This window comes from Pongo abelii, chromosome 9 (assembly GCF_028885655.2).
Source record: "Pongo abelii isolate AG06213 chromosome 9, NHGRI_mPonAbe1-v2.0_pri, whole genome shotgun sequence".
In the NCBI taxonomy this organism is placed as follows: domain Eukaryota; kingdom Metazoa; phylum Chordata; class Mammalia; order Primates; family Hominidae; genus Pongo; species Pongo abelii.
Window position 1 is genome coordinate 12,332,678 of NC_071994.2, and position 72,089 is coordinate 12,404,766.

The 72,089-nt window shown below is 44.6% G+C and overlaps 1 protein-coding gene and 2 pseudogenes across 2 annotated transcripts; all 3 read right to left on the reverse strand.

The window, feature by feature from the left end:
- Positions 1-5,199: 5,199 nt before the first annotated feature.
- Positions 5,200-58,505, reverse strand: ASRGL1 (asparaginase and isoaspartyl peptidase 1). Of its 2 annotated transcripts, none has more exons than XM_009246251.3 (7): positions 58,320-58,505; positions 57,728-57,928; positions 40,139-40,281; positions 39,134-39,291; positions 9,357-9,475; positions 6,977-7,087; positions 5,200-6,530 (listed from the first exon to the last, which is right to left on the reverse strand). In XM_009246251.3, exons 2-7 carry the CDS (start codon positions 57,915-57,917, stop codon positions 6,325-6,327), a joined length of 927 nt encoding a protein of 308 aa, XP_009244526.2. In that variant the 5' UTR covers positions 57,918-57,928; positions 58,320-58,505; the 3' UTR covers positions 5,200-6,324. The 2 variants fall into 2 exon arrangements, with proteins under 2 accessions (XP_009244526.2, XP_063584473.1); XM_063728403.1 differs by lacking the exon at positions 5,200-6,530 and adding an exon at positions 6,675-6,814 and having other exon boundaries at positions 6,924-7,087; positions 58,320-58,440.
- Positions 21,789-29,858, reverse strand: LOC103891801 (protein RCC2-like; annotated as a pseudogene).
- Positions 58,506-64,038: 5,533 nt separating the features above from the next.
- Positions 64,039-64,965, reverse strand: LOC100460544 (nucleophosmin-like; annotated as a pseudogene).
- Positions 64,966-72,089: the final 7,124 nt, after the last annotated feature.

Sequence of the window (72,089 nt, forward strand, 5' to 3'; positions counted from 1 at the left end):
AAGTGACCTGGGAAGAGGCCGCTGAGGAAGGGTGGGGCAGGTCCTTTCCTGGTGGTGGCGCAGGGTGGACTCGCTCCCCACCTGCTCTTCTCACTCCAAGTCACCCTTTGCCAAACTTCTGGGTGGGGCCTTGTGCTTTGGCACAACCCATATTTCCCTTTCCAAACCCTCCCCAGCCCACAGGCCAGCGCTGCATGGCTCCTGCAGTGGCAGGGTGTCGACATTTCTGTTTGAAATGGTCTGCCTGGCCCCCAGCGCCTGTGGCAGTGTTCAGCCAGATGCTTCCCTCACTCAACGAGGGGCAGCCTGACCAAGCAGAAGATGCAATGCCGAGGGGCCCGGGGCCCTAACTACCCAGCAAGCAGTGCCAGTAAGAAAGGTGCAGGATTTGAACAATTCTGTTAAAAAGACAATTTTTGAGAAAACTGGGGAAATTTGAATATTGACCAAATATTAGGTAAGGTGAACATTTCTTGGCAAGGAAAGGTGGAGAGTGTTAACTGAAACATACATGGCATGGTCTCACTTTTGAAAAACTAATTATGCATATACCCAGAAAAAGATCTGCAAGAATATACAGTAAGATTTTAATAGTGATATTCACTGGCTGATAGGAAATTTTTCCCCTATATATTTTTTTGAGACGGAGTTTCATCCTTGTTGCCCAGGCTCACCACAATCTCCACCTTCCGGGTTCAAGTGATTCTCCCGCTCAGCCTCCCCAGTAGCTGGGATTACAGGCATGCGTCATCATGCCCGGCTAATTTTGTATTTTTAGCAGAGACGGGGTTTCTCCATGTTGGTCAGACTGGTCTCGAACCCTGACCTCAGGTGATCTGCCCGTTTCAGCCTCCCAAAGTGCTGGGATTACAAGCATGAGCCACCATGCCCAGCATTCCTCATTTTTTGTTGTTGTTTTCTCACATGTGCTTTACATTTTTCATTATTCTTGGCCGGGCACAGTGGCTCACGCCTGTAATCCCAGCACTTTGGGAGGCTGAGGTGGGAGGATCACGAGGTCAAGGAATCAAGACTATCCTGACCAACATGGTGAAACCCCATCTCTACTAAAAATACAAAAATTAGCTGGGCGTGGTGGCGCGTGCCTGTGGTCTCAGCCACTCGGGAGGCTGAGGCAGGAGAATCGCTTGAACCCAGGAGACGGAGGTTGCAGTGAGCCAAGATCGCACCACTGCACTCCAGCCTGGGCAACAGAGCGAGACTCTGTCTCAAAAAACAAAACAAAAAAGTTTAATAACAAACTGCTGCCCTGCGAGTTGACAATCCAGGGCCAAGGGGGGCAGGCATGAGGCCGGTGGCCGCTGAGAGGAGCCTCAGTATTACAGAGACAGGACAGGAAGACTCAACCTCTTTTCTCCTTGGCTCCCTGCTGTGGATAAGAACTCTAACCCTTATCTGAGCTCTGCACATGATTCAGAAAGTGCTGATAATTGCATAGCAAAAAAGTTAACTCTTGAGATGATCAGTGATTAAAAAAAAAAAAAAATCACCCCAGGCTGGTTTCCCCTGTCAGCAGAGTCCATGGCTGGCCCCTACCTCTGTCACTGAAAATCCAACTTCATTTAAATAGTGGTTTGTAAAAATCCCAGAATTTTGAAAGCTAGAGCTGTCCATGTGGCTGGTCTTTCTTGCTTTTTGCCTGGGGCCCTCTTTGGGCTGCCTCTAGATCTAGGAGCAGCAGCTTAGGGGTGAGAGCCGGAGGATTTGGAAATAGGGGAGGCTGAGTTAAACTTCACTTTAACCTGAGAGGGACGAGAGCCGGGGGAACTCCAATTTTTCTAGGCCTTATTTTCTTATCTTCCAAATGGGTAGAATAATTCCTATGCCTCCCCCTGCATATTTTTAACTTCTCAGAAGAGATGTGCTATGGACGGCTGTGGCTCAGCTCTTTGTGGGGGTGTGGATGTGGGGTGGGGTGAGGTGGAAAGGCTGGTTTTCTGTTTAATGGCATTTACAGTCTGGATGCAGCCACTAATGGGCACCCCCACCACCTCCCCCAACCTCCACTGTGTTCCAGGCCCATACTCCCAGCCCCATTCCTAGGCCTGGTTCTGCCTCTGTCCTTCTGCCCATTCCCATTGCTCTCTGGGTCACGCCTACACCTATGCAAAAGGGAGAGGACACCTGCATTTTTTTTAGCCAGACAAGGTTGATGGGGCCACTTCCTTGTTCCCATGAAACAGCTACAAAGGCCGGGTGCGGTGGTGCTGTAATCCTAGCACTTTGGGGGGCTGAGGCGGGTGGATCACTTGTGGTCAGGAGTTCGAGACCAGCCTGACCAACATGATGAAACCCCGTCTCTACTAAAAGTACAAAAAAATTAGGCAGGCATGGTGGCGGGCGCCTGTAATCCCAGCTACTCAGGAGGCTGAGGCAGGAGAATTGCTTGAATCTGGGAGGTGGAGGTTGCACTGAGCTGAGATCGTGCCACTGCACTCCAGCCTGGGTGACAGAGCAAGACTCTGTCTCAAAAAAAAAAAAAAAAAAAAGGAAGAAAAAGAAACAGCTACAAAACCCAAATGCAGTGATGGTTTTGTGCAAAGATGAAGGCTGATGGGAGGACTTCAGAGGAGCAGGCGGGGGGCGGGAAGAATGAGTGTCCCTTCCCAGCCTTCCCCACACACCATCACCTCTGACAACAGGACATTGAAGGGGACTAACGTGCGCCCCACTCCTTCCTTTGCTCTCAGAGTTTACAATCCCTCAAGCTAGAGAGGAAGAAGTCTAGGAACATTATTTGAGAAAAATGTGTATTATGCAACAGCTACGAGGTCAAGGCCCTTCCTTACCCAGGACTCTTCTCTGCAGCCCAGCAGTGGGGCTGAGTCCTGACTGCAGCATCTCCTGCTTGGGGACACTTGGCCTTGGCTCAGGGCCCGTCTTGTGCTCCTTATTATCCCACCATTTTGGTGGGTGAGCCACATGACGATGTATCTGTCTTCCTGGCTGGAAGGAGCAAGTGGGGGCGGGGCCGGGCTGCCAGAGCTTGTTCACCGTGGGATCTGGCATCCGGCATCTGGCAGCGCCCAGGGCAGAGCGAGCTTCCATTGTTGATCTGGATGGGTTCTTTGGGCCATTTGCTAGCGTTTGTGTTTTGGACAATTCTGCTCTAAAATAAATTGTAGTATTTGGACGAAAATGAAGGTCAGGAAGAAGAATGTTCTTTTGGTTCCAAATTTTCTAAGTAGACTGCTCTGATCCAGATAGAGTACCTTCCCTTTGGGCGGCTGAAGCCATGGATAGTTTATAGTTTGCTGCCCTCTTGTGGCACAGAAGTGATAGAAAGATTGTCTTCCCCTTTCAGATGCTATCAGGCTCATTTCTGTGTTTGACAGTGAGCAGTCCATGGACAAGCCGTGGGGCAAAAGCAAGAACTGTATGTGGTCTCCATTTACAGAACTCCCAGGCTGGTGGAGGTGGCTTTTGGTACAACTCAGGCCTGAGGGCAAAAATACACACTTTGGCTTTGCACAAAGGGGCTGATAACGCCGTATGTACCCCAGTACCTGGGCTGCCCAGCCAAAGAGGTCAAGTGGCCACAAGCTGAGCCTACAGTAGTCTTTAATAACTAGAGTCAATTTCCTTGTGAACTGGAGAATTGATAAGACAAGCTCAAAACCAGATCTTTCAACTGGCCTCCCTATCCCCCAGCTCCCTCCTTCCTTTTTTCTATCTCCTTAGCGGTTGTTGTCTTCTCCAAAGTGTCTCCCCTTTCCAAACCCCAACATGATTCTGTTTTGCCTCCTGTTATGGGCTGAATTCTGTCCTCTCCCAAATTCACATGCTGAAGCCCTAATCCCCAATACCTCAGCATGTGAGTGTATTTGGAGACAGGGCCTTTAAAGAGGTGATTAAGGTTAAATGAGGTCATTAGGGTGGACCTTAATCTAATATGACTAATATTATAATTTACATATTATATACATATATTATATATTACATATAATATGCATATATTATATTACATATAATATGCATATATTATATTACATATAATATGCATATATTATACATTACATATAATATGCATATATTATACATTACATATAATATGCATATATTATATATTACATATAATATGCATATTATATATTACATATAATATGCATATTATATATTACATATAATATGCATATATTTTATATTACATATAATATGCATATATTATTTATATTACATATAATATGCATATATTATTTATATTACATATAATATGCATATATTATTTATATTACATATAATATGCATATATTATTTATATTACATATAATATACATATATTATATAATATATACTATATATACTATAAATATATAAATATCTATTATATACTATATATAATATAAATATCTATTATATATTATATATTATCTTATAATATACATATAATATATAATAGACATCTATTATATATTATCTATACGTCTATTATATAATATACGTCTATTATATATAATATATAATAGATGTCTATTACATATAATATATAATATACGTCTATTATATATAATATATAATAGACGTCTATTATATAATATACATCTATTATATAATATACGTCTATTATATATAATATATAATAGACGTCTATTATAATAGATGTACATTATATATTATATATAATATATTATATATATAATATGTAAATTATAATATATAATATAAGACCACGTGAGGACACAGCGAGAAGATGGCCAGCTATTACACAAGCCATGGAGAGAGGCCTCCGGAGAAACTAACGCAGCCGACACCTTCATCTTGGACTTTCAGCCTCCAGAGCTGAGAAAATATTAATAAATTTCTGTTGGTTAAGTCACTTAGTCACTTAGTCTGTGGAATCGTGTTGTGGCAATCCTCAACTAACACACCTCCTAATAATATACTTGTTTCTAAAGGGGGAGTTGTTGCATGTTGAGGTTTCTACTGTGCATCTCTGTCTTGGGTGAATGCTGGCAAACCGCAGGAAGACTGAGCCATAAACCCTATCATGGTTTGGCTTCTTCATTGACCCACTCAGAAAAAGTTCAGTTCTTCTGAGAAACTCAGGAGTACTCCACAAGGTGGCACATATCACCCTCCACACCATCCTCATCTCGAGGTCTCTGTAGTACACCTGAGACCAAGGGGGGAGCTCGTGTACATTCTGGTCTTTGTCAACAGTGACTCCCAACTACACCCTTATTCTTTCAAAATATATTTTATTAGCGGCACACGGAATGTCAAGTTAAGCAAATTCTTTCCAGAGAGAAGGTGAGCCTGACAGACTAAAACATTGAGCACGGATGATACAGCAGAAATAACGTTTCCAGTGTAATGAGAGATAAAGGGGAATACTGTCTACCGAGGAAATGACTTTCTTCACCATACTGACCACACTGCACAGCACCCGATCCGGCTGGTGCGGATGGGGAGGTGGGAAGAATCTCAAAGCACTGGACAGGGTGAGGACTCAGGAAGTCATGGGGTCAGCCCTACAGCAGTCAGCTCCTCTCTGTTGTTGGAGAGGCCCTGAGCCCCATTACTCACTATACGAGGGCCAGAGTGTCTTTGGCAGGTGGAGGCTGGCTCATGGGAGAACACCAAGTGAGGGGGCTCCTCTGTGAACCCAAGAAACTTCAAGGAACCCCACAGCGTCTCCATTGTGACCTCCCATCTCCAGGTTAGGAAGCTATGGATTCCCAGAAGGTCCTTTCGAAGTATCTAGAAATGTCCAGGTAAGTCAGAGAAGAACTGAACTTTCTTAGAAAAATCACTTTAGTCTCTCATACATGAAGAACATTTTCCTTAAAGGATTCTGGTTCTTTTCCCTGATGTTCTTGTGCAACGTTCTGAGGGTCACCTGGACTTCGCCCACTGGTGCTTCTACTGCTGCTGTGTCACTTTCAAACGCCTCCACCTCCACCGGCCCCTCCCTTCCCACCTTTCAGCCCACAGTGTCTGCAGGCTGTGGGTCTCCTACATCTGTCGTGTCAGGATCATGCTGCTGCTTTCTCTCTTTTTTTCCTTTTTTTTTTTTTTTGATACAGGGTCTCGCTCTGTTGCCCAGGCTGGAGTGCAGTGGAGTAATCATGGCTCACCTCAGCTTTGACCTCCAGGGCTCAAGTAATCCTCCTAATACGGGCATTTCTCTCATCGCTTCAGAACCCGCCCCACAACCAAACATTCAGATGCTTATTAAGGCAACAAAACAAGTGACAGACGGGACAATTTTTCCAATTCTAGATCTAATTGATTAGGCTATGTCTCACGAGGAGACTGTACTTGACCTCTAAGCTAGCATCTGGAATACAGTCTTCCAGCGGCTTAGGGAAGGTCGGTGATAGTAGTATCGTCAGGATCAATTCCGAAGTGCAGCTTGCCGTCCTTGGCGGCTGCCCACGGCATGCAGGTGGACGTCCACTTTGCCACCCAGTCTCCTGTTTTGCTAACCACGATGAGGCCACCTAAACCTTTAACCCTTGACTTCATATAGCCCAACGATAGGTCCGCAGCCTCTTCTACCGTCTTTCCTGAAAACAAGGAAGGGTTGAGAAACAACACACGTTACTGAAAGGAATCTCATGGGAAAATCACTTGCCATTTGAAATGCCAAAGTGAGCTAGCAAGGATTTTTGGTAAATGAACGCCTGAACGCTTAAAAGGAGGGTCCTCACCTCCTTGCCCTGAGACAGCGCCCTAGCATCAGCCCGAGCAGAGGGGTCTTCCCTCCCACATCCAGGCTCAATGTCTCTCTACTGCCCCCTTCTCCTGAGATGTGGAAGACAACAGTACTCAATGCTCTCCCATTCCAGACCTAAGGGAAGGCGGAGAGTCAAAACAAGGTGTTAACGGCCTGAAAGCAACATCTGTAGCCAACAGGAAAGGATTTCCTACACTTCTCCATGAGCTTACTTATCAAATACCTTCTATGCACTTATCTTCACAAATTCTTTTACTTGTCCTGTGGTCTGTGTACCTTGTTCTATGTGAAACAGGGTGAGTCTGGCCAGGTTCACCTTCAGGATGCTTTCCCCATGCCCTGTGGTTGAGATGGCTCCGATGTCATTGTCAGCATAACCTCCAGCTCCTGCTCAAAAAGGGTGATTGTTCTGAGCAGTAACAGTCAAGAAATTCAAATCCATATTAGAAGTCGGACACTACATGAAAGTTAAATCTCGAAGGGTACCCAAGTACAGACAAAGGTCAGGTTAGTAGCCATGATCTGCGGATGCAAAGGTGGACCAGAAAGCGTCATGTAGATGCCCGAGAATTTAGGAGGATAAAGGGAGCCTCAGAGGGGCAGGCCTGACCTTTCACAGAGCTGCTACAGCAGGACAGCATCTCCTTAGCCCCAAAGCATAGCCATTCCTTTTTGCTCAATGAAGCCACCCTCTCCCTGTCTCCTCCTCATGCCCCACACACTATGGAGGAAGAAACAGCATGACTGCATTATATGGATCTCTAGCAAGGCCATCATGTTCCAGTGATTTGGGGAAAACGATACCCACAACCTAACATCCATGCACACTGTCCAATGGAGGGGAGTTGCATTTGTTGAGGGTGGGCATAATTGGACCTGAGGGAACTATTCTGGGCTATCCACTTAAGTGGGGGTCTGGAGTGAAAGCTACTTTGATAAGATTTCTTCCTTATTTTGGTCTTGGATTAAGCAACCTTACAGCCTTCTTTAAGTCATTCTTGTATCTGTTCACACACAGCTACCAGCCTGAGAGTCCTTTAGCCTTGGAAGAATTTGCGTTTACCCTCCCACAGTTGATACAGAAGCACAGAAGATTGACATTTGCCTTACTTATTGATGCTGGACATGGGGCAAGGACTCAGAAGTTGAGATGCTGCACTGGATTGTCACAAGGCCGCAGAGGTTCTCAAAGGCAGATAATCCTTGGCTCTGGTTCTGGAGGGAGCTGACACTGGGCAGCCAATGAACTGCTGCAGTGGGAGGAGGTGCCTTTACTTTTTCTTATAAGCTTCTGCTGGGGAATTAACTGACCAGGTCCCATGGTGTCAATGTGCCCTAATATTTGGAAGCAGCCAAGTCTTTGCTTACTTTTCAGTTACTCTAGGACCACAGAAGGCCAGGTGTCTCCAAGGGTGGTCCTGGCACAGGCATCGGGTGTGTGAAGGTGTCCTCCCCGCCACATGCACTTCTCAGGACAAGTGCATTGCCTGAGGTGACCACTGCTGTGCCTAGCACCGTCCCCCCGACTGTCCAGGCGGGGGCCTGGCCAGTGGCAGTGCTCCTTGGGGAGGCTCCTCAGAAGGCCAGGCAGAGCACACCTGGTGCTCACAGCTGGACAAAGACTTCTGAGAATTTAGCTTATGCCTTTTTTTGTCAAGATTTACCACTGTAACTCAAGCTTAAAATGAATTTCTAGGATCTAACCTGGAGTGGCCCCATGGCCTGGTCAGAACACAGCTGAAGCAAGCTGCACTACTGACCAGGCATAGTTTGGTGGGATTTTTGCCAAGGAGAAAGAAAGGTAGACTACTTCACATCTCTTGGGTGATATACCAAGGAGAAGAGGAGTTACCAAGCCTCTACTCTTTAAGGAAGCTTCCAGTGTCTCTGAGTTCATGACAGAAAAAGGGTGTCAAGAATTGTCAAGAGTGTAGATTACTACTAAAGACTAGAGCAACACATTAAAAAGGGAAGGTAGGGCTAGTTTTCCTCTAAAAGAATAAGCTGCTCTTTAGGGCAGATGGAACAATTTAGCTGCTTCTCAAAACTTCAGTCACCTGCAGGGGTTCATGAGGATTCCTGCATGACAAGTGTGAAAGTCTGCACAGAGTGTGAAACATACAGACCCCCGGCCCTGCCTCTCACCCACTCCCGGGAATGAGATGGCGCGCTTCCTCGTTAATGTAAACAACATCTCAATCTGTAATGTGTCTGTAGAAGTATGTCACTTTCATGCTGCTCAAATCTAATAACTGCAGTCTCAGATTTCTCAGATTGCTAATCAGAGCCCACGTCTTGGGAGTAAGTCTTACTCAAGTAAGTCTGCAGATCCTGAAACTGTGGCTAAAGAGAAGACAGAATCATGACAGGGTAGACTGGGGGCAACGTTAGCATCCCTGTCTCCACTTCTCTCCCCAAGTTGTTCCAAAAAGGCACGCAATCTAGTAAAAACAGTGGTGCCAGATACAAACACCCTCTCAAAGCAGCACCCCAAACAACCCCTTCCAACCCCATTGTCACTCCCAGACATCCTGGAGCTGCACCAAAAGCAGAAAGGGAACACAGCAAGAAAGGGAGAGGGGCAGGGAATAGAGAGTGAGGAGAGCCTGAGGGCGTGAGAAGAGGGGAAGGGGCAGGAGCCATCCCTTGGTCCTACCTACACACGGTGAGTCCCCAACGCGGCCGACCATTTTATTAACGATACCCCCTGTGGAGGTTGCGTAGGCTACATTCCCTTTGCAGTCCAAGGCAACAGCACCCACGGTTCCCAAGTTTCTGCCAAAAATAAACAGAAAAAAAGCGACAGGCTGAAAATGAGAATGAACACCATAACCAACAATGTAGCTTAAAACCACTTAAAGTTTCATGTTATATGTTGATGGGGCACCCATTTAATTCCAACATTCTAGAGAGAACCTGCTTGCTTCTCATTCTATGTGTAAGTTACAGGTGGATTGCTGGACACTCCTCCACACCTCAGCTTTAAGAGTACATCCAATCCCAACACCACCGCTTTCTAGCTGTGACCCTAAGTTTTATTTTGTGTCTCATTGTCCCCATCATAAAATGGGGACAAAAGTAAGAGTGCTTCTCAAACTTTAGTGTGTATAAGAATCCCTGGGATGCTTGGGCCCACAGAGATGCTGAAGCTGCCACCAAGAAGAGAAAGGAAAAGGAAAAGTGAGTTGGTAGATACAGGGTGGGACCCAACATCCTGCTTTTTTTTTTTTTTTTTTTTGAGATGAAGTCTCACTCTGTTGCCCAGGCTGTAGTGCAGTGGCACAATCTTGGCTCACTGCAACCTCCGCCTCCCGGGTTCAAGTGATTCTCCTGCCTCAGCCTCCCGAGTAGCTGGGACTACAGGCATGCACCACCACACCCGGGTCATTTTTATATTTTTAGTAGAGACAGGGTTTCACCATCTTGGCCAGGCTGGTCTCGAACCTCTGAGCTCAGGTGATCCGCCCACCTTGGACTCCCAAAGTGCTGGGATTACAGGCGTGAGCCACTGCGCCCAGCTGATCCTGCGTTTCTGACAACCTCCTGGGTGTCACTGATGCTGCCTGCCTATGGACCCTGTGCATGGGGTTGTTGTAAAGATCAAACCTGTTAATTTTCCCCTAACATTTTATTATGAATTCTCGAATACAGTCATGTGCCACCTATGATGTTTTGATCAACAGACTGCATATAGGATGGTGGTCCCATGAGATTATAATACTCTATTTTTACTGTACCTTTTCTATGTTTAGATACACAAGTACTTACCACTGTGTGACAACTGCCTAGAGTATTCAGGACAGTCACATGCTGCACAGGTTTGCAGCCTAGGAGCAACAGGCCGGACCACATAGCCTAGATGTGTACTAGTCTCTCCTATCTGGGTTTGTGTGAGGGCACCCCTATGATGTTTGCACGGCCATGAAATTGCTCAACTATGCATTTCTCAGGATGCATTTCTCGTCCTGTCATGAGATGCGTGACTGTAACAAAGTTGAAGAAATTGTACACGAACACCCCATACCTACCAGCAAGGTTCTATAATGAATTGTATTTGAGGCACTGTTTTAAGTGCTGGGACACAGTGGTAAGCTAAACAAAGTCCCTTCTCCCGTGGAGCCTGCATTTGGGGTAGACGCTGGTAGTAACAGGGCAATAATATGTCATAATATGTCAGGTGACAAAAACAAAACAAAAAAACAAAAAACCCGAACAAAAAACAAAGAAGCACCAGGGAAGAGCGATGGTGGGGAGGTGCTGTTTTACACAGGGTGTCTCTGCAGGACAGAGGGGCAATCCTGCCATCCCAGCTGCTGGGGAGGAGTGTTCCTGACGCACAAACATGCCTGCCATGTGCATGGAATTTGAAGGAGGCCAGTGTGGTTGGAGAGAATAAAATGAGGGAGAGCGTGGTAGGAGAATGATCAGAGGGACAGCTGAGGCCAGATCACGATATCTCTTGACAACTGGGGTGACCATACACACTAGTGACCAAGGCCAGTTCAAATGTATGCCTGTTGTCATGGCTTAATTATTAATAGTGCCACTTTTACTCTCAAAATTAAGTTCCAGTTTAAACACTGAAGAATAGAATCATCCTACCTTTAGGCCATTGCAAAGGCTTTTATTCTGAGTTAAATGGGAGGACACTGGGTAGTTTGAGTTAAGAAGTGACACAATCTGAGTTCAATCTTAAAAATAATCATTCTTGGCCAGGCGCGGTGGCTCACACCTGTAATTCCAGCACTTTGGGAGGCCGAGGCAGTCTGATCACCTGAGGTCAGCAGTTTGAAACTAGCCTGGCCAACATGGTGAAACTCTGTCTCTACTAAAAATACAAAAAAAAAAAAAAAAAAAAAAAAAAAATTAGCTGAGTGTGGTGGCGTGTGCCTGTAATCCCAGCTATTTGGGAGGCTGAGGCAGAAGAATCGCTTGAACCCAGGAGGCGGAGGCTGCAGTGAGCTGAGATTGTGCCATTGCACTCCAGCCTGGGTGACAGAGTGAGACTCCATCTCAGAAAGAAAAAAAAAAAATCATGCTTTCCACTCCACCCGCCCTTCAGTAGAATGGCTAAAATGAAGAGGCACATCAAACCTGGCAAGCGTGTGCAGGAACTGGAACTCTCATTCAGTACTGCTGTTAGCGTCAATTGTACCAACATCTTTGGAAAAGCATTTCACAGTATCTACTGGAACTGATCATATGCACATTCCATGACTCAGCAATTATACACCTGTGTATCTGTCCATCAGAAATGTGGACAGGTGTTCACCAAAAGAGCATATACAAGTGTTCACAGCAGCAGTAGGTGTAATACAGTAGTCCCCCCTTATTTGCAGGGGATACGTTCCAAGACCCTCAGTGGATGCCTGAAACCTCAGCTAGCACTGACCTCTATAAACACTATGTTTTCGCCTATATTGTATGTACATATCTATGATAAAGTTTAATTGATAAATTAGGCACAGTAAGAGATTAACAATAAAATAATACAATTATAACAATATACTGTAGAAAAAGTTATGTGAATGTGGTCTCTTTCTCAAAACATCAGACTGCGGTTGAGTGTGGGTAACTGAAAGCACGGAAAGTGAAACTGCAGATAAGGGGGAGCTACTGTAACCCTAAAGTGGTTACAGTCTCAAACTCCTGACATCAAGTAATCCACCTGCCAGGAAAAAAAATTAAAATATTTTTTTGTTTATTTATTTATTTATTTTTGAGACAGAGTCTCACTCTGTTGCCCAGGCTGGAGTACAGTGGCACGATCTCGGCTCACTGCAACCTCCGCCTCCCGGGTTCAAGCTATTCTCCTGCCTCAGCCTCCCGAGTAGCTGGCACTACAGGTGTGTGCCACCATGCCCAGCTAATTTTTGTATTTTTAGTAGAGACAGGGTTTCATCATGTTGGTCAGGCTGGTCTCAAACTCCTGGCCTCAGGTAATCCACCCACCTCAGCCTCCCAAGCTGCTGGTACAGGCATGAGGCACCGCGCCTGGCCCTAAAATCTTTTATATGGCGAAAATACCATAGCAAAAGCAAAATAAAAGCAGCAGATTTGGGATTTTAAAAAATTTTATTGACAGCAGAACATAACCTTAAGGCTGATAAGAAAGAGCCAGGTACAGTGGCTTGTGCCTGTAGTTCCTGCTACTCAAGAGGATGAGGTAGGAGGACCACTTGAGCCCAGGAGCTCAAGGCTAGCCTGAGTGACATAAGAGAAATCCCATCTATCTATAAAGAATGTTAAAAAAGTAAAAGAAAAAACAATGAGACTGATAAGAAAGGGAAAAAAGAACTCAAAGGAAAAAATGAGTGTAGGACAAAAATAGGCAAATTCGTAAAAAGGAAAAACCCATAAACAAATGTAAAATGCTCAAACTCATTAATTGTCGGGGAAGAGCAAATTAAAGTAACAGTGTTACCCTTTACCTGTTAGATAAGGAAGGTTCTCCCAGTCCCTGCTGGTGGCAGGCCCACCTCTAACATTTGCAAGGGGCCATGGCAACAATACAAATACAACTGGAGGCCCACATACCATATATTTAATATTTAGAAGTTATAAGTATGTTCTATCCTGTTACTGTGGTAAACATATCTTGAAAAATCGGTATTTTTCTTGTATATATGTTTCATGTAAACAAGGTGAACTTTTTTTTTCTTTGAGACAGTCTTGCTCTGTGGCCCAGGCTGGAGCGCAGTGGTGATCTCGGCTCACTGCAACTTCCATCTCCCAGGTTCAAGTGATTCTCCTGCCTCAGCCTCCCGAGTAGCTGGGATTATGGGCATGCTCCACCACGCCCGGCTAACTTTTTGTGTTTCAGTAGAGATGGGGTTTCACCATGTTGGCCCCAGGGTGGTCTTGAACTCCTGAGCTCAGGCAATCTGCCTGTCTTGGCCTCCCAAAGTTCTAGGATTACAGGCATAAGCCACGGCACCCAGCCATGAATGTTTTGATATATATAGTGAAATTATGATTACAGTCAACCAGAATAACACACTTATCATCTCACAGTTACTTTTCTTTATTTTTTGTGGTAAGAGTACCTAAAATCTACTTTTTTTTTCTTTTTTAGACGGAGTCTTGCTCTGTTGCCCAGGCTGAAGTGCAGTGGTGCGATCTCAGCTCACAGCAACCTCCGCCTCCCGGGTTTAAGGAATTCTCTGCTTCAGCCTCCCGAATAGCTGAGATTACAGGCATGTGCCACCACGCCCAGCTAATTTTTCTGTATTTTTAGTAGAGATGAAGTTTCACCATCTTGGCCAGGCTGGTCTTGAACTACTGACCTCATGATCCGCCCACCTTGGCCTCCCAAAGTGCTGGGATTACAGGTGTGAGCCACCACGCCCGGCCTTTTTTTTCTTTTTGAGATGGAATCTTGCACTGTTGCCCAGGCTGGAGTGCAGGGGTGTGATCTTGGCTCACTGCAAGCTGACAAACTACCAATGATGACTTAACTTAGTTAGTATTGTGTATACCAGGGTCATTTGTTAATTGGCTGGTGGTGATGGCAGATGAATGGCAAACACACGCACACTCACGCACGCACACACACACACGCACACACGTGCGCACACACACACAGACACATTTAATAAATTATGTATTTATTCCATTAAAATATTTTTTCTTGGCTTCATTCCAGGGAGTACTGATGATTTTTTTTTTTGGAGACCGACTCTTGCCCTGTCGCCCAGGCTGGAGTGCAGTGGTGCAATTTCGGCTCACTGCAACCAGGTTCCAGAAATTCTCCTGTCTCAGCCTCCTGAGAAGCTGGGACTACAGGTGCACGCCACCACGCCTGGCTAATTTTTAGTAGAGACGGGGTTTCACCACGTTGCCCAGGCTGGTTGCAAACTCCTGAGCTCAGGCAATCCACCCACCTCGGCCTCCCAAAGTGCTGGGATTACAAGCGTGAGCCACCAAGCCCAGCCTGATGATGTTCTTATACTTAACGTGAATTCTATTGACAAAACGGCAAAAAAGACAAGCTTTCTTGGGTCAACATTGTTTTTAGCAAGTTTTTAATTTATTTAATTTGGAGAAGCTTCCTTCTACTGAAGCAGCAGCAACTGGAATTACCAACAAAATTCTCAAAGCAGTACTTAGATTTAGAAATGAATACTGATTTTTACATTATCACACTCAAATACTATGTGGATTTGTGGGGAAACAAAAGAGAGATCAGGCTGTTACTGTGTCTATGTAGAAAGAAGTAGACATAAGAGACTCCATTTTGTTCTGTATTAAGAAAAATTCTTCTGCCTTGAGATGCTGTTAATCTGTAACCCTAGCCCCAACTCTGTGCTCGCAGAGACATGTGCTATGTTGACTCAAGGTTTAATGGATTTAGGGCTATACAGGCTGTGCTTTGTTAAAAAAGTGCTCGAAGGCAGTATGCTTGGTAAAAGTCATCACCAGTCTCTAATTTCAAGTACCCAGGGACACAATACACTGCGGAAGGCTGCAGGGACCTCTGCCTAGGAAAGCCAGATATTGTCCAGGGTTTCTCCCCATGTGATAGCCTGAGATATGGCCTTGTGGGAAGGGAAAGACCTGACCGTCCCCCAGCCCGACACCATCCCCCAGCCCGACACCCCACCCGTAAAGGGTCTGTGCTGAGGAGCATTAGTAAAAGAGGAAGTCCTCTTTGCAGTTGTGATAAGAGGAAGGCATCTGTCTCCTGCTCGTCCCTGGGCAATAGAATGTCTGGGTTTAAAACCCGATTGTATGTTCTATTTACTGAGATAGGAGAAAATAGCCTTAGGGCTGGAGGTGAGAGGTGCTAGGGGCAATACTGCTCTTTAATGTTTGTATACATGCACATCAAGGCATAGCACCTTTCCTTAAACTTATTTATGACACAGAGACATTTGTTCACATGTTTTTCTGCTGACCCTCTCCCCACTATTACCCTGTTGTCCTGCCACATCCCCCTCTCCAGATGGTAGAGATAATGATCAATAAATACTGCGGGAACTCAGAGACTGGTCCTCCATATGCTGAGCACCGGTCCCCTGGGCCCACTTTTCTTTCTCTATACTTGTCTCTGTCTCTCCTGCCTCAGCCTCCTGAGTAGCTGGGACTACAGGCACCCGCCACCGGGCCCGGCTAATTTTTTGTGTTTTTAGTAGAGACGGGGTTTCACCATGTTAGCCAGGATGGTCTCGATCTCCTGACCTTGTGATCCGCCCGCCTCGGCCTCCCAAAGTGCGGGGATTACAGGTGTGACCCACCACGCCCGGCCTCTTATTTCTTTTCTCAGTCTCTCATCCCACCTGATGAGAAACGCCCACAGGTGTAGAGGGGCTGGCCACCCCTTCATCTGGTGCCCAACGTGGGTGCTTTTCTCTAGGGTGAAGGTACGCTAGAGTGTGGTCATTGAGGACAAGTTGACGAGAGACTCCCGAGTACGTCTACGGTCAGCCTTGCGGTAAGCTTGTGCCCTCAGAAGAACCTAGGGTAACAATGGGGCAAACTGAAAGTAAATATGCCTCTTATCTCAGCTTTATTAAAATTCTTTTAAAAAGAGGGGGAGTTAGAGTCTCTACAAAAAAATCTAATCATGCTATTTCAAACAATAGAACAATTCTGCTCATGGTTTCTAGAACAGGGAAGTTTAGATCTAAAAGATTGGGAAAAAATTGGCAAAGAATTAAAACAAGCAAGTAGGGAGGGTAAAATCATCCCACTTACAGTATGGAATGATTGGGCCATTATTAAAGCAGCTTTAGAACTGTTTCAAACAGAAGACAGTGTTTCAGTTTCTGATGCCCCTGGAAGCTGTGTAATAGATTGTGAAGAACAGGCAGGGATAGAATCCCAGAAAGGAACGGAAAGTTCAAAAGTTCACATTGTAAATATGTAGCGGAGTCTGTAATGGCTCGGTCAATGCAAAATGTTGACTACAATCAATTACAGGAGGTAATATATCCTGAAACATTAGAATTAGAAGAAAAAGGTCCAGAATTAGTGGGGGCCATCAGAGTCTAAACCACGATGGCCAACTCCTCTTCCAGCGGTTCAGATGCCTGTAACATTACAACCTCAAATGCGGGTTAGACAAGTACAAACCCCAAGAGAATATCAAATAGAGAAAGACAGAGTCTCTGTCACGGCAATGCCAATCCAAATACAGTATCCACAATATCAGACGGTAGAAAATAAGACCCAACTGCCAGTAGCCTATCAATACTGGCCGCCAGCCGAACTTCAGTATCGGCCGCCCCCAGAAAATCAGTATGGACAGCAAGGAACGTTTCCAGCACCACAGGGCAGGGCGTTATATTCTCAGCCGCCCGCTATAAGACAATCCTACAGCACCACCTAGTGGACAAGGTAGTGCATTACATAAAATTATTGATAAGGCAAGAAAACAAGGAGATATTGAGGCGTGGCAATTCCCAGTAATATTAGAACCGATGCCACCTGGAGAAGCGGCCCAAGAAGGAGCGCCTCCCCTAGCTGGGGCCAGATGAGTCCTTTTCTATAAAAATGTTAAAAGATATGAAAGAGGGAGTAAAACAGTATGGACCCAACTCCCCTTATGTGAGAACATTATTAGGTTCCATTGCTCATGGACATAGACTCATTCCTCATGATTGGGAGATTTTGGCCAAATCATCACTCTCACCCTCTCAGTTTTTACAATTTAAGACTTGGTGGATTGATGGGGCACAAGAACAGGTCTGAAGAAACAGGGCTGCCAATCCTCCAGTTAATATAGACGCAGATCAACTATTAGGAACAGGTCAAAATCGGAGCACTACTAATCAACAAGCAATAATGCAAAATGAGGCCATTGAGCAAGTTAGAGCTATCTGCCTTAGGGCCTGGGAAAAAATCCGAGATCCAGGAACCACCTGCCCCTCATTCAATACAGTAAGACAAGGCTCTAAAAAGCCCTGCCCTGATTTTGTGGCAAGGCTCCAAGATGCTGCTCGAAAGTCAATTACCGATGAAAATGCCCGTAAGGTCATAGTGGAGTTGATGGCAAACGAAAACGCCAATCCTGAGTGTCAATCAGCCACTAAGCCATTAAAAGGAAAGGTTCCCGCAGGATCAGATGTAATGTCAGAGTATGTAAAAGCCTATGACGGAATTGGATGAGCTATGCATAAAGCTATGCTTATGGCTCAAGCAGTAACAGGAGTTGCTTTAGGAGGACAAGTTAGAACATTTGGGGGAAAATGTTATAACTGTGGTCAAATTGGTCATCTAAAAAAGAATTGCCCAGCCTCAAATAAACAAAATATAACTATTCAAGCTACTACAACAACAGATAAAGAGCCACCTGACTTATATCCAAGATGTAAAAAAGGAAAACATTGGGCTAATCAATATCATTCTGAATTTGATAAAAATGGGCAACCATCTGAAACGGGAAATGGGAAACGGGAAACGAGAAGAGGGGCCAGCCTCAGGCCCTGCAACAAACTGGGGCATTCCCAATTTAGCCCTTTGTTCCTCAGGTTTTTCAGGGACAACAACCCCCACTGTCACAAGTGCCTCAGGGAACGAGCCAGTTACCACAATACAACAATTGTCCCCTGCCACAAGCGGCAGTGCAGCAGTAGATTTATGTACTATACAAGCAGTCTCTCTGCTTCCAGGGGAGCCCCCACAAAAAAATCTCCACAGGGGTATATGGCCCACTGCCTGAGGGGACTGTAGGACTAATCTTGGGGAGATCAAGTCTAAATCTAAAGGGAGTTCAAATTCATACTGGTGTGGTTGATTCAGACTACAAAGGTGAAATTCAATTGGTTATTAGCTCCTCAATTCCTTGCAGTGCCAGTCCAGGAGACAGGATTGCTCAATTATTACTCCTGCCTTATATTAAGGTTGGAAACAGTGAGATAAAAAGAACAGGAGGGTTTGGAAGCACTAATCCAGCAGGAAAGGCTGCATATTGGGCAAGTCAGGTCTCAGAGAGCAGACCTGTGTGTAAGGCCATTATTCAAGGAAAACAGTTTGAAAGGTTAGTAGACATTGGAGCAGATGTCTCTATCATTGCTTTAAATCAGTGGCCAGAAAATTGGCCTAAACAAAAGGCTGTTACAGGACTTGTCGGCATAGGCACTCCTCAGAAGTGTATCAAGGTACCATGATTTTACATTGTTTAGGGCCGGATAATCAAGAAAGTACTGTTCAACCAATGATTACTTCAATTCCTGTTCATCTGTGGGGTCGAGATTTATTACAACAATGGGGTGCAGGAATCACTATGCCCGCTCCATTATACAGCCCCACGAGTCAAAAAATCATGACTAAGATGGGATATATACCAGGAAAGGGACTAGGAAAAAATGAAAATGGCATTAAAGTCCCACTTGAGACTGAGAGAAATCAAGAAAGAAAAGGAATAGGGTATCCTTTTTAGGGGCGGCCACTGTAGAGCCTCCTAAACCCATTCCATTAACTTAGAAAACAGAAAAACCGGTATGGGTAAATTAGTGGCCGCTACCAAAACAAAAACTGGAGGCTTTACATTTATTAGCAAAGGAACAATTAGAAAAGGGACATATTGAGCCTTCATTCTTGCCTTGGAATTCTCCTGTGTTTGTAATTCAAAAAAAATCCGGCAGATGGCATATGTTAACTGACTTAAGAGCCGTAAATGCCGTAATTCAACCCATGGGGCCTCTCCAACCCAGGTTGCCCTCTCCGGCCATGATCCCAAAAGACTGGCCTTTAATATAATTGATCTGAAGGACTGCTTTTTTACCATTCCTCTGGCAGAGCAGTATTGTGAAAAATTTGCCTTTAGTATACCAGCCATAAATAATAAAGAACCAGCCACCAGATTTCAGTGGAAAGTGTTACCTCAGGGAATGCTTAATAGTCCAACTATTTGTCGAGCTCTTCAACCAGTTACAGACAAGTTTTCAGACTGTTATATCATTCACTATGTTGCTGATATTTTATGTGCTGCAGAAACGAGAGACAAATTAATTGACTGTTATACATTTCTGCAAGCAGAGGTTGCCAACGCAGGACTGGCAGTAGCATCTGATAAGATTCAATCCTCTACTCCTTTTCATTATTTAAGGATGCAGATAGAAAATAGAAAAGTTAAGCCACAAAAAATAGAAATAAGAAAAGACACATTAAAAACATTAAATGACTTTCAAAAATTGCTAGGAGATATTAATTGGATTTGGCCAACTCTAGGCATTCCTACTTATGCCACGTCAAATTTGTTCTCTATCTTAAGAGGAGACCCAGATTTAAATAGTAAAATAATATTCACTCCAGAGGCAACAAAAAAAATTAAATTAGTGGAGGAAAAAATTCAATCAGCACAAATAAACAGAATAGATCCCTTAGCCCCACTCCAACTTTTGATTTTTGCTACTGCACATTCTCCAACAGGCATCAAATGTTCAAAATACTGATCTTGTGGAGTGGTCATTCCTTCCTCATGGTACAATTAAGACTTTTACATTGTACTTGGATCGAATAGCTACATTAATTGGTCAGGCAAAATTACGAGTAATAAAATTGTGTGGAAATGACCCAGACAAAATAGTTGTTCCTTTAAACAAGGAACGAGTTAGACAAGCCTTTATCAATTCTGGTGCATGGCAGATTGGTCTTACTGATTTTGTGGGAATTACTGATAATCATTACCCCAAAACAAAAATCTTCCAGTTTTTAAAATTGACTACTTGGATTTTACCTAAAATTACCAGACATGAACCTTTAGAAAATGCTCTGACGGTGTTTACTGATGGTTCCAGCAATGGAAAGGCAGCTTACACACGGCCAAAAGAGCAAGTAATCAAAACTCATTATCAATTGGCTCAAAGAGCAAAGTTGGTTGCAGTCATTACGGTGTTACAAGATTTTAATCAACCTATTAATATTGTATCAGATTCTGCATATGTAGTACAGGCTACAAGGGATATTGAGGCAGCTCTAATTAAATATAGCATGGATGATCAGTTAAACCAGCTGTTCATTTTATTACAACAAACTGTAAGAAAAAGAAATTTCCCATTTTATATTACTCATATTTGGGCACACACTAATCTACCAGGGCCTTTAACTAAAGCAAATGAACAAGCTGACTTACTGGTATCATCTGCATTCATAAAAGCACAAGCACTTCATGCTTTGACTCATGTAAATGCGGCAGGATTAAAAAACAAATTTGATGTCACATGGAAACAGGCAAAAAATATTGTACAACATTGCACCCAGTGTCAAGTCCTATACCTGCCCACTCAAGAGGCAGGAGTTAATCCCAGAGGTCTATGTCCTAATGCGTTATGGCAAATGGATGTCACACATGTACCTTCATTTGGAAGATTATCATATGTTCATGTAACGGTTGATACTTATTCACATTTCATATAGGCAACCTGCCAGACACAAGAAAGTACTTCCCATGTTAAAAAAACATTTATTATCGTTTTGCTGTAATGGGAGTTCCAGAAAAAATTAAAACTGACAATGGACCAGGATACTATAGTAAAGCTTTCCAAAAATTCTTAAATCAGTGGAAAATTACACATACAACAGGAATTCCCTATAATTCCCAAGAACAGGCCATAGTTGAAAGAACTAATAGAACACTCAAAACTCAATTAGTTAAACAAAGAGAAGGGGGAGACAGTAAGGAGTGTACCACTCCTCAGATGCAACCTAATCTAGCACTCTATACTTTAAATTTTTTAAACATTTATAGAAATCAGACTACTACTTCTGCAGAACATCTTACTGGTAAAAAGAACAGCCCACATGAAGGAAAACTGATTTGGTGGAAAGACAACAAAAATAAGACATGGGAAATAGGGAAGGTGGTAATGTGGGGGAGAGGTTTTGCTTGTGTTTCACCAGGAGAAAATCAGCTTCCTGTTTGGATACCCACTAGACATTTAAAGTTCTGCAATGAACCCATCGGAGATGCAAAGAAAAGCGCCTCCGTGGAGACAGAAACACCGCAATCGAGCACCATCGACTCACATGATGAACGGAATGGTGATGTCAGAAGAACAGATGAAGTTGCCATCCACCAAGAAAGCAGAGCCACTGACTTGGGCACAATTAAAGAAGCTGACACAGTTAGCTAAAAAAAAAAAAAAAAGCCTTGAGAACACAAAGTTGACACAAACTCCTGAGAGTAGGCTGCTTGCAGCTTTTTTTTTTTTTTGAGACGGAGTCTTGCTGCGTCACCAGGCTGGAGTGCAGTGGCGCGATCTCAGCTCTCTGCACCCTCCGCTTCCCAGGTTCAAGCAATTCTGTCTCAGCCTCCCGAGTAGCTGGGATTACAGGCACGCGCCACCACGCCCAGCTAATTTTTCTATTTTTAGTAGAGACGGGGTTTCACCATGTTGGTCAGGCTGGTCTCGATCTCGTGACCTCGTGATCCACCTGCCTCGGCCTCCCAAAGTGCTGGGATTACAGGCATGAGCCACCGTGCCTGGCCACTTGCAGCTTTGATGATTGTATCAATGGTGGTCAGTCTCCCCACGCCTGCAGGAGCAGCTGCAGCTAATTATACCTACTGGGCCTATGTGCCTTTCCCGCCTTTAATTTGGGCAGTCACATGGATGGATAATCCTACTGAAATATATGTTAATAATAGTGTATGGGTAACTGGCCCCACAGATGACTGCTGCCCTGACAAACCTGAGGAAGAAGGAATGATGATAAATATTTCCACTGGTTATCGTTATCCTCCTATTTGCCTAGGGAGAGCACCAGGATGTTTATTTTTTACTTTTTAATTTTTTTCAGTAGACGATATTGTTTATTTAAAATGTTTACTCCAAGAAATATATATATATATATAAAGACAATTACAGCACTAAACCAGAAACCTTTGACAAAATCACAACCTCCTCTTTAATTCCCCTTCATGCTAAGCCTCTTTCAAATTCTTTTTCCTGAGCTGGAAGACCAGTCAGATGCCTGCAGGGTCGTGCCAAGCATGTTCCCAGCTGGGCAACTGTGTACCTTTCTCTAGAAGTGCACGACACCCTTCCCCCACAACTCCTTGTTTAAAGGATTTAACCCATTAGGAAGCCCATTTTTCAATCTAAGCCAGAAGGAGGTGCGGGACAAGGCAATCTTCACTTTGAATGTCCCTTTCCTGCTCCAGTCCCTGGGCTAGGGTTCTAGAAGAGGCTGGCTGCTGGGTTTACGTGAGGCCACCGAAGATCTAAGTCCAGCTCTGCCCAGGGCGGCTCCTGCAAAGGCTGGGACCTCGGGTGCTGCATCCTCAACCTTCTCGGTGACCACGACTCAAAGGAGGGACCTCAAGGGTGCCAGGAGCACAGGTGCCTGGGCTGCATTCCAGGAAAGAGAGCTGTCCAGGGAAATGGATCAGGCTGTCGCATGGAAGCTTGTCACACATGGTGGTTTTGGGGTGATTTGGACAAATTAGGTTAGTTTAGCAAAGCTCTGAAGTGGCAGAAGCTTCTCCCCTGGACTACTGACTGAACACAGATCAAGAGATGCGTGTGGTGTCAGACTAAGTCTTAGAGAGATGCAGGCCAGTCTCCTCCCACAGGGCCTTGGGACTGGCAGGACAGACACTGCTACATGCCCTCCAAGGGCAGGAATCACAGTAAGGAGCAACTGGGGTGGAAAATAGGGAAAAAAGCAACAACTAGATCATTTTTGGCATTTTAACATGGAGATAGTGACAAACGGTAACAATAGCTAAAGAAAAAAAAAATTTCAAGAGACCAATATGTAACTTTCCCATCCACCCAAATCTGACACTTAAGTTCTAGTCCCATCTTCCCCATAAGCACCACTGAACTAAATATCTATTTTAAAGCACCCAAACCAGTCCAGACCCTCTGGAAACCAAGAGCCCCAGCCACAGCTGTTGCCTCTCTTGGGTCCAGGTGAGAGGAGGGTTCCGGGAAAGGCACCTCATAACTCACTCAGCGCAGCACACATGGCGGCGAGCTCGGGCACTTGACGGGGACACGTGTGGCAGTCAGGGCATCCGTGCTGACACGTGAGGAAGGGGACTCTTCGGTAATCCCAACTATTTGGTACCAGAGCCAAGCAAACGTGACTAAAGGGAGCTGGGTCAGCAGAACGGTACCCCGAGTCTCAGCAACAGGATGGCCCGCACGAGGCAGGATCCAGGCGGGGGAGAAAAGGAGGCCAAAGCACAAGGCCATTGAGGCTGGTACAGAAAGGGCTGATCCTTCTTGCAAGGACTGGAGAATGCATTTGACTGCTGGCTGATCAATCTCTAATTGGCGAGTGCACGTGACAAGGCTCAGCCCTGGCTCTGCAGGGAGCCATGAAGCTGACTCAACTGATACAAATGTTCCCACCTCTGCCCCACCCCCAAGTCCCCATGGTTCCACAATCACCTGATTTTCATTTGGACTTCTTTAACAGCTAAAGTAGATATAAATGGCTAAACACAGAACCCCAATCCCCCACTAGGGGAGACACGGCTGATTCTATAATGTTGCAGCCAGAAGGCTGTGGGCGTACAGGCAGCCAAGAGGAGAAACAGAACTGACACTGGCCTAGGCTAATCTGCAAGAAAAAGCTGGAAAGGAGTGACCCGGATGCTTCCGAAGCACGCGAGCATGATTTCGGATGGAGGTGGGCCGGTGACTTCGCCAAGCTGCTCCTGGTTCCTGTAAGGGACATTTTTTCTGAGTAAATGGCGATTCCTCTTCCATGTAGTATCCACTTAGATCACGATGCTAATTATAACTGGAAAGGAGTGTTTTGGGGAGTGTACTCAGGAGAAGAAGAAAGAAAAAAAACACCTAGATTGCTCAAAGTTTCTGCCTCTTTGTAGGAATGGTAAGTCAACCATGAGCAAGGGGACATTGCTCATTCGACATTAAGGGGAAAAAAGGGACTTTGGAAAGCATACAGAAAAAAAGGTAGTTAATGTTGGATCATTTGTAAAACGGAACCTCAGGGAGTCTAACAAAAATGCACCTTCGATCAAGTTTTGCTTTTTTAAATTCCTCGTCTGACTTCCCATCCCAGTGCACATGGAAATGACAGCTGCCGTGAGAGCTGTGGAGTCAGAGGAGTCTCCAGCAGCATCAGAGGGTTCGGGGGTTGTATTCTGGCAGTTTCTTGATCTTTTCTTTCTCAGTCTCACTTTCATCTCTTGTTATCACCAAGGAGTGTGAGTAGCCCACGGCAACCTGCTCTGAGAAAATGCCATGCAGCATCTTCACCTCCTGGGCTGCAGTGGAAGACTTGGGCTTGTGGTCCCTGTAGCCCAGTTCCCCAAAGGTCGGTGACGGGCCCCACCTGACGGTGCTCTCCTTGGCAGCCACAATGATGCTGCTCTTCCCACAAGCCAGGCTCCGGATTCTCCAGCCGCAGAGGTCCTGCACTGCTTTTGGGTACATGGAAGATTCACGGGAGGTGTTGGTAGCCCCCCAGAAAAACAGACCACCCACTTCACTGATGGCAAAGGAGCAGGTGCAACCAGCATAGATCTGGGAACCCCATGCCCAGGGAAGCCAAACAGCTTCACCAGGCGGGGGACCATCTCATCCTTCTGCTCTGTGTAGCCCAGCCAGCCATAGCCACCGAAGCCCCAGGAGAAGACTCACTTCTGGGAGTCCAGAACTAGCGTGTGGTTAGCACCACAGGACACGTCTCACATAACCAAGTTTGGTAGAGGCAGAATCTGTCCGTCTTTCGTCTTCTTAATGAAGATGGCCACTTGCTGGGGAACTAGTTCGCAGTCACACTCTATCCGCTGTGCCCAGGCAATTAACTTCCCATTGAGTTGTGTCCCAGCTGACCATATTCAGGGCCCCCAAAGGAATAGAGGTTTCCTTTGCAGTCCATTATCATACTGAATTCAGCCCCACAGGCCATTTTGGTAATTGGCTGGCTGTTGTACATTAATCTGCACAGGGCTAGGGACAGCGTCCGTCTGGTTGCCAAGGCCCAGCTGCCCCATCTTGTTTTCCCCAAATGCAAACACGGAGCCTGTTTCCGTCAAGGCCAAGGTGTGGTTCTGCCCACATGCTGCAGACACAATCACTTCGTGGCTGAGACCCTCGATGAGTCTGGGGGCTTCTACTCTTGATGTCACCATGTCCCAGCTGCGCCTTCTCATTTCGACCCCAGCTCCACAGCTTCCCTTCTGTGGTGATGAGGAGGCTGTGTGCAGCACAGGAGCCGGAGACCACTGTCTGCACCTGGACCCCTGCCAGGCACCCATACCTATGGGGCCCCCACAAATTCTGACCGATATTACTGTAAGCATCTTCCTGTTTAGGCACTTTTTTTTTTTTTTTTTTGAGACGGAGTCTTGCTCTGTTGCCCAGGCTGGAGTGCAGTGGCGTGATCTCGGCTCACTGCAAGCTCTGCCTCCCGGGTTCACGCCATTCTCCTGCCTCAGCCTCCTGATTAGCTGGGACTGCAGGCGCCCGCCACCATGCCCAGCTAATTTTTTTTGTATTTTTAGTAGAGACGGGGTTTCACCATGTTGGCCAGGATGGTCTGGATCTCCTGACCTTGTGATCCGCCCGCCTCGGCCTCCCAAAGTGCTGGGATTACAGGCGTGAGCCACCGCACCGGGCCTTGTTTAGGCACTTATTTTCGACCAATCAAGTCCTAGTTGGTTGCCCCCAAAATCAAAAGCTCCCCTTTGCACTTTGTGAGGAAGTCCCTGTGGCCTTCCGCGATGTATTGTGTCCCTGGGTACTTGAGATTAGAGAATGGTGATGACTTTTAACAAGCATACTGCCTTCAAGCGCTTTTTTAACAAAGCACACCCTGCACAGCCCTAAATCCATTAAATCTTGAGTAAACACAGCACATGTCTCAAGTTTGACGCGCTTCTTGGCGGGCTCGGGTTCGGTGAGGACCACAGCTGCACCGCCCACCTTGCCTGCCGCCACAGGCTGCACCACGCACTTGCCCCTGCTGGGGGCCCCGTCGAGCTCCAGGCCGTCCTCGTCGCCGCTGCTGCTGCCACCAACGCTGCTACTGCAGCGCTGGGGCCTCGTGCTTCCGGCCCACGGGGCCGCCACGTTTCCTGGGCCCGGCGCGGGCAGTGCCGTTGCTCAAGCTTGGCTCCTCCCAGGCCGCCACCGCCGCCTTCTTCCTGGGCATGGTCGCGGCTGGTTGGAGTGATGAGAAACCGGAGAGAAAAAAGGAAGAGAAGCAACTGAAAGACGGATCGGAGGGCTTTTTTTTTTTTTTTTTTCTGGCCCAGAGGAGGGCTCCAGGGCACTCATCAGATACACTTAAAAATGCACCAGGATGTTTAATGCCGCAATCCAAAATTGGTTGGTAGAAGTACCTACTGTCAGTACCACCAGTAGACTTACTTATCACATGGTAAGCAGAATGTCACTCAGGCCACAGGTAAATTATTTACAGGACTTTCCTTATCAAAGATCATTAAAATTTAGGTCTAAAGGAAAACCTTGCCCCAAGGAAATTCCCAAAGGATCAAAAGACACAGAAGTTTTAGTTTGGGAAGAGTGTGTGGCCAACAGCGCGGTGATATTACAAAACGATGAATTCAGAACTATTATAGATTGGGCATCTTGAGGTCAGTGGTACCACAATTGCACAGGACAAACTCAATTGTGTCCCAGTGCACAAGTGAGTCCAGCTGTTAATAGTGACTTAACAGAAAGTTTAGACGAACAGAAGCACAAAAAATTACAGTATTTCTACCCTTGGGAATGGGGAGAAAAAGGAATCTCTACTCCGAGACTAGAAATATTAAGTCCTGTTTCTGGTCCTGAACATCCAGAATTATGGAGGCTTACTGTGGCCTCATACTGCATTAGACTTTGGTCTGGAAATCAAACTATAGAAACAAGAGATCGTAAGCCATTTTATACTATCGATCTAAATTCCAGTCTAACAGTTCCTTTGCAAAGTTGTGTAAAGCCCTCTTATATGCTAGTTGTAGGAAATATAGTTATTAAACCAGACTCCCAAACTATAACCTGTGAAAATTGCAGATTGTTTACTTGCATTGATTCGACTTTTAATTGGCAGCAACATATTCTGCTAGTGAGAGCAAGAGAAGGCATGTGGATCCCTGTGTCCATAGACCGTCTGTGGGAGACCTCACCATCCATCCATATTTTGACTGAAGTACTAAAAGGCATTTTAAATCAATCCAAAAGATTCAATTTTACTTTAATTGCAGTGATTATGTGATTAATTGCAGTCACAGCTACGGCCACTGTGGCAGGAGTTGCATTGCACTCTTCTGTTCAGACAGTAAACTTTGTTAACCATTGGCAAAAGAATTCTACAAGATTGTGGAATTCACAATCTGGTATTGATAAAAAATTGGCAAATCAAGTTAATGATCTTAGACAAACTGTCATTTGGATGGAAGATAGGCTCATGAGCTTAGAACATTGTTTCCAGTTACAGTGTGACTGGAATACGTCAGATTTTTGTATTACACCCCAAGTTTATAATGAGTCTGAGCATCACTGGGACACGGTTAGACGCCATCCACAGGGAAGAGAAGATAATCTCACTTTAGACATTTCCAAATTAAAAGAACAAATGTTCAAAGCATCAAAAGCCCATTTAAATTTGGTACCAGGAACTGAGGCAATCAGGAGTTGCTGATGGTCTCACAAATCTTAACCCTGACCCTTAGGTTAAGACCATCGGAAGTACTATTATTGTAAATTTCATATTAATCCCTGTGTGCCTGTTCTGTTTGTTGTTAGTCTGCAGGTGTACCCAGCAGCTCCAAAGAGACAGCAACCATCAAGAACGAGCCATGATGATGATGGCAGTTTTGTCAGAAAGAAAAGGGGGAAATGTGGGGAAAAGAGAGATCAGGCTGTTACTGTGTCTATGTAGAAAGAAGTAGACATAAGAGACTCCATTTTGTTCTGTACTAAGAAATATTCTTCTGCCTTGAGATGCTGTTAATCTGTAACCCTAGCCCCAACCCCGTGCTTGCAGAGACATGTGCTGTGTTGACTCAAGGTTTAATGGATTTAGGGCTGTGCAGGATGTACTCTTGTTAAAAGTCATCACCATTCTCTAATCTCAAGTACCCAGGGACATGATACACTGCTGAAGGCCACAGGGACCTCTGCCTAGGAAAGCCAGGTATTGTCCAGGGTTTCTTCCCATGTGATAGCCTGAGATATGGCCTCGTGGGAAGGGAAAGATGTGACCGTCCCCCAGCCTGACACCTGTAAAGGGTCTGTGCTGAGGAGGATTAGTAAAAGAGGAAGGCCTCTTTGCAGTTGTGATAAGAGGAAGGCATCTGTCTCCTGCTCATCCCTGGGCAATGGAATGTCTTGGTGTAAAACCCGATTGTTATGTTCTATTTACTGAGACAGAAGAAAACAGCCTTAGGGCTGGAGGTGAGATGGGCTAGCAGCCAATACTGCTCTTTAATGCACCAAGATGTTTGTATATGTGCACATCAAGGCACAGCACCTTTTCTTAACCTTGTTTATGACACAGACCTTTGTTCACATGTTTTCCTGCTGACCCTCTCCCCACTATTACTCTATTGTCCTGCCATATCCCCCTCTCCGAGATGGTAGAGATAATGATCGTGGGTCCTCTGTATGCTGAGCACCGGTCCCCTGGGCCCACTTTTCTTTCTCTATACTTTGTGTCTCTTTCTTTGTCTCTCGTCCCACCTGACGAGAAACACCCACAGGTGTGGAGGGGCAGGCCACCCCTTCAATCATTTCACAATATCTACTGGAACTGATCATATGCACATTCCATGACTCAGCAGTTACACACCTGTGTATCTGTCCATCAGAAATGTGGACAGGTGTTCACCAAAAGAGCATAAGCAAGTGTTCACAGCAGCAGTAGGTGTAAAACAGTAGTCCCCCCTTATCTGTAGGGGATACGCTCCAAGACCTTCAGTGGATGTCTGAAACCTCAGCTAGCACTGACCTCTATAAACACTATGTTTTCCCCTATACTGTATGTACATACCTATGATAAAGTTTAATTGATAAATTAGGCACAGTAAGAGATTAACAATAAAATAATACAATTATAACAATATACTGTAGTAAAAGTTATGTGAATGTGGTCTCTTTCTCAAAACATCAGACTGTGGTTGAGTGTGGGTAACTGAAAGCACGGAAAGTGAAACCGCAGATAAGGGGGAGCTACTGTAACCCTAAAGTGGTTACAGTCTCAAACTCTTGACATCAAGTAATCCACCTGCCAGAAAAAAAAATTAAAATATTTTAAAATTTATTTTTATTTATTTATTTTTGAGACGGAGTCTCGCTCTGTTGCCCAGGCTGGAGTGCAGTGGCACGATCTCGGCTCACTGCAACCTCTGCCTCCCGGGTTCAAGCTATTCTCCTGCCTCAGCCTCCCAAGTAGCGGCACTACAGGCGTGTGTCACCATGCCCAACTAATTTTTGTATTTTTAGTAGAGATGGGGTTTTACTATGTTGGCCAGGATGGTCTCGAACTCCTGACCTTGTGATCCACCCGCCTCGGCCTCCCAAAGTGCTGGAATTACAGGCGTGAGCCACTGCACCCAGCCTATTTTATTTCACTTTTGAGATGGAGTTTTGCTCTTGTTGCCCAGGCTGGAGTGTAATGCTGTGATCTCAGCTCACCACAACCTCCACCTCCTAGGTGCAAGTGATTCTCTTGCCTCAGCCTCCCAAGTAGCTGGGATTACAGGCATGTGCCACCACGCCTAATTTTGTATTTTTAGTAGAGACAGGGTTTCACCATGTTGGTCAACTGGTCTCAAATTCCTGACCTCAAGTAATCCACCCGCCTCAGCCTCCGAAACTGCTGGGATTACAGGTGTGAACCACTGCGCCTGGCCCTAAAGTTTCGCTCTGTTGCCCAGGCTGGAGTGCAGTGGCACGATCTCGGCTCACTGCAAGCTCCTCCTCCTGGGTTCATGCCATTCTCCTGCCTCAGCCTCCCAAGTAGCTGGGACTACAGGCGCCCACCACCATGCCCGGCTAATTTTTTGCATTTTTAGTAGAGATGGGTTTTCACCGTGTTAGCCAGGATGGTCTTGATCTCCTGACCTCGTAATCCACCCGCCTCAGCCTCCCAAGCTGCTGGGATTACGGGTGTGAGGCACTGCGCCTGGCCCTAAAATCTTTTATATGGCGAAAATACCATAGCAAAAGCAAAATAAAAGCAGCAGATTTGGGTTTTTTGATTTTATTGACAGCAGAACATAATCTTAAGGCTGATAAGAAAGAGCCAGGCACAGTGGCTTGTGCCTGTAGTTCCTGCTACTCAAGAGGATGAGGTAGGAGGACCACTTGAGCCCAGGAGCTCAAGGCCGGCCTGAGCGACATAGAGAAATCCCATCTATCTATAAAGAATATTAAAAAAGTAAAAGAAAAAACAGTGAGACTGATAAGAAAGGGAAAAAAGAATTCAAAGGAAAAAATGAGTGTAGGACAAAAATAGGCAAATTCGTAAAAAGGAAAAATCCATAAACAAATGTAAAATGCTCAAACTCATTGTCAGGGAAGAGCAAATTAAAGTAACAGTGTTACCCTTTACCTGTTAGATAAGGAAGGAGGGTTCTCCCAGTCCCTGCTGGTGGCAGGCCCACCTCTAACATTTGCAAGGGGCCATGGCAACAATACAAATACAACTGGAGGCCTACATACCATATATTTAATATTTGGAAGTTATAAGTATGTTCTATCCTGTTACTGTGGTAAACGTATCTTGAAAAATTGGTATTTTTCTTGTACATATGTTTCACTGTATATAAGGTTAACCTTTTTTTTTTTTTTTTTTTGAGACAGTCTTGCTCTGTGGCCCAGGCTGGAGCGCAGTGGTGATCTCGGCTCACTGCAACTTCCATCTCCCAGGTTCAAGTGATTCTCCTGCCTCAGCCTCCCGAGTAGCTGGGATTATGGGCATGCACCACCACTCCCGGCTAATTTTTTTGTATTTCAGTAGAGACGGGGTTTCACCATGTTGGCCCCAGGGTGGTCTTGAACTCCTGAGCTCAGGCAATCTGCCTGTCTTGGACTCCCAAAGTTCCAGGATTACAGGCATAAGCCACTGCACCCAGCCATGAATGTTTTGATATACATAGTGAAATTATGATTACAGTCAACCAAAATAACATACCTATCATCTCACAGTTACCTTTCTTTATTTTTTGTGGTAAGAGTACCTAAAATCTACTTTTTTTTTTTTTTGAGATGGAGTCTTGCTCTTTTGCCCAGGCTGAAGTGCAGTGGCACCATCTCAGCTCACAGCAACCTCTGCCTCCTGGGTTTAAGGAATTCTCTGCTTCAGCCTCTTGAATAACTGAGATTACAGGTGGGTGCCACCACGCCCAGCTAATTTTTCTGTATTTTTAGTAGAGATGAAGTTTCACTATCTTGGCCAGGCTGGTCTTGAACTCCTGACCTCGTGATCCACCCGCCTTGGCCTCCCAAAGTGCTGGGATTGCAGGCGTGAGCCACCGCGCCCAGTCTTTTTTTTCTTTTTGAGACACAGTCTTGCACTGTTGCTGAGGCTGGAGTGCAGGGGCGTGATCTTGGCTCACTGCAACCTCTGCCTCCCAGGTTCAAGCGATTCCCCTGCCTCAGCCTCACAAGTAGCTGGGATTACAGGTGCCCACCACCATGCCCAGCTAATTTTTGTATATTTAGTAGAGATGGGGTTTTACCATGTTGGCCAGGCTGGTTTCAAACTCCTGATCTCAGGTGATCCGCCCACCTTGGCCTCCCAAAGTGCTGGGATTAGACGCATGAGCCACTGCATCCGGCCTCTAAAATCTACTCTTACCAAATTTCCAGTACACAATATTATTAGCTACAGTCCTAATATTATACTTCTCCAGACATACGCATGCTACATAACAGTAATTTTGTACCCTCTGGCTTACACCTTCCCATTTCTCCCACTCCTGGTAACTACCATTCCATTCTTTGTTTCTATGTATTCAATGTTTCTTTCTTTTTTTTTGAGATGGAGTTTTGCTTGTCACCCAGGCTGCAGTGCAACAGCGTGGTCTCGGCTCACTGCAACCTCTGCCTCCTAGGTTCAAGCGATTCCACTGCCTCAGCCTTCCAGGTAGCTGGGATTACAAGCATCCGCCACCACGCCCAGCTAATTTTTATATTTTTAGTAGATACGGGGTTTCACCATGTTGGCCAGGCTGGTCTCGAACTCCTGACCTCAGGTGATCTGCCTGCCTCAGCCTCCCAAAGTGCTGAGATTACAGGCGTGAGCTACCACCACTCCCAGCCTCAATGTTTCTTTTTGTTTTAGATTCCATATTTAAGTGAGATCATGTAGTATCTTTCTGTGTCTGGCTTATTTCACTTAGTATCATGTTGCTGCAAATGGCAGGATCTCCTCCTTTTCTTACCAAGGAATTATATTCCACTGTATATATACATTATACTTTATCCATTCTTCATTGACGGACAGACACTGGTAGTTGTTTCAATATCCTGGCTATTTTGAATAATGCTGCAGTGAACATGGAAGTGCAGATATCTTTACTAGATGGTGATTTCATTTCCTTTCGGTATATGTCCAGAAGTGGGATTGCTGGGTTACAAGGTAGTTCTATTTTTAATTTCTTTAGGAACCTCCATACTATTTTATCTAGAAAAATATTGAAAAGCTATGGTTTTCACATGACCGAAAGCTGACAAACTACCAATGACTTAAGTTAGTTATTATTGTGTATACCAGGGTCATTTGTTAATCGGCTGGTGATGGCAGATGAATGGCAAACACACACACATACACACACACACGTGCACGCACACACATACACGCACACACATGCGTGCACACACACAGACACATTTAATAAATTATGTATTTATTCCATAAAAATATTTTTTCTTGGCTTCATTCCAGGGAGTACTGATGATTTTTTTTTTTTTTTTTTTTTGAGATGGACTCTTGCCCTGTCACCCAGCCTGGAGTGCAGTGATTTGATTTTGGCTCACTGCAACCTCTGCCTCCTGGGTTCTAGCAAGTCCCCGAGAAGCTGGGACTACAGGTGCACGCTGCCACGTCTGGCTAAATTTTTGTATTTTTTAGTAGAGACAGGGTTTCACCATGTTGCCCAGGCTGGTCGTGAACTCCTGAGCTCAGGCAATCTACCCGCCTCGGCCTCCCAAAGTGCTGGGATTACAGGTGTGAGCCACCAAGCCCGGCCTGATGATGTTCTTATACTTAACGTGAATTCTATTGACAAAATGGCAAAAAAGACCATCTTTCTTGAGTCAACATAGTTTTTAGCAAGTTTTTAATTAATTTTAATTTAGAGAAGCTTCCTTCTGTTGAAGCAGCAGCAACTGGAATTACCAACAAAATTCTCAAAGCAGTACTTAGATTTAGAAATGAATACTGATTTTTACATTATCACATTCAAATACCATATGGATTTATATATAAATTGTGATTGCAGAGTGTATTAAAATTTTTAACTTGATCATATAAATCACAATCACTTACAGTCATTTTTATAATCTTTTAAACAGTATCTAGGTCTATGCAGATAAGTTCTTTTAAGTTTTGATGCTGGTATATTCTGAAGAAAATCAAAAACAGGAAAATGTTATTCAATTTTGTTCAAATCTCTCTTCAGATGATACTATGCTCTGATTTATAATGAATTGAAAAATAGTTTCTATAGAAACTGGTTTAGGGATTATCTGTCTATGAATTTTCTTCAAGCTAGGTAAATATTTTTGTTCCCTTGTTTCAATTTCCCTGGATTTTGTTGGAACATCATTTTTGTTGTATATCTCACATGCAGTTTTGATTTTGTTTCTATAAACTTAAAAAAAATTTAAATCGGCTGGGCATGGTGGCTCACGCCTGTAATCCCAGCACTTTGGGAGGCTGAGGTGGGCAGATCATGAGGTCAGGAGATAGAGACCATCCTGGCTAACATGGTGAAACCCCGTCTCTACTAAAAATACAAAATATTAGCTGGGCGTGGTGGCGGGTGCCTGTAGTCCCAGCTACTCGGGAGGCTGAGGCAGGAGAATGGCGGGAACCCTGGAGGAGGAGCTTGCAGTGAGCCGAGATTGTACCACTGCACTCCAGCCTGGTGACAAAACAAGATTCTGTCTCAAAAAAAAAAATTGGCCAGGTTTGGTGGGGCTCACCAAGCACTTTGGAAGGCCAAGCAGGAGGGAAGATCCCTTGAGCTCAGGAGCTTAAGATGAGCCTGGGCAACATGGCAAGACCCCGTCTCTACTAAAAATAAAATTAGCCAGGCATGGTGCATGCCTGTAGTCCCATCTACTTGGGAGGCTGAGATGGGAGGATCACTTGAGCCTGGGAGATTGAGGCTGCAGTGAGCTATGACTGTAGTAACACTGCACTCGAGCCTGGGTGACAAAGTAAGACCTTGTCTCAAAAAAACAAACAAAAAAAACCCCACAAAACCAAAAAATTTATTGACAAAAAAATTTTTATATATGATTTCATGTCTCACTTTATTCTCCATTAAACACATAATCTGCTGGAATTCTCCATCCTAGGTAATGATCATTACTTTCATTATTTTTGTCTTAATTATATGTTTGGCATTTTACCAAATTTTGAAATCTCTTTTACTAAACCTAGAAAATTTCCATTGTTTTTTGCATACACTGTACTGATGGTGTCATGAAAAGAATGATTAGGCTTGGCTAAATATTGGACACACTGTATTATTCTTTCAAGAACATTACATCAGTATTTTATATTGTTTTCTGTTTCCGGTAAAATAAATTGTTTATTCGGCCTCTTTCCCTCAATTCCTGTAACCGGATATGTGTTTTTTTGTGTGTGATTCTTCACGATTAGCAATTAAATCTTCCTTTCGTAAAGAAGGAAGTTGCAAGGATTTCATCTGACTTGTTCAAACTGTGGATTTGGTGAGAATAATTTTCTTACTAATTTTCATTGTTTTGATTAATAAGTAGATCTTAATTGAACAAAACCTTTGTAATGTCTTGTTTGTGAATTTTATGTGGGTCACCCTGGAAGAAGACTGCTTACTTTTACTGCTTCCAGTGTTGGAAAATGCAAGCAGCCTGCTTCTTTGAAGATTTTTACTTTCTTTTTCATTTTTCTTTTGTGAGCTCCACTTTAGCATTCTTATTCTACCAAAATCTTGACTTATACTCATTTTCAATAATCTAAGGGATTAAAAGTAAAATATAATTATATCCAAAGTATAAAAAATGAGAATGCATTTTCATCAAAAAATAAAAAGCTAATCTAAAAAAATTAAAAAAAAAAAAAAGTTGGCCGGGCATGGTGGCTCATACCTGTAATTCTAGCACTTTGGGAGGCCGAGGTGGGCGGATCACCTGAGGTCAGGAGTTCGAGACCAGCCTGGCCAACATGGTGAAACCCTCTCTCTACTAAAAATACAAAAATTACCCAGGCGTGGTGGCGCACACCTGTAATGCCAGCTACTCAGGAGGCTGAGGAGAATTGCTAGAACCTGGGAGGCAGAGGTTACAGTGAGCCGAGATCGTGCCACTGCAGTCCAGCCTGGGCAACAGAGTGTGACTCTGTCTCAAAAACAAACAAAACCAAAAGAAAAAAAAAAGCAAAAAACAAAAAAAAAGAAGTAATTTGCAGATATAATTTCCAAAAAGTTACAAAAGTAATTGTAAAATATACAAAATTTTTATTAATGTTAAAGTTAAAACATGAATTATAATTAGTAAATATAATACATAAAGGCTAAAATTACATGAAAGCTAAAAATTTTACCACTGTATTTTTGAAATTAACTACATCTTTTAAATATTTTCATCAAAATAAAACCATTCATAATTCTAATAGTCAACGTCCATGTAGTTGCTAACACGGAGAGTTAGCAACTACAGGAGCTTTTTGTTTTTCTCTGTTATCAGTTTTTCTCACACAGGTTCTGTCTAGGCCTGTGCTGTGCACTTACAGAAGCTGCAGCTACATGTGGCTACTCAGTGGCTGCTAGCTAAATGTGGCTGTCCTCAGTGAGACGTACTGTAGGTGTAAAACACATCAGATTTTGAAGATTTAGTATAAAAAAAGAGCAAGACATCTTATAATTTCTTATATGCATTACATGTTGAAATATTTTGGATATATTTGGTTAAATAAAATATATTATTAATTTCACTTTTTTTTTTTTTGAGACAAAGTTTCGCTCTTGTTGCCCAGGCTGGAGTGCAATGGCGCTATCTTGGCTCACTGCAACCTCTGCCTCCTGGGTTCAAGCGATTCTCCTGCCTCAGTCTTCCGAGTAGCTGGGATGACAGGTGCCCGCCACCATGCCTGGCTGATTTTTGTATTTTTAGTAGAGACAGGGTTCACCATGTTAGCCAGGCTGGTCTTGAACTCCTGACCTCAGATGTGATCCACCCTCCTCGGCCTCCCAAGGTGCCGGGATTACAGGCGTGAGCCACTGTGGATATGGCCACTAGAATACGTTAAATTACATTTGTGGCTCTCACAGTATTTCTATTGGACAGTGACAGTGCTGTTCTAGACCTACCCATACACAAACTGAAGAGTAACAGTCTCCATGTGCAACTTCTACAGACACTACACTAACTCATGAAAATCTTCAGAGTCCAGAGTGCTAACCATTACACCACAGAACCCTCCCTGTGACAATCTTCAGAACTACACATTCCAACACGCAGAGAGGCAAGAAAATGGATACCTGGCACTACGGGGAGATAATACTTTGTGATGCAAGAATCTATTTCATCAGTTAATTAATTTGTCTTTTTCTCTTACCTAAGTCCTTCTGCTGTTTGAATCTTCCCCACACTCCAAAGCAATGTCCATTTCTGATGTCAACAGTAGCACTGCCCACAAACTCTGAACTCAGGTGCCTTTTGCTTCCAAGACATAGAGCAAGGGATGTGGAGAGTTCCTTGGTGGCTGAATGGTGTCAGTCACAAGAGCAATGATTGGGGTTATGGGTCAAGCTGCGCCAATGTTGAGTGACAAACGGGTCCTATGTGTTCTGGAATAAGTCAATTGTTTTGTGTGTTTATGATATGAGGGTCCTTTAAAGTGCAGGGCCCACAGCAGGAGACCCTCTTGCTTACGTGTAAAGCAGCAGTGGCTGGTGGAGAGGTGTTAATGAATTTCTGGAAAACAACGTGGTGACATCTTTCAAAATGAACGTAAATCATGCATAAGGCAACCCCACTCCTATGACTCTAGCCCACAGACGCAAAAGCACACTCAGTCAGGCTGTCAACAGCTGCCAACATAAGGTCAATCTTTTTTTTTTTTTTTTCTGAGACGGAGTCTTGCCTTGTTGCCCAGGCTGGAGTGCAATGGTGGGATCTCGGCTCACTGCAACCTCCGCCTCCCGGGTTCAAGTGATTCTCCAGCCTCAGCCTCCCGAGTAGCTGGGATTATAGGCATGCGCCACCATGCCTGGCTAATTTTTTGTATCTTTAGTAGAGATGGGGTTTCACCATGTTGCCTAGGCTGGTCTTGAACTCCTGAGCTCAGGCAATCCGCCCGCCTTGGCCTCCCAAAGTGCTGGGATTACAGGCGTGAGCCACCGCACCTGACCAAGGCCAATCTTTTAAAACAGACTCTAAATCTGAGGAACACATCAGAATTACCTGGGAACCCTTTTTATAATATACCTGTCTGGCCTCTCCACCTCAGATCTATTTAAATCTGATTCTTCTGGTGGGGTGGCCTAAACATGTATATTTTGAAAAAGCTCCCTAGGTGATATAAGGTATACCTCTGGTTAAATATTATTACTCTAAAAAGTAAGCAGAGTCAATAGATTTAATTCCATTATAAACTCCCAGGCCATATTCACATTTTACTTTCAAATTTTGCTTTAAATAAGCAGTCCTTTATTTAGGATTTCAAAATCTGTAACAGAAAACCGTAATTCAGAAAATGACTAATTTGAATTTCTAAGAGTTGTGCTGATTTCTCTAAACTATGAAAGAGTACTTAAGTTTATAAGGTACACTAGATCACAGATAACCTGTTTAGTCTATTTAAGATAAACTGATCAAGAAGAATCCAGATAACTGATACATTAATACATGAAATTCTTCTACTAAATCATGTCAAAGGCTGGGCTCGTTGGCTCATGCCTGTAATCCCAGCACTTTGTGAGGCTGAGGCAGGTGGATCACCTGAGGTCAGGAGTTTGAGACCAGCCTGGCCAACATGGCGAAACCCCACCTCTACTAAAAATACAAAAAAAAAAAAAAATGAGCCGGGTGCAGTGGTGTGTGCCTGTAGTCCCAGCTACTCAGGAGGCTGAGGCAGGAGAATCACTTGAGCCTGGGAGGCAGAGGTTGCAGTGAGCTGAGATTGCACCACTGTATTCCAGTCTGGGCAACAGAGGGAGACTCCGTCTCAAACAAACAAAACAAAACAAAACAAAACAAAAGAATTGTAGATAACCAGGTATTTGCCAAACTTTCATATTTTAATAACTCCCAAATAATGTGAGCCACAGGTAAGACTTACTTTTGACAATCTGTTTTCTGAGCACCTTTTTCGTGCTTCTCTTTTTCCAGGCGCTTTTTGTTTTTCTCTGTTACCAGTTTTTCTCCAGGAATCTCTGGAACCCCCATAGCTGCTGCAAACTGTGCTGCACCTTGGTCAGTCAGAAAGCAATGAGGTGTCTGAGCCAGAAAGAAAACAGAAAATGATTGTTTTTTTGAAAATTTTACATCTTTTTAACTGTTCCAACTGTGTTGAAATAATTACTTCTCTCTGGGTGCAAAGGATCAAAAATACAAATTCCAGTGGTTTGCTTTTCTGTATGCTGAAAAAAGCCTGACTGAGTTTTTGTATTAAAAAAGAAAAGACCCCAATTAGGCCGGGCGCAGTGGCTCACACCTGTAATCCCAGCACTTTGGGAGGCTGAGGCGGGTGGATCACGAGGTCAGGGGTTCGAGACCAGCCTGACCAACATGGTGAAACCCCGTCTCTACTAAAAATACAAAAATTAGCTGGGCGTGGTGGCGGGCGCCTGTAATCCCAGCTACTCAGGAGGCTGAGGCAGGAGAATTGCTTGAACCTGGGAGGCGGAGGTTGCAGTGAGCCGAGATGACACCACTGCCCTCCAGCCTGGGCGACAGAGAGAGAGACTCTGTCTCAAAAGAAAAAAAAAAAAAAAAAGAAAGAAAGAAAAGACCCCAATTGATGGGACATTACTAGAGATGCGATTTACATATACGTTAAATTTAGAGAACTCAATCCATCTTTAACACATGCTATTAAATAGCTGGTCTGGTCAGTTTGTATGTGGTGTGAAGAAAATACAGGAAGATAAAGTAATCATTCACTGGTCAAGTGATTCCTAGTCAAAAATCGTGGCTGATTTGAGAAACTCAAATACATTGCTTCTGTTTTGTATATATTTTTAGGAGAACAGTGATCTCAAGTATTTCTGCACAGTTGGAGCCCTTATCACTGCAGTATAACGATAACAATTCATTAGGAAAATGCTGCTTTGGTCACATATACCTTTTCCATGACAAGCCGAGCAAGTTTAATGGGATTTGCTATACACCGGACTGCGGACACTGCTCCTGCAGACAGGTCTTTTCCATCCATGATACTAGCATCCATTTCAACCTCACCATTTGTGTTCAAGACAGACCCACAACCTAAAACCAAAAAGAAGTTGAAAAGCAAGAATTAAGAATTCAGAAATGGCTCCAGATTTTCCTCTAATTTGCTCCCTTTAATCCATCCTCTATTCCATTGCCAGAGGAACATTTTTTTCAAGAGAGAAATCTTGGCCGGGCGCAGCGGCTCATGCCTGTAATTCCAGCACTTTGGGAGGCCGAGGCGCGCAGATCATAAGGTCAGATCAAGACCATCCTGGCTAACATGTGAAACCCCGTCTCTACTAAAAATCCAAAAAATTAGCCGGGCATGGTGGCCCGCACCTGTAGTCACAGCTACTCGGGAGGCTGAGGCAGGAAAATTGCTTGAACTTGGGAGGCGGAGGTTGCAGTGAGCCGAGATCGCACCACTGCACTCCAGCCTGGGCGACAGAGCGAGACTTCATCTCAAAAAAAAAAAAAGAGAGAGAAATCTTGACTTGGAGGCTGGGTGTGGTGGCTCACGCCTGTAATCCCAGCACTTTCGGAGGCTGAGGCGTGTGGATCACTTGAGGTCAGGAGTTTGAGACCAGCTTGGCCAACATGGTGAAACCCTGACTCTACTAAAAATATAAAAACTAGCCAGGCGTGGTGGTGCGTGCCTGTAATCCCAGCTACTTGGGAGGCTGAGTCAGAAGAATCACTTGAACTCGGGAGGCAGAGGTTGCCATGAGCCAAGGGTGACAGAGTGAGACTCCGTTTCAAAAAAAAAAAAAAAAAAAAGAAAGAAATCTGACTTGGCACTCCATGACCTACAAAATAAAAAGTACAAAGCCCTTCCTAACCTGGCCTTTGACCTGCTTTTCCAGCTTCATTTTCTCTCCTTCGCTATATTTTACTGAAATAAGGTTTCCCTGAAGACAGTAGTCCCCTTATCCACAGCCTTGCTTCTGAGGTTTCAGTTATCCTCAGTCAACCATGGCCCCAAATTATTAAATGGAAAATTCCAGAAATAAACACTTCTTGCATCATCCCACTCTGTCCTTCAGAGGGATGTGATTCCTCCCTTTGTCCAGCATATCCACACTGTATAGGTTACCTGCCTCTTAGTCACTTAGCAGCTGTCTCGAATACCAAGCAGATCAACTGTAGTAGCACCCCTCAGTGCTTGTGTTCAAGAAACCCTTATTTTACTTAATAATGGTCTCAGAGCACAAGAGTAGTGATGCTGGCATACTGTTATAATTGTTCTATTTTATTATCAGTTATTGTTATTAATCTCTTACTGTGGCTAATTAATATATTAAACTTTGTCATATGTATGTATGTATGTATGAAAAAAAACCCAGTCGATATAAGGTTGAGTACCACTGGTGGTTTCAGGCACCCACTGGGGGTTTGAAACACATCCCCCATAGATAAGGGAGGGCTACTATATACCAGGAGCCCGCGTGTCTCTGTGCCTTTGCACATGCTGTTGTTTTTACCACTAGCACCCTTTCTCTATATTTCTCTGCCCAGATAATGCCTACAAATCTAGCTATGCTTCTCAATCTCTTTGTGCTTGTTTCTTCATGTGTAAAATGAGTAAGAACATCAACTCATTTAATCCTTACAACCATCAATGAGGTAGGTATTGCATATTAAACACTTAGAATAATGTCTAGCATGTGTAGGCAAACAGTAGTGTTTGCTGCCCTGATTACATGCCAATTTAACAGGTGGGGAAACCAAAAAAGCAACTTTCCCAATATCAAATGTCTTCTGGGTAAAGAGCAAGGAATCAAATCCATGTGTGTGGCTTAGACATCTACTTTCTTCTGCCAAAGAAGCTCACATCTTTTCCATCTGGCAATAATAAGGCAGCATCCCCTTGCACTGATCAGCACAGGTTAGAGAAGACCTGATAAAAGATTTAAATAAATAAGATCCAAAGTCTTAAAACATAATATGCAAAATGTCTAGAATACAAGAGAAAGTCACTCATCATACGAAGAACCAAGAACATCTCAACCTAAGGAAAAAGAATTAACAGATGACAATACCAAGATGACACAGATGTTGGAATTACCTGACAGGAATTTTAAAGCAGCCATTGGCCAGGCATGGTGGCTTATACCTGTGCTTTGTAATCCCAGCACTTTGGGAGGCTGAGGCAAGAGGATCTCTTGAGGCCTAGTTCAAGACCAACCTGGCCAACATAGCAAGACCCCATCTCTTAAAAAAAAAAAATTAGCTGGGCATAGTAGCATACACCCAAAGGCCTAGCTACTTGGGAGGCTGAGGCAAGAGGATTACTTGAGCCAGGGGTTCGAGGCTGCAGTAAGCTGTGATTACACCACTGTACTCCAGCCTGGGTGACAGACTGAGACGCTGTCCCTTTAAAAAAAATAAAATAAAAAAGCAGCATCATAAAAATGCTTCGATGAACTTGAAATAACTAAAAAAATTATAAAGTTTCAGCAAAGAAATATAAGATTTAAAGAAAAACCAAATGGAAGTTAGAGCTGAAAAAATATAATAATCAAAATAAGAAATCTCAATGGATGGGCTTAACAGCAGAACAGACAAGACAGAAGAATTACTGGACTAAGAAATCACTCAGTCTGAACAACAGAACAGGGCCTGGAAAAAACCAAAATGAACAGCGCCCAGCCGACCAGTGGGACCATAACAAAAGAGCTAACATTCAAGTCATTAGACTCCTAGATGGGAGGAGAAAATGGGTGGGAATGAGAAGTATTCAAAAAAAATAATGGCTGAAAATTCCTTGAATTTGGCAAAAAGCATAAATCTACCAATTTAAGAAGGTGAGCAAGCCCTAAATAGGGCTAAACACAAAGACATTCACACTAAGACACATCATAACCAAACCACCACAAACTAAAGACAAAAAAACATTGAAAGTAGCAAGAGAGAAATGACACCTTACCTATAGGGGAGAAACCAATTTTAATGACAAAGAATTTGTCACCAGAAACCACGGAGGCCAGAAGGAAGAAGCACAGCATTTTTCAAGTGCTGAAGAAAAGACCTATCAATTCAGAATTCTATATTCAGCAAATATCCTTCAGGAAAGAAGAAGAAACCAAGATACTCTCAGATTGTATTAGGAAGGTGCCAAAAAGGGGTAGGTTTCATTCTGAGGCTGCTGCTTTTACTTTTTTTTAGACAGTTTCACTCCGTCGCCCAGGCTGGAGTGCAGTGGTGTGATCTCGGCTCGCTGCAACATCTGCCTCCTGGGTTGAAGTGATTCTTGTGCCTCAGCTTCCTGAATAGCTGGGATTACAGGTGTGCCATGACACCCAGCTAATTTTTGTATTTTTAGTAGAGACAGGGTTTCACCATGTTGGTCGGGCTGGCCTCGAACTCCTGACCTCAAGTGATCCACTGCGCCCAACCTTGAGGCTTCCTCTCTTGGCTTGTAGGTGGTTACTATCTCCCTGTGTGCTCACTGCTCCATGACCTCTTCTTGTGCCCATGAGAGTGGGCAAGCTCTCTGGTGTCTCCTATAAGGACACTAATCCTATTGGTTCAGGACTCCATCCTTATGACCTCACTTAATTTTAATTACTTCCTTGGAGGCCCCATCTCCAAACACAGCCAGGTTAGGGCTTCAACACTTAAATTTGGAGGGGGACATAAACATTCAGTCCATAACACAGATAAGGGCAAATGGAAAGAATTTGTTGCCAGCAGGCCTAACCTAAAAGAATGGCTAAAAGAAGTTCTTGGCTGGGTGAGGTGGCTCATGCCTGTAATCTCAGCACTTTGGAGGCCAAGGTAAGAGAACTGCTTGAGCCCAGGAGTTTGAGACCACCATGGCCAACACAGGGAGACCCTGTCTCTACAAAACGATAAAAAATTAGCTGGGTGTGGTGGTGCTCACCTGCAATTTCAGCTTTATTTGGGAGGCTGAGGTGGGAGGATCACTTAAGCCTAGGAGGTCAAGGCTGCAGTAAGCTCTGATTGTGCCACTGCACTCCAGTCTGGGTGTCAGAGTAAAATTAATACCTTGTCCCCACCCCCACCAAAAAAAAAGGATTTTCTTTTTTTTTGGAGATGAGTTTCGCCCTTGTCGCCTAGGCTGGAGTGCAGTGACACGATCTCGACTCACTGCAACCTCCGCCTCCCAGGTTCAAGTGATTCTTCTGCCTCAGCTTCCTGAGCAGCTGGGATTACAGGCGCACGCCACCACACCCAGCTAATTTTTGTATTTTTAGTAGGGATGGCGTTTCACCATGTTGGCTAGGCTGGTCTCGAACTTCTGACTTCAGGTGATCCACCTGTCTCGGCCTCCCAAAGTGCTGGGATTACATGCGTGAGCCACCAGGCTCAGCCAAAAAGGAATCTTGGAACATTGGGAAGGAAGAAAGAATAAAGGAAGGAGAAAAAAAATGGGTAAATATAATAGACTTTCCTTCTCCTCTTGAATTTTCCAAATTATGTTTGCCAGTTAAAGCAAAATGGTAACATTGTCTGAAGTGGTTCTCAATGTACATAGCGGAAATATTTAAGACAATTATATAATCAGCAGGGGAGGGTAAAGGGACTATAAAGAAAGGTAAGGTCTCTAGGGTCGGCTTAAACTGGTAAAATGTTAACATTTTTAAACTGTGATAAGTTACATGTGTTTATCCATGTACAGCATAATATCCAGAGCAAACACCTAAAAAATCTATATAAAGAGATACACTCAAAAATACTACAGCTAAAACAAAATGAAATTCTAAAAAATGCTCAACCCATAGGAAGGCAAGAAAAAGAAAGCAAAAACAACAAACAGAACACTAGACATACAATAGCAGGTTTAAATCGCAACATATCAGTAATTATATAATATGTAAATCTTCTAAATATACTAATTAGAAGACAGATATAGGCAAAGTGGATAATTTTATTTTTATTTTTTGAGACAGAGTCTTGCTCTGTTGCCCAGGCTGGAGTGCAGTGGTGTGATCTCGGCTCACTGCAACCTACGCCTCACGGGTTCAAGCAATTCTCCTGCCTCAGCATCCTGAGTAGCTAGGACTACAGGCATGTGCCACCACGCCTGGCTAATTTTTGTATTTTTAGTAGAGATGGGGTTTCACCATGTTGGCCAGGCTGGTTTTGAACTCCTGGCCTCAAGTGATCCATCTGCCTTGGCCTCCCAAAGTGCTGGCATTACAGGCGTGAGCCACTGTGCCCGGCCTGGATAAAAAATTTGACCAAACTATGTGGGGTCTACCATTTGCCCCAGAAATCACATTCCTGGGCATTTATCCCAGAGGTATGGACATTTATGTTTATATAAAAACCTGTTCATGAATGTTCATAGCAGCTTTATTTGTAATAGTCCCAAACTAGAAACAACCAAAATATCCTTTACCAGGTGAATGTTTAAATAAACTGTGGTACAACTATACTAGAGAATACTACTCAGCAATAAAGAAATAAATGATATGGGCAACAACTTAGATGGATCTCAAGGGCAAAAATGCTGAATGAGAAAAGCCATTTCCAAAAGGTCACATACTGTATGATTCTGTCAGAGACGTTTGAACCAGAGTAACTCCATCTTGAACAGGAGCTGGGTAAAATAAAGCTGAAACCTACTGGGTGGCAGGCATTCCCAGATGGTTAAGGCATTCTAAGTCACAGGATGAGACACAAGGTCAGCACAAGATACAGGTCATAAAGACCTTGCTGATAAAACAGATTACAGTAAAGAAGCCGGCCAAACTCCACCAAAACCAAGATGGCCACGAGAGCGACCTCTGGTTGTCCTCACTGCTCCACTACCAGCAGCACCATGACAGCTTACAAATGCCATGACAACGTCAGGAAGTTACCCTATATGGTCTAAAAAGGGGAGGCATGAATAATCCACCCTTGTTTAGCATATCATCAAGAAATAACCATAAAAATGGGCAACCAGCAGCCCTCGGGGCTGCTCTATGGAGTAGCCATGCTTTATTCCTTTACTTTCCTAATAAACTTGCTTTCATTTTACTCTATGGACTAGTCCTGAATTCCTTCTTGCGTGAGATCGAAGAACCTTCTCTTGGGGTCTGGTAACAACTCCATTTACAGAACATTCTCAAAATAATACTGATAAGAAACAGATAGTGATTGCTAGTTGTTAGGGAGGATGTCATACTGTGATTTACATGGAGAAACACATACAGCTGTCCCTCAGTATCCGTGGGGAATTGGATGTAGGACCCCTGGAAATATGGAAACTGCCTTTGCAAAAATTATTTCAGTGAGAAAATTATGGCAGTAAAAGAGATCTGAACTAACATACCACCCCATCCTGCCTTTCCCTTAATTATTCCTGGGCTATTGGGTGGAGCTAACTTTGAGAGACATTTAGGCTATAGTGAAAAGGATAACAGGCCTTGCCCCAAACGCAACTGCTTTTGTAAAGTGAATGAAAGTTCATCTAGGCTGGGCACGGTGGCTCATGCCTGTAATCCCAGCACTCTGGGAGGCTGAGGTGAGAGGATCACGAGGTCAGGAGTTCGAGACCAGTCTGGCCAACATGGTGAAACCCCACCTCTACTAAAAATACAAAAATTAGTTGGGCGTGGTGGTGCATGCCTGTAATCCCAGCTACTCAGGAGGCTGAGGCAGGAGAATCGCTTGAACCTAGGAGGTGGAGGTTGCAGTGAGCCGAGATCGTGCCACTGCACACCAGCCTGGGCGACAGAGTGAGACTCCATCTCAAAAAACAAAACACAAAAAAACACAAAAAAACAAAAAAGTCAATCAAGCTGGGGGAGGAGAGGAACCTGATTCTAATGAGGTGTAGACACAGACTGCCAACCATTCCTTCGGGTACCACCACTACTGCAGATTGGCCTTTTGTGATATCTTTTCAGATTTTTATACATGTCTGATATGAATGGCTCCACGTGGACCTGCCAACCCTCTCCCCTGTGGCCTCGCCCAGAAACAATTCAGTGCACAGGAGGACAGTTTTAACTCTTTTTCATTTCTTTTTTTTTTTTCTTTGAGGAGGAGTCTCGCTCTGTCGCCCAGGCTGGAGTGCAGTGGTGCGATCTCGGCTCACTGCAACCTCCATTTCCCAGGTTCAAGGGATTCTCCTGCCTCAGCCTCCTGAGTTGCTGGGATTACAGGCGTGAGCCACCAGGCCCGGCTAATTTTTGTATTTTTAGTAGAGACAGGATTTCGCATGTTGGCCAGGCTGGTCTGGATCTCCTGACCTCAGGTGATCCACCTGCCTTGGACTCCCAAAGTGCTGGGATTACAGGCGTGAGCCACCACGCCCGGCCATGACCCCCTTTCATTTCATCTCTGTCCCAATCAGCAGCAAGCCTTGCCATTCGCACCCCTTTCCCTAAACTGCTTTTGAAAAACCCCTAACCCAGGAGCTTTGGAAGAGATGATGAGTACTAACTCCATTTCCCACATGGTGTGGCTGGCCATGTGGTCTATTAAATTTTTTCCTTACTACAATGCCACGATCTCTATTTGTGTAGCAGGCACGAAAAACCCCTTGGGCAGTTACAATATCAAAATCCATGGATGCTCAAGTCCTCTACATGAAATGGCATAGTATTTGCATATAATCTATGCACATCCTCCTGTATACTTTAAATCATCTCTAGATCACTTATGATACCTGATACAACGTCTACATCACTTATGATACCTGATACAGTGTCTACCATATCAGTTTATTAGTGCGGATTCAATGTAGTACTTTGTGTGAGGCAAGTTTTGCTTTTTTGGAACTTAAAGTTTTGCAAAGGCAATTTTTTTATTTTTTAGATGGAGCCTCATTCTGTCGCCCAGGCTGGAGTGCAATGGGGTGATCTTGGCTCACTACAACCTCTGCCTCCTGGGTTCAAGCAATTCTCCTGTCTCAGCCTCCCAAGTAGCTGCGACTACAGGAGCCACCATGCCCGGCTAATTTTTGTATTTTTAGTTTCATCATATTGGTCAGGCTGGTCTTGAACTCCTGACCTCATGTGATCCACCCGTCTTAGCCTCCCAAAGTGCTGAGATTACGGGCATGAGCCAACACACCTGGCTTGCAAAGGCAGTCTTACATGGATTTTTTTTTTTCCCCAAATATTTTCAACCTGAGATTGGGTAAATTCACAGATGTGGAAGGCCTGGACACAAAGTTTGGTCTTCCTGTTTCCTGACACACAGCTCCTAAAATACTTGGAAGCTCCAAAGTGGTAAGTTATCTTTTTGTATGCCAATGAGATGACTGATGGTTAGCGGCTGGATAGCCTCAAAATGGGGAGCTGGTTGCCAGGGAACCAATTGTGTAATTAGAGGGCCTGAACTTTCCGTCTCACCCCTCTATCTCCGGGGAGGGGGAGAGAGACTGAAGGGTGAGTTGATAACCAATGGCCAACGATTTAATCAACTGTGCCTATGCCATGAAATGTCAACTAGAGAAAAAAAATTTTGAGCTTTTAAACAATTAGTTTTATTTAGAAATCTTACTGAGGACTATAGACTGATGACTATAGTCCGGAGGGGTCCTTCAGAGAGGTGCTGTCAAACTGCTTCAAAACTGTGTCTCCGCTCAGAGCTGATATACAGGTGGTGGAGAGTTAGTACATGCTCAAAGGTTACATCAGACTTGCTCAGAAGTTACATTAAAGCAGAATCACATCAAAGTTTGGGTGCAAAAGTGCATCTGGCTATAGATGACAGAGGTATGTATAATCGCTAACCTTGTCAGATGTTCTTTTTTTTTTTTTTTGAGATGGAGTCTCACTGTCGCCCAGCCTGGAGTGCAGTGGCACCATCTCAGCTCACTGCAACCTCTGTCTCTCAGGTTCAAGTGATTCTTGTGCCTCAGGCTCCCAAGTAGCTGGGATTACAGGCTCCTACCACCACGCGAGGCTAATTTTTGTAGTTTTAGTAGAGACGGGGTTTCACCATGTTGCTCAGACAGGTCTCGAACTCCTGACCTCAGGTGATCTGCCTGCCTCGGCCTCCCAAAGTGTTGGGATTACAGGTGTGAGTCACCGCGCCCGACCCAGATGTTATCTTAAGTGCAAGAAAAGGCAAGGACTAGGATCATTTATCATTTAAGACATACAGTGACTCAGGCAAGAGACATGGGGGCCGTGTGCTCTATCCAGTTTTGTCTTCAAATCATTCTTCCAGAGAGCGGCACGTTGGCACATCGTCAGAATCGGGGCTTTATGAAATGATGTTGGCATGCAGAAATGAGCAAACATGGCTTCTTAACGTTTGTTACTCAGTCTCACAGAAGCCTCCATAAAAACCTGTAAGGGCTGATGATAGGAGAGCTTTTGGATTGCTGGATATGTGAAGGTGCCAGGAGGGTGGTGTGCTGAAGAGGGCAGGGAAGGTCCACACCCCTTCCCCCATACCTTGCCCTATGCGTCTCTTCATCTCCCTGTCTGTATCCTCCATTATATCCATTATTCATATAATAAACTGGTAAATACATTTCTCTGAGTTCTGTGAGCTGCTCTGGCAAATTAACTGAACTCGAGAAGGTAGTCATGGGACCCCCAATTTATAGCTGGTTGGTCAGAAGGAGAAGTGACAAGCTACTACTCAAGATTGGCATCTGAAGTGGGATGCAGTCTTATGGGACTGAGCCCTGAACCTGTGGGATGGGACTGTGACCCCAGACAGACAGCGTCAGAACTGAACTGACCTCGCCCTATGCAACTCTTCATCTGTATCCTTTATTACAGGGGTCTCCAACCCCCAGGTACTGGTACTGGTCTGTGGCCTGTTAGGAACTGGGTCCCACAGCAGGAGGTGAGTGGCAGGCGCGTGAGCATTACTGCCAGAGCTCCGCCTCCTGTCAGATCAGCAGCAGCATTAGGTTCTCATAGGAGTGTGAACCCTGTTGTGAACTGTGCCTGTGAGAGTCTCTGTGGAAACACTGTCTTCCATGAAACTGGTCCCTGGTGCCAAAAAGGTTGGGGACCACGGCTTTATCATATTCTTTATAATAAATTGGTAAACATAAATGTTTTCCTGAGTTCTATGAGCCATCATAGCAAATTATCAAGCCTGAGGAGGGGGTCATGGTAACCCGTGATTTGTAGCCACATTGGACAGAAGTGTGCATAACCAGGGGACTTGCAATATGCCTTTTCAACAATTGGTGCTGGACAAGGGGTGGTGGCTCACGTCTGTTATCTCAGTACTTTGGGAGGCTGAGGCGGGTGGATCACTTGAGGTCAGGAGTTCAAGGCCAATCTGGCTAACATGGTGAAACCTTGTCTGCCCTAAAAATACAAAAATTAGCCAGGTATGGTGGTGGGTGCCTGCAATCCCAGCTACTCGGGAGGCTGAGGCAGGAGAATTGCTTGAACTCAGGAGACGGAGGTTGCAGTGAGCCAAGATCATGCCACTGCACTCCAGGAAAAAAAACAAAAAACAAAAAACAACCCTGAGTTCCTTAAAAAACTAAGAATAGAGCTACCATATGATATAGCAATCCCACTGCTGGCTATATACCCAAGAGAAAGGAAATCAGTATATGGAGGCGTTATTTGCAGCACTGTTCACAATAGCCAAGATTCGGAAGCTACCTAGATGTTCATCAACAGATGAATAAAGAAATGATACATATACACAATGGAGTACTACTCAGCCATAAAAAAGAATGAGATTCTGTCATTTGCAACAACGTGGATGGAACTGGAGGTCATTATGGTAAGTGAAATAAGTCAGGCACAAAAAGAAAACCTTCACACGTTCTCACTTATTTGTGGGAGCTAAAAGTCAAAGCAATTGAACTCATGAAGATAGAGAGCAAAAAGATGGTTAGCAGAGGCTGGGAAGATAGTGGGGGTGGGGCAGAAGGGGGGATAAGTAATGGGTACAAAAAATAGAATGAATAAGAGTTAATATTTGATAGCACAACAGTGACTATAGTCGATAATTTAGCTATACATCTTAAAATAACTAAAATAATATAATTGTTTATAACACAAAGGATAAATGCTTGAAGGGATGAATATCCCATTTACCTTATTACGCATTGCATGTCTGTATCACAATATCTCACGTACTCCCATAAGTAAATACACCTACCATGTAGCCACAAAAAAAAACCAAAAATGGAATCTTGATCTATACCTTGCATCATATAAAAAAATTTATTCAAAGTGAATCACAGACCTAAAACTTCTAGAAGACAACATAAGAAAAATGTTTGCAATGCTGGGTTAGGCAAATATTCACATACAACACAAAAAGCATGACTGGTTTAAAAAAAACTGATAAACTGGACTTCTGCAAAATTGAGAACTTCTGCTTTTTGCAATAAAATATTGAGAAAGAAAGACAAACCACAGACTGGAAGAAAATATCTGCAGATTTTTCTGCATTGACGCATCTGATAAAAGCTATATCTAGAATATATAAACAACTCTTAAAACTCAATAGTAAGAAACAACACCAACAAAAAAATCAGCAAGACTTTGATACTTCACTGAAGAAATATGAATGACAGGCTAGGCACAGTGGCTCACATCTGTAATCCCAGCCCTTTAGGAGGCTGAGGTGTGTGGATCACGAGGTCAGGAGTTCAAGATCAGCTTGGCCAACATGATGAAACCCCATGTCTACTAAAAATACAAAAATTAGCTGGGTGTGGGGTCACATGCCCTGTAATCCTAGCTACTCAGGAGGCGGAGGTTGCGGTGAGCTGAGATTGGGCCACTGCTCTCTAGCCTGGGCAACAAGAGTGAGACTCCATCTCAAAAAGAAAAAAAAAAAAGAAATGAACGACAAAAAAGCACATGAAAAGATGTTAAATATCACTTCCCATTTAGGGAAATGCAAATCAACACCATAATAAGATTCTACTATATGCCTACTGGAATGGCCAAAATAAAAAATGCTGACACTAGTTAGTGCTGGTGAAGATGTGGATTAAGTGGAACTTTCTTTTGTTTTTGGAGCTGGAGTCTCGCTCTGTTGCCCAGACTGGAGTGCAGTGGCATGATCTTGGCTCACTACAACCTCCGCCTCCCAGGTTCAAGCAATTCTCCTGCCTCAGCCTCGTGAGTGGCTGGGACTACAGGTGCGTGCCACCATGCCTGGCTAATTTTTATATTTTTAGTAGAGACAGGGTTTCACTATGTTGGCCAGGCTGGTCTCAAACCCCTGACCTTGTGATCCACCCATGTAGGCCTCCCAAAGTGCTGGGATTACAGGCATGAGCTGCGCCCAGCCTGTAAGTGGAACTTTCATACATTGCTAGTGGGAATGTAAAAGTTTGGCAGTTCCTTTTTTCTTTTTGAGACAGGGTCTCACTCTGTCACCCAGGCTGGAGTGCAGTGGCACGATCTCAGCTCACTGCAACCTCTACCTCCCAGGTTCAGGCGATTCTCCTGCCTCAGCTTCCGAAGCAGCTGGGACCACAGGCGCCCACCACTGCACTTGGCTAATTTTTGTATTTTTAGCAGAGACAGGGTTTCGCCATGTTGGCCAGGCTGGTCTTGAACTTCTGACCTCAGGTGATCCGCCTGCCTCGGCCTCCCAAAGTGCTGGGATTACAGGAGTGAGACACTGCGCCCGGCCAGTAGTTTCTACTGAAGTTAAATTCTTGCCATAAGCCAGCAGTCCCACTCCCGGGTACTCACCTAAGGGAGATAAAAACTTATGTTTACATAAACACCTGTATGCAAATGTTTACAGTGATTTTATTTATAATGGCCCCAAATGGAACATGTCCTTTAGCTATTACGTGGTTAAACCAACTGTGGTATATTCATACAATGGAATACTACTCAATAAAAAGGGAAAAACTGCTGATATCCATGACTACACGGGTAACACTTTAATGCATTATGTTAACCAAAGAATCCAGACTAAGGCTACACATTGTGTGATTCCATTTATGACTTTTTTTTTTTTTTTTTTGAGACAGAGTCTCTCTTTGCTGCTCAGGCAGGAGTGCAGTGGTATAATCTTGAGTCACTGCAACCTCCCCCTTCTGAGTTCAAGTGATTCTCATGCCTCAGCCTCCTGAGTAGCTGGGATTGCAGGTGTGCCACACCATGCCTGGCTAAGTTTTGTATATTTAGTAGAGACAGTGTTTTGCCATATTGGACAGGCTGCTCTTGAACTCCTAGTCTCAAATGATCCACCTGCCTCGGCCTCCAAAAGTGCTGCCATTTATATGTAAAAAGTAAAGTGGAGGTTCCTCTTCAAAGACTTTCCTCCCTAATTAGGAATAAATAGTAACTTCTCTTAGAAGCAAAATTTATTCAAAGACCTGTGCTAACATTCTTAAATATCTGCTAGCCGTAATAAACAAAGCACTGTACTTTACGTATTAGCTCCCACAATTTAGCCTAAATATTTGCCCTGGAAGGCTTATACTGGTCCAAGCAAGCATTAGGTCACAGCCTGTTCCTCTTCCTTATTTAAAGGTGTTTTTACCTATCTCAGCATCCCACAAGTTACTTCCTCTTTCCTTTGTTCTCCTCTACCTTTGCCTCTTTTAAAAAATTCTAAGTTGCTAGCCAATCGAAACAAATAGAAAATGTAAGGTCCCGTTCCAGCCAATAGAAACCGGACACAGCAATAGGGTAAATGCGTCAGGTTATAAATAACCCTGTCTCCTTTGTTCAGTATACTCTCGTGACAAAACTGCTGACAAGTGTACCCTTTCTACAAAAAATAAAAATGGCCTTACTAAATAAATTAAATTAATGTTCGAGTACTATTTCTTTACGGCACCAAAAAACAAACATTTCAAACATACGACATCCTGGAAATGACAAAACTACAGGAATAGAAAACAGATTAGTTGTTGCCAGGGGCTCAGAGTGAATGGAAGCATGGACTCAAAGGGATGTGGGAGAGTAACGTAACTGTTTTATATCTTGATTGTGGTGGTAATTACATGACTATATGTCACTGTCATGGAACTGTATACTAAAAATGGGATCTTACTGTATGCAAATTATACCAACAAACCAACACCATACCCATTAAAACTGTATGGTATTAGGCTAGTAGATTCTAAACCTGGTCGTATCTCAGAATCACCTGGGAATCTTCAAAACAAAGAAATGAATACCAATTCCTAGACGCCACTACAGATTTTTACCTTATTGATTCTACATTGTAAGTCCAGAAAGAGAGTGGATAAATGAAAAAAATCCTGTTTTCAGTCGGGCGTGGTGGCTCACGCCTGTAATCCCAGCACTTTGGGAGGCCGAGGTGGGCAGATCACGAGGTCAGGAGATCCGAGACCATCCTAGCTAACACAGTGAAACCCCGTCTCTACTAAAAATACAAAAAATTAGCTGGTCCTGGTGGTGGGCGCCTATAGTCCCAGCTACTCGAGAGGTTGAGGCAGGAGAATCGCTTGAACCTGAGAGGTGGAGCTTGCAGTGAGCCGAAATTGTGCCACTGCACTCCAGCCTGGGTGACAGAGCGAAACTCAGTCTCAAAAAAAAGAAAAAATCCTGTTATCTCAAAGATTCTCTAACAGCTTATAAATTGAATTGTAGAGAGAATATCTCAAGTGCTGTGTAAATATCGTTGAGCTCCAGTGAAAGCAAATGGTCATTTGGTTGCCAATCTAAGTAAGTTTTTAAAGAATATTTCTAGCATTCAAATTTAAAAATTCAATCTTTACGGTGTTGGTATCTAAAAATCAACCACTTTTTAATAAACTATTATGAAACAAGCTTTAAACATAAAGTCAAATCCGTACTGAAACAGGAATAGAATGTAAATAAACATAACGTTTTTACAAATGTTCAGGCAAGTTGTGTCATGAATGCTAATTACTGCCACTGAACTCAATACCTACTGGGAGTCAGCTTTTTGTATGAAGTTCCCAAACAGTTATTTATTCTAGAGGATTATAGCAGAGGCTGCTGGAAATATTGCTTGACGGTACTGACCTCGGCTGGGAAAAGCCAAGGTCCACAGTACGCTGTTAAAAGTCCCACCTTTCCCCCCATAATCTTTGCTTTCCCTCTTTTCAGCTCTACTCTTTTCTTCCTCAATGTGCGGAATAGACATTTGAAAGATGAGAGGGCAGACACTGAGAAGGAAGGCCTCTGGATACATAGCAAAAAAATGAGAACTAGCTGCTCCAATTCCCTAATCTGTGCTTCCCAATGCATGCAGATGACAAATTGTTAGAATAAGAGATGGTTGGAAACCAGAATGACCCATTTCAAATGGAGGTCCTGTGTAAATAAGTGAGGGTTTGACAGCCCAGGGGGTGCTGAGTGCTAAGAAGCATAAGGTTTAACAAGCCACTCACAGAAAGAGCTGGCTGCTCCCTCTGCTGGCAAAGTCAGCGCCTATCTGGTAAATTCTGGCTCTACAAATGGAGCTATGAAAGCACACTATTAGGTCTCATTTTAAATTCAGATGAACTTAATTTTATTTTCAGAGACAGGGCCTCACTCTGTCACCCAGGCTGGAGTGCAGTGGCGCAGTCTTGGCTCATTGCAGCCTTGACCTCCCGGGGCTCAAGGAATCTTCTCACCTCAGCCTCCTGAGTAGCTGGGGCTATAGGCTTGTGCCACCACACTCAGCTGATTTTTGTATTTTTTTTTTTTGTAGAGATGGGGTTTCGCCATGTTGCCTAGCCTGGCATTGAACTCCTGAGCTCAAGTGATCTGCCCACCTCAGCTTTCCAAAGTGCTGGGATTACAGGCGTGAGCCACTGCGCCGGTCTCAGGAAGACTTACACAGTTTTTCACAAGTGTTAAAGAGTGCTGCGTAAAGGGGACAGAACAAACAGTAAATATTTGATGATTAATTAAGATTTCCTGAAATTCTTTTCCCTGACAGATGTTAGGTGGGTGGTACAATTCCAGGAAGTATTTCAATCTCTAGCCTAGATCTTAGGTTTTCCATTTTAAAACAAAGAGATGAATGTCTTCCAGCAAGTTAATCTTTCTGTGCCTTAGTCTGATCTGAGAAATGAGAATAATAATTATGCCTAACTTATACCTAACTCATTTAACTCAACTGAGTGTAAGTGATTAACTCATAAATGAATCATTTAATGTTCATTATGAGTTAACTTGAGTTAGTTTAACACAAGTTAACCAACTTAAGAGAGTTACATGATCAACTCATTTAATGTTCAGATTCAATAAATCAAGCAAATTTCTTAGACCACTGCCTGATACATGGTAGATACTCATATTAGCTATAAAGATTAGTATTCCAAAAAAGGGTGGACTGAGTGAAAGAAGCGAAACACAAAGGAATACACTTTGCACTCCAAAGTTAACCTGAAAACTTTGGAACCTTGTCGGGGGAGGTAGGACATGCCTCATTGTTCCCTCCTCCCTTTTGGAATTCAGGCCCAGCGGACCAGCACTAACATTAAAACAGATCTTAAGACTGACAAAGCAGACTTTGTAGCAGTAAGATACCAAATTCCAGCGGGACTCTAGTAAGACATCACATGACAGATAGCAAGCCCTGAAAGTGAAGTATTTTACCCCAAATTATGTTTCTTCACCATATCTTGAAATAGTCCTGCAAAGCTATATCTTGTGGGGAAAATCTACATTCTGAAGAGAATCCCCTTCCTTTTCTAGGCCTTTTTCCTGATTCAGGAGAGAATCAACTCTGATAAGAAACATTTACAATTTATTCTCTCAATAGCCTGCTACCTGGAGACTTCCTCTGCATAAGGGAAATCTTGGTCTCCCCAACCCCTTATCTTAACGCAGACATTCCCTTCTTTTTTCAGTTTTTCTTTTTTTTTTTTGAGACAGTCTCGCTCTGTCACCCAGGCTGGAGTGCAGTGGCAAGATCTCGGCTCACTGCAACCTCTGCCTCTCAGGTTCAAGCTATTCTCCTGCCTCGGCCTCCCAAGTAGCTGGGGTTACAGGCTCCTGCCACCATGCCCGGCTTTTTTTTTTTTTTTGTATTTTTACTAGAGATGGGTTTTCGCCTGATAGCCAGGCTGGTCTCGAACTCCTGACCTCAGGTGATCCACCCGCCTTGGCCTCCCAAAGGGCTCAGATTACAGGCGTGAGCCACCGTACTAAACCGCCTTCTATTAATTCCATCTGCAGCCACAAGTCCTTATATAATTCAGACATTCCCGTCTGTGGATTCCAGGTGTTTGGACAAAACTTTAAATCAATTGTTCATCAGAAAATCTTTGAATCTTAACTATGACCTGGAAGCCACTCCCCCTCTCCCAGTAGTCTCACCTCTCCAGATGGAACCAATGTACGTCTTGCACGTATTGATTGACATTTTATGTCTCTCTAAAAGCACTCGTTCTCAGGATTTCCCAAGAGCTGTATCACAGGCCATTGGTCACTCATACTTGGCTCAGTATAAACCTCTTCAAATATTTTAGCGTTTGACTCTTTACAGCACAGGTAGAAAAATTAAATATTGTTTCTTTTTTACATACTTAGTTTCACCCCAAAGCTCATTAGATTCCCTAACACTTTACGTAGGTTCTATTTATTCTGAAGAAGGAGCTTGACCTGACTCACATTATTTACTAGCTGAAAGGCACATTTACCTGCGTTGAACTCGGGATCGTCTTCCAGGGCGACGACAGCTCCCTCTACGGCATCCACGGCGCTCCCGCCCTCCCGGAGGATGCCGTAGCCCACGGTGGCGGCTCTAACGATGCCCTGGTGCACTCGCTCCTTCCGATCCTCGGAGATGGGACCAGCTCCGCCGCCGTGGACCACTACGATGGGATTCATGTCGGCGGATCCTAGGCAGCAGGAAGGCGAAAGCGTCGTCCAAAGCCAGCCCAAGGAAGCCGCGCGGGTACAAGGTCCTCGGGAGACCCCGTGGGGACAATGCCCAGTCTCTATTCTGAAAGGCCAGGTTCGCAGCTGAGGGTGGGTAGGGGCGGCTCGGTCGAGCTTGGTACGAAAAGCCCAGGGGCCCGGCGCCCTCCCGCGTTCCTCTCCGCCCCCGGCCCGGACCTGCTGGGGTCTCAGTTTCCCCGGGGACGTTAACCCGCGCCCACCGCCGCCAGCCTCCAAGCCCCGGCGCCGAAGGAGGATGTCTATTTCGCCTTCGGGAAAATGTCTATTTTCGTTTATTTCATTCGCCTTCCCGCGTCTCGGGCGGCTGCTCCGGGAGGGCCGCCGACTTACCCAGGGCACCGCGGGAGGCGGACGCCGAGACCTCAGGCTGGGTCGAGCCAGCCCCGCAGCCGCCCGGTGCAGCCTCTCCCCGACGCCGCCTCGGAACCGCTCAGCCAGCAACCGCTCTAGCCGCAACGGTTCTGCGCCTGCGCACGAGGGCGGGGCCGCCGCATGGCCCAGTTCCCATAAAGCCCCGAAACCCGTCCGGCGCGCACCTGTCTCACTCCTCTCCAGAGTCTATGCTCTTGGCCGGCCCGAGCTTCCTAGTGGCATGCGGGGACACTCCTCCTCCTGACCAGGCTAGGGGCTGGGTGGTTGGGTTGGTGGCGAGAAGCGTGAAGTGGCATGCCACGGTTTTGTAATTGCAGATTGAAAAGCAACGCTAGGCTGTGCGTAGTGGCTCATGCCTTGTAATCCCAGCACTTTGAGAGGCCGAGGTGGACGGATCACCTGAGGTCGGGAGTTCGAGACCAGCCTGACCAACATGGAGAAACCCTGTCCCTACTAAAAACACAAAATTAGCTGGGCGTGGTGGCGCATGCCTGTAATCCCAGCTACTCTGGAGGCTAAGGCACGAGAATCATTTGAACCTGGGAGCTGGAGGTTGCGGTGAGTGGAAATTGCACCATTGCACTCCAGCCTGGGCAACAAGAGTGAAACTCCGAATCAAAAGAAAAAAAAAATTATACTGGGACAATGGGCATAAACAGGGACAGATCCAGGCAAACTGTGATTGATCTCCTGTGGATAGGAGAATCCCTTCCCTTCTTGTTTGCCCACAACTAATAATACATTTTACCACTCTTGGGAATTCCCTTTACTCCTGTTTTACCTTCGTTTCCTGCCTTAAGGCCCAGTTTAAATGAACCCCTCCTGCAAAGCCTTCTCCCTGGCACCCCACTAAGGATCGGTCATTCCCCTTCTAGTGACCTATTGTGAGAGATTACCACAAATTTATTGGCTTCAAACAACACACGTTATCTTACAGTTCTGGTGGTCAGAAATTCAAACTGGGTCTGCAGGGTTGAGTTCCTTCGGGAAGCTCCAGAAGAGAATCTGTCTTTTCCTGCTTCTACAAGCTGCCTGTATCCTTGGCTCATGGCCTCATCCTCCATTGCCAAAGCCAGCAGCCTAGCATCTTTAACTCTCTCTCCTTCTGGACTCTGTTTCTGCTGCGACGTCACTTCTCTCTCTGTCACCATCATCACGATTTTCTTCTCTGACTCTGACTCTCCTGCCTCCTTCTTAAAGGAAGTCCCTTGGGATGACATTGGGCCCACCCAGATAACCCAGGATAATCTCCCTTTCTTACAATTTCTGTTCTCATCTGCAAAGTCCCTTTTGCCACGTGAGGAGTGTTCACAGGTGGAGATTCGGATGTGACACCTTTGAGGGCCGTTATTCTGTCTCCCACACTCATCTCTTGGAAGAGGGTTATTTTAGCACATGTCTCAGTTGGTCGTGAGCCTACTTGTGTCATCATAATACAGCTCACCATCATTTGGGTTCAGCTATTTATAGGAACCTGAACCCTACCCTATGCCTAGCCTTAACTCAAACCCTATCTCTACTGTTTTTCCTGGCTGATCTGGAATTTAATGATCTGACTGAGGCTGGGGAAGGTGGCTGGTGGCCCAAGCGGATAGAGTGTTGGTTTCCATTTGATCCTCCCATCTCAGGCTCATGCCTTTATCTACTTCTCTGATGGGCTTCATATTCCCAATCCCAATCCAAAGTCTGTTAGATAAATTCTCTAGAAAATAAACTTCTGGTCTTTGAGGAGGAAAGAGGAAGCATCTTTTTGTCTGACTCTGTGGATAGGAGAAGGAATCTGGCTAACTCCTCTGTAGACGATGTTCCATCAACCACCATGTTATGGATTAAGGATTGTATTCAACTGTCCCTGATGAAACGTGACCACAGTGGTTTAACCAGATAACTGCTGATTTGAAAACAACAATAACAACAACAACAACAACAAGACATCTAGTGGTTGCTGCCCAGGCTGGTGCAGCAGCTTCAAGGTGACGCAGATGTCCCATCTCCTTCTCTTTCCCTTCGGCATGTGGCTTTCACATTTATGGCGCTCCTAGGCAGTTTGATCACTATTGGGGCAGGAGGAATCGGGAAGGGCAAAGGGAAGAAGGCTTTTGCCAGCTCCCCTTTGTTCCTTTAATTCAGGAAAGCTCTCTAGCTTTCCTAGAAGTCCTCCAAGTGGACTTTTATTGGCCAGAACTGGATTGGGGGGCTGCCCCTAGTGGCAAGAGTCTGGGGAGTGAGTTTTTATTTTAGCAGGGTACATCATGGCCCTGGATAAAATCAAGGTCTCTTGGCAAGAAGGAAGGGTGACAGGCTATTGGAGAGACAACTGGGAACACCTGCCACTCCTGCCTCCCCATCTTTGAGATTCCTGTGTGTCTAAGCACTGAGTCTCTCAAGTGTTCTCCAGAACAAATGGATTCACCTCTCAAGTAGATTACAACTTCCTTTAATCTTCCATTTGTTATTCATCTTCCAAAGTGACCTTTTTTACCTGCCATTGTCATCTCTCCCATTCTTCCTGTCTTTGTGGGTAGTATTCTTTTTAAGATTGTTTACTATCATTTTAGAGGGATATTTGAAGGGAGGAGTAACCTATTTGTGTGACTAGGGAGGTTGACTACAGCCCCAAGGAGGTGATTTTAACCACAGTGGCTCTGGATGTTCTAGGAGGTGGAGGGTTGGGTTAGGGAATGCCAGAGTTGGGGAGAGGAGGTGGGACCAGAAAAGGAGGGACTGGGTAGGGAGGGTCTGGGTCAGAAATGAAGGAGGCATATTAGAGAGACTGACAAAGAAGAAATGGGGGTGGGAGGGAGGAAGAGAAGAAAAAAAGAAAGAAGTAACTAACATTTCCTTCCTTTCCTTCCCTTCCTTCCCTTTCTTTCCTTTCTTTCTTTCTTCTTTGAGACGGAGTCTCGCTCTGTTGCCCAGGCTGGAGTACAGTGGTGTGATCTTGGCTGACTACAATCTCCATCTCCCGAGGCTCAGACATGATTCTCCTGCCTCAGCCACCCAAGTATCTGGGATTACAGGCATGCACCACCACGCCCAGCTAATTTTTGTATTTTTAGTAGGGACAGGATTTCAACATCTTGGCTAGGCTGGTCTCGAACCCCTGACCTCAAGTGATTTGCCCACCTTGGCCTCCCAAAGTGCTGGGATTACAGGTGTGAGTCACTACACCTGGCTGCAACTAACATTTTCTGAAGGTCCACTGGGGAACCGGCAGGCTGCCTTTACTACATTCTTACTGCCTAGCAACTTCCCATCCCTACCAATCTCAGCTACATGAGGAAAAGGCTTTTGGCTGACCCCACTGGGGGCAAGATGGGAATCTGTGAGGCTCCCTCCAAATTCTAGAATGTGTAAAAGTATCTTGAGCTTGCCGCCTTCCAGGGCTTTCAAACAAGAAGCGGGACACATACCTTTCAACTCTGAGATCCCTGAGCTTATTTAGCAGATTTAGTACCCATGAATTTGTTCAGGAACAGGGCCTGAGGCTGTTTTTAGGAGGCCCACATCAGCATTTTGTGCGATAGCAGTTCTTTCTAACTTTCTTCTCCTCATCTCTGACCAGAGAATTGTAATTCAGTTAGTGATATGGGATGGAGGCAGGGAAGTGCTGGGTAGAGAAGGGCATGGTCCCTGGCTAGGGCTCCACCCCCGGGCCTGTGCCCATGGATCTAGGTGAGGACAGGCACTCCTGCCTTCAGGCCCAAATGTTGCATTTTCCAAGACCACTCTGGCCCACCACGCCCCCATCCTGTGCCTATAAAAACCTCGAGACCCAGCTGTGCGCAGTGGCTCACGTCTGAAATCCCAGCACTTTGGGAGGCTGAGGCGGGTGGATCATGAGGTCAGGAGATCGAGACCATCCTGGCTACCACGGTGAAACTCTGTCTCTACTAAAAACACAAAAAATTAGCCGGGGGTGGTGGCACGTGCCTGTAATCCCAGCTATTCAGGAGGCTGAGGCAGGAGGATGCTTGAACCCGGGAGGCGGAGGTTGCAGTGAGCCAAGATCGCGCCAATGCACTCCAGTCTGAATGACAGAGCGAGACTCCATCTCAAAAACAAAACAAAACAAACAAAACAAAACAAAACAAAACAAAAAAACACCTCAAGACCCTAGGGGGCAGGAACACAAGCGGCTGGACACTTAGAGGAGCACATCGGTGGAAGAGCACACTGACAGGCGCCAACAGATGCCGGCAGGCCATTGAGCGGTGGAGCCACGGTGGAGTTTGGCCGGGGCAGTCGGAGGAGAGCCTGGCCACTGGGCAGCCCGGCTCGGCGGGGAAAACCACCTTTCCACTCCATCCCCCTTCTGGCCTCGGTGAGAACTACTCCTCAATAAAAAACCTTGCACTCATTCTCTAAGCCCATGTCTGATCTGATTCTTCTGGTACACCAAGGCAAGAACCCAGGGATACACAAAGCCCTCTGTCCTTGTGATAAGGCAGAAGGTCTAATAGAGCTGATTAACACAAGCTGCCTGTGGATGGCAAAACTAAAAGAGCACCCTGTAACACACCCCCCCGGGGCTTCGGGAGCTGTAAGCATTCACCCCTAGGTGCTGCCGAGGGGTCGGAGCCCCACAAGCTGCCCATCTGTATGCTTCCCCTAGAGGTTTGAGCAGTGGGGCACTGAAGAAGTGAGCCACTCCGCCTGTTGCATGCCCTGCAAGGGGGATAAGGAACTTTTCCCGTTTCATTAGGATGGGACATGTATGGGTGCTTGAATTTGGATTCCTGTAAAAATTCTGATTTATATCTGGGCTGTCTCTTTTAAACTCAAAATCAATGGCTGGGCATAGTGGTTCACGCCTGTAATCCCAGCACTTTGGGAAGCGGAGGCAGGTGGATTTCCTGACCTCAGGAGTTCAAGACCAGCCTGGGCAACATGGCAAAACCCCATCTCTACCAAAAACACAAAAAATTTAGCCGGACATGGTGGCATATACCAGTAATTCCAGCTATTCAGGAGGCTGAGGTGGGAGGATTGCTTGAGTCTGGGAGGTAGAGGTTGCATGAGCTGAGATCACACCACTGGACTCCAACCTGGGTGACAGAGTTGGACCCTGTCTCAAAAACAAAACGAAACAAAAAAACCACACATACACACAAAACTGAAGTCTGGAAGTCTCATTGGGAGGAGAGTCATGAAAAGAAATACAAGAGAGAGGAAAAGCACATAATTTTATTCCATTGCATATAGTTAAAAAATGAAATGGCACAAAATAATTTAAAATGAAAGGCATAGTCTTCTTCTCTCCCCCATCATCACCCCCCACTCCCCCACCTGCCAACGCTGGCATTTCTACCCAGGGGCAGCCACTTTACAACTTTTGGTTATATCTTCTGGGAGATTGCACCACATCTCTCTCTCTTTTTTTACTTTATTAAAATACTGAATTTTATTTCACATGTATGTTTTTCTCTCCCCACCATTTCCATGTCTGACCACCGCTACTACTATGTCCTATCATAACATTCCATACCTACTTAAAACCAAGCAAAGGGTGGAGTTCCATCTTTAAAAACTAAACAGACATTTTCGACAACACATTCTTGGCAATGGAACCTGGACAACATTTATCAAACACGGTAGGGAAAGTTCTCACTCTGCATTATAAAAAGGACAGCCAGATATCCACTGTTACTGAAATGAAATAAGATGGAAAATTTTTAATAAACTGTTTAGACTATTTTCTTAAAGAGACTTCCTCCACTGTCAGAGATCTTGAATAGCCTCCTGGTCAGTCATCCAGAAGCAGTTCTTCACATAATTGATGAACTTGGCTTCCACTTTGGGAAGAGAACCACCTTTTTCTATACTTGCTTGCATGTTTGCTTTAACGTCTTCTACAGAACTAGGTCCTTTTGGTGTTTTAGGAGTTTTTTCCTGTTTTTTGAAGGATTCTTGTCCTTTTGATCTTGGTGTTGACGATGGTTTTGAGTCTTTTCCATTCTGATTTGACTTTTGTGCATTTTTGGCTGGAGTATCTCATATAGATTGCTTCACTCGTGCTTTTTCTTTGGTTTCCTTATCATCAAAATCATCATCATCATCATCTTCATCATCATCATCATCATCATCATCATCATCAATCATCATCTTCATCGGCAGCAAGTTTTACTTTTTTCTGTGGAATCTTGCTACCACCTCCAGGGGCTGATTGCTCTCCAGATATACTTAAGAATTTCACATCCTCCTCCTCTTCATCTTTTCTTGCATCTTCCTCCACAGCTACTAAGTGCTGTCCACTAATATGCCCTAGCCCTGAGCCACACGTCAACCGTAAGACACTGGTGGTGTTATTTCAAAGCCCCCAAGGGAAACCATTGGCTGTACAGACATTTTCAAAGTTGCCAGTGTTACTTTAATTGGATTGCCTTCATAATTCATTGCCTCTGCTTCAACAATGTGCAATTCATCCTTTGCACCAGCCCCTAAACTGACTATTCTTAAAGATAACTGGTGCTCATCTTCATCATTATCCACCTTAAAGTGGTCATCTTTGTCAGCCTTTAAGTTCACAACCGAAAAGATAGTTCTGGGGTCTCAGGGGGCTCATGTCCATGTCCATCGAATCTTCCATCGGGTGGTGGGAAGACGCACTTAGGTGGGAGAGAAGGCGGATGGAGATAAATGACCACTGCTCAAGAGAACAGCCACGCAGGATGGAATGACACCAGGGAAAAGCTGCACCACATCTTTTACGGATAAATGTATACACCCACAATTCCCTGATTTAACATTGCTTACTGACTTCTTGGTTGGCTACATGCAGATTGGCTCATTTACTGCTTCTTCTTTTCTGCTTTATTCTTTTTTTTTTTTTTTTGAGACGGAATCTTGCTTTGTCACCAAGGCTGGAGTGCAGTGGCACGATCTCGGCTCACTGCAACCTCTGCCTCCTAGGTTCAAGCAATTCTTCGACCTCAGCCTCCCTGTAGCTGCTTTGGGAGGCCTCAGCACCTCAGCACCTGTAGCTGGGATTACAGGCACCTGCCACCATGCCCAGCTAATTTTTGTATTTTTAGTAGAGACGGGGTTTCACCATGTTAGCCAGGATGGTCTCAATCTCCTGACTTCATGATCCGCCCGCCTCAGCCTCCCAAAGTGCTGGGATTACAGGCGTGAGCCACCGTGCCCGGCCTATCATTGGAAATTTAAGTAATAAACTTACTCTTAATTTCTAGTTCTATCAATTAGAAACAATATCTCTTGCCTTCCCACATTGTAAGAGCAGGATATTGGTGTCGTTTCCTTCCCTTCATTTCTTTCCCCTTTATATGGAACTCTTTCCTCCTTGGATATGGAACTACTGTACAGTTAAGTCTTATGTGATTGGGCCATAGGTGGACTCTAGAAGTCAGAGATAAATAACTTGTGTTTGCACTACTGAGACTGTGTAAAATGCGTTCACTGCAGATTCAGATCATGCACGATGATGATAGTTCTTGTTGGGCGTAGTGTTTCCCCATCCCTGGGTTCTGTTCATTTTTTTTCTTTTTTAAAAAATTTCTTTCTTTTCACCTGGTTCTTTGTAAGTGTGCAATGTTTCTTTTCTTCTTTCATTATCTGCCTTATCAGATCTTTAATTTTTTTTTTTTTTGAGACAAGGTTTGGCTCTATCACCCAGACTGGAGCACAGTGGCGTGATCACGGCTCACTGCAACCTCCGCCTCCTGGGTTCAAGCCATCCTCCCACCCCAGCCTCCTGAGTACCTGGGACTACAGGTGCACACCATGACACTTGGCTAATTTTTATGTGTTTTGTAGAGATAGAGTTTTGCCATGCTGCCCAGGCTGGTCTTGAACTCGTGAGCTCAAACCAATCTGCCCGCCTTGGCCTCCCAAAGCAGATCTTTAATTTGTTGCCATTCCTGAGTATAGTAGAAAATGGCCAGGGTCCTCTCCTTTCCTTGGATTCCTTCTCTTTTCTTTCCATGTTCATATACATTGATTGTTCCCCAGGTCTGTTGACTACTCTGTCCTGAAGATCTCTCCTCATTTTTCTTAAGAGTTGGATCCAGTGCCTTCTGGATTGGTTCTCCAGCTTGAAGAGGGCATATGGAGGGATTTCTCAGCTTCCACAATCATGTGAGCCAATTCCCATAAATCTCTTATGTATCTATGTATGTATCCTATTGGTTCTGTTTCTCTGGGAACCCTGACTAACACATGAATCTTTTTTTTTTCTTTTGAGATGGAGTCCCACTCTGTGGCCCAGGACAGAGTGCAGTGGTGTGATCTTGGCTCACTGCAACCTCTGCCTCCCGGGCTCAAGCGATTCTCCTGCCTCAGCCTCCTGAGTAGCTGGGGTTACAGGCACGTGCCACCATGCCCGGCTAATTTTTGTATTTTTAGTAGAGACGGGGTTTTACCTTGTTGGTCAGGCTGATCTCGAACTCCTGACCTCGTGATCTACTCGCTTTGGTCTCCCAAAGTGCTGGGATTACAGGTGTGAGCCACCGCGCCCAGCCAACGCATGAATCTTACATTGTTGATTTACTTCATCATTTTGCTGGAGAATGTCCTCAAGTGACTCCCTAACGGAATAATTGTTCTATGCTTTAGCACATGCCTGAGCATGTGCTTATTTTGTTCAAAAGCCTTCTATAATTTCTGACTATCTCTAGAATAAAACTCATATAAAAAAGGAGCGCTCAGAGCCCTCCTAGATTTAGCCTTAAGTACCTTTCTATACTTTTCTTCCATTCCCTCCCTCTCCCCTCTGTGTATTTCATGTTCTTGCCACACTGATTTGACATCCATTCTTCTGAGGGACCATGTGTGGCTTCTCCTCTAGGCCTTTACTTTGCTGGGAACCACTTTCTCCCAAGATCATAGTTCATCTGTTCCAAGACGCCTAATCCAGTTCCTACTGAGTCAAAATCATTAGCTCCTTTAGCACTTTTTTCAGCACTTTCTTTCTTTTTTTTTTTTGAGATGGAATTTCACTTTCGTTGCCCAGGCTGGAGTGCAGTGGCACAATCTTGGATCGCTGCAACCTCCGCCTCCCAGGTTCAAGCCATTCTCCTGCCTCAGCCTCTCCAGTAGCTGGGACTACAGGTGCCTGCCACCTCGCCTGGGTAAGTTTTATAGTTTTAGTAGAGATGCTGTTTCACTATGTTGGGCAGGCTGGTCTCGAACTCCTGACCTCAGGTGATCCACGTGTCTCGGCCTCCCAAGGTGCTGGAATTACAGGTGTGAGCCACCGTGCCTGGCCCAGCACTTTCCACATAAGTGTTGTTATAGACTTCACTAGTCATTCTTTTGTTGTTGTTATTGTGATGCATTATGTATTAATGATGACATTTCTATATAGCTTGGACTATAAATCCTCACACTTTGTGCCTGGCAATAATTAGTATGAAACAAATGACAACATGTGTAAAAGGAGATTTTCTGTCATTCTGTCTACACTGATTATATAGGATTCTCTAAAGAATTATTTTTAAAAAGCTTCTTTAATCATATAAAACGTTAAGTATAATAAAGTAATTCATATGAATTCAAATTTTCTTTTTCTTTTTCTCTCTTTGTCTTTTTTTTTTTTTTTGAGATGGTGTCTCACTCTGTCACCCAGGCTGGAGTGCAGTGGTGCCACCTTGGCTCACTGCAACCTCCACCTCCCGGGTTCAAGTGATTCTCCTGCCTCAGCCTCCTGAGTAGCTGAGATTACAGGCCCCTGCCACCACACCCAACTAATTTTTGTATTTTTTAGTAGAGACAGAGTTTTGCCATGTTGGCCAGGCTGGTCTTGAACTCCTGATCTCAGGTGATCCGCCCATCTCGGCCTCCCAAAGTGTTGGGATTACAGGCATGAGCTGCTGTGCCCAGCCCAAATTTTCTTTATAATGATGGTTCTCTTCCAGAGAACTGTCACTTTTCATTCGCCTATTTTGCTATGATGTTTCCTGTGCTGTTTTCTTCAGAAAAATGTGCTTGGATTAAGTGAAGAACTGAAGGGGTGGCCTGCCCCTCCACACCTGTGGGTATTTCTTATTGGGTGGAATGAGTGACTTGAGAAAAGAAAGAGACACAGAGACAAAGTATAGAGAAAGAAAAGTGGGCCCAGGGAACTGGCGCTCAGCATATGGAGGACCCGTGCCGGAACCAGTCTCTGAGTTCCCTTAGTATTTATTGATCATTATTGGGCATTTCTCGGAGAGGGGGATGTGGCAGGACGATAGGGTAATAGTGGAGAGAGGATCAGCAGGAAAACATGTGAACAAATGTCTCTGCATCATAAACAAGGTAAAGACAAAAGTGCTGTGTTTTTGATTGCATATACACAAACATCTCAATGCCTTAAAGAGCAGTATTGCTGCCAGCGTGTCCCACCTCCAGCCCTAAGGCGGTTTTCTCCTATCTCAGTAGATGGAATATACAATTGGGTTTTACACCGAGACATTCCATTGCCCAGGGACGAGCTGGAGACAGATGCCTTCCTCTTATCTCAACTGCAAAGAGGCCTTCCTCTTTTACTAATCCTCTTTTACTACAGGTGTCAGGCTGGGGTACGGTCAGGTCTTTCCCTTCCCATGAGGCCATATTTCAGACTATCACATGGGGAGAAACCTTAGACAATACCTGGCTTTCTTTGGCAGGCGTCCCTGTGGCCTTCCGCAGTGTATTGTGTCTCTGGGTACTTGAGATTAGGGAGTGGTGATGACTGTTAACAAGTGTGCTGCCTTCAAGCATTTGTCTAACAAAGCACATCCTGCACAGCCCTTAATCCATTTAACCTTGGGTTGATACAGCACATGTTTCAGGGAGCACAGGTTTGGGGGTAGGGTTACAGAGTAACAGCATCTCAAGGCAGAAGAATTTTTCTTGGTACAGAACAAAATGGAGTCTCTTATGTCTACTTCTTTCTCCATAGACACAGTAACAGTCTCATCTCTCTTTTCCCCACAAAGAACCTTCTAAGTAAAATTCTCAAAGTACTTAATATATTTAAAAAATTATGTCTAGATTTTAAAGGACTAGGTTCTAATGTACCTTTTTTGTTTTTAACTTTTATTTTAAGTTCAGGGGTAAAAGTTCAGGTTTGTCACACAAGTAAACTTGTGTCATAGGGGTTTGTTGTACAGATTATCTCATCACTTAGGTCTTAAACCTTTTACTAGTCATTTTTGTTTTAGAGATAATTCCATAAACATCTGACTTCCTGACTTACCCCACTTAGTTCCTGGAGGATGGTTAATGTCAGCTTTAATATTAGTCTTGAGTATCATACCAAGAGGTTTTGTAGCAGGACAAGCCGCAGACAAAACCTCTCATATACTGAGTAGTAGAAGGAAGGGCTTTATTCAGCTGGGAGCATCGGCAAGCTACTGCCTTAAAATCTGAGCTTCCTGATGCACAATTTCTGTCCCTTTTAAGGGCTCACAACACCAAAGATTTCACATGAGAGGGTCGTGATTAATTTGAGCAAGCAGGTCGTACGTGACAGGGGCTGCGTGCACCGGTGGTCAGAGAGAAACAACAGGGCAGGGACTTTCACAATGTTCTTCTATACAATGTCTGGAATCTATGAATAACATCGATTTCTAAGTTATGAGTTGATTTTTAACTCATAGTTAAAAATCATGTAGATTTTTAAGGTATTGTCTAAGGTTTCTCCCCATGTGATAGTCTGAACTGTGGCCTCATGGGAAGGGAAAGACCTGACCGTACCCCAGCCTGACACCTGTAAAGGGTCTGTGCTGAGGAGGATTAGTAAAAGAGGAAGGCCTCCTTGCAGTTGAGATAAGAGGAAGGCATCTGTCTCCAGCTCGTCCCTGGGCAATGGAATGTCTCGGAGTAAAACCCAACTGTATATTCCGTCTACTGCCTGTCTCTGGTTTTACTTCCTTGTCATTTTTTCTTAAAACAGGTACTGAGTATAAAACAGTATAAAGCAATATGAGAGGGTCTCTCTTCCCTCAGTTTGACTTGATTGTATAGAGAGGTTTTCACCTAGAGTTTGGTGCCCCCAAAACTCCCGGTCAAAGGGAGGTGAAGAGTCACACCAAGTGTGAAGTGAGAGGGGCAGGGATGGAATTCTGTCCTCCCTTCTCCAAGCCTTGCACTTTCCCTGTCCCTAAATGATTTGACATCCTCTGCAGTTTCATATTATAACTCACAATTTTTTTTGGAAAGAACTAAGATGTAAGTAATAAATCAGTTCCTGTTTGTTCTAGTAATTTATTACCAACCCTATACTGTGGATTTGTAAATACTTATATCTTTTTATCTATCTACTCTCTATAATTGTTTCCTCATCCTAGACTGCAGGTTCTCCTTGGCAGAGATTGTGTCTGAAGCCCATAGACACAATTCTCTTGGGCACAGGAGTTTTGCCAAGCAGCTTCTCAATAGCTTGTGCTGTGGCTAATCCTGATGATGAAGAGGCAATATGGTGATAGATTTGAATCTCTGTTCTTTTCTGATGGGATAAACGAAACAGCCGAAGAGACTTCTTTCAGAGCACCATCATTTCTTAGCGTCTTCACCAGGGGTCGGTGAGATGAAGCAGCGCCCTCCAAGGCGGCCTCAGCCATCCTGACACCTCCAACGCGGAGGTGTGGGGTGCAGATACAGCTCTCCGGCCACAAGGAGGCGCTGTTTCCCCAGGGATCGTTGGCCTCTGGTGGGAGCCTCCTCCGTCTGTGACCACCCTTCTTTGATACAAATAGTGTGCGCCCTGCGTAACGTCCTGGGTGACCTGTGATTTCCTCTTCTCACTCAGTAGTATATCTCGGACACCATTCTCTCTCAGCGCTATCGGTGGTTGTTTAGATTGTTTGCGATCTTAGCAAATGTAAACATATTTGTGATGATCATGGCGGTGCACACATTGCCCGGAGCCGGGGCTGTTTATAGAAATCACTCTTCATCTAGCCGTAGGAGGGAATCCTCACCTGCTCAGAAGGAGAACTGACTTACCTGGCTCTGGAAGTGGGTAGCGGGCTAGAGGGCACGTAAAGCTTTGCCTCTTCTTGGCTCTCCCAGGGGCTGGCCTGCCTTCAGGGTTAAGTCTTTTCCTCCTGCGACCTCTGGGGTATAATCGTCTGCAATTGTTAGAGCACTGCTGAACGTAGGTAAGAGAGTTATTCTCATTTTCCACGTGCATGCATCCTCTGCTCTGCCCTCTGAACGGTTTTTTTTGTTTTTGTTTTTTGTTTTTTTTTTGACGGAGTCTCACTCTTGTCGCTCAGGCTGGAGTGCAATGGCGTGATCTTGGCTCACTGCAACCTTCGCCTCCTGGGTTCAAGTGATTCTCCTGCCTCTGCCTCCCAAGTAGCTGGGATTACAGGCGCCCGCCACCATGCCCAGATAATTTTTGTATTTTTAGTAGAGACAGGGTTTCACCACGTTGGCCAGGCTGGTCTCAAACTCCTGACCTCAGGCGATCTGCCCGCCTTGGCCTCCCAAGGTGCTGGGATTACAGACGTGAGCCACCGTGCCTGGCCCTTCTGAACGTTTTTAAGCTCACTGGGGCAGGCATGGAGATGGAGACACGGTGGTTCGCAAAGTTCATTTTGGCCTAGAATCTAACTTGATGTCGAGATCTTGTAATGGCTCTTAGGTTGGTGTAAAAGTAATTGCGTGTTTTTGCCATTAAAAGTAATATTTTACTCCCAGGCATATTTTTCACTTGATTCAAAACTCAGAAGAGATGTGATGCCTTCATACCCTCAAAGCAACAGTGTGGGCTTGGGAGGCAGAGGACCCAGGTTA

What these genes read in the sequence shown, in the direction of transcription:
- ASRGL1 (XM_009246251.3), bottom strand. Translation starts at nt 57,917, where the DNA reads ATGAATCCCATCGTAGTGGTCCACGGCGGCGGAGCTGGTCCCATCTCC. An exon ending in CGATCCCGAGTTCAACGCAG is followed by an intron (nt 40,282 to 57,727) that starts GTAAATGTGCCT and finishes TTTTGGTTTTAG; the next exon opens with GTTGTGGGTCTGTCTTGAAC. An exon ending in TGGGGACTCACCGTGTGTAG is followed by an intron (nt 7,088 to 9,356) that starts GTAGGACCAAGG and finishes CTTTTTGAGCAG; the next exon opens with GAGCTGGAGGTTATGCTGAC.